We start from the raw sequence: 72,089 nt of genomic DNA on the forward strand, positions 1-72,089 counted from the left end.
TGTAATCCACTTTTATGTGGGTTAACATATCTGGGATTTTGTCATGCTTTGTGTGAATTCCCCAGTAACTGCTCGTCTCTGTTGTGTTTCAGAGAGAACAAGTATGTTGTCATCTTTCATCGGCCCCATGAAGTTTAGAGACACTGGGACAACAACATCAAGAGACCATGGAGACACTTCAAGTCAATTATTTATATATTTCCCTTTCCATGCTATTCACTCACACCACATTTCAATCAGAGTAGCACACCAGCAATGTATCCGTTTATCAATTCGTAAAGCTTTAACAAGAGAAAGGTATTGTGATTCATTTGAAAACAGCATCACATTTTGTAAAAGCAGAATATTTCAGGTCATCCCATCCCCGTAACCTTTTGCTAAGCTCCCCCATATCCTGTAGTTTACTTTTCTTGAAAATCTCATCAACCAAATGTGACAAGTCATAAAGGTTTCCTCAACTATGTTTCTTCTGGACTTGATTTGGGAACAGGTACCAGCAGCGTTGAGGTGAAGGAGAACCGCGACAGCAGAAACCAAGTGGACTATTCCACCATACTACAACCTGGACATCATACATCATCAGCTCTTTGCACTGACATCTCCAAAAGAAAGACGACCGTGGACTGTACCCTGGTACCTGCACATCATACACCAGCTCTTAACACTGACATCTCCAGAGGGCTCTCAAGGACCACTGCTCTACAGAGGAAGCAGCCATTGGTGGAAGGAAAAGACAGGCTTCTCTACGAACTCCAGTTTATTTGTAAGAGGACGGCCCATTGTCTCACGTCAGATAGCGCCACGACTCCGTCTGCACGGTGGGTTGGGGGACGAGCGTCGCATGGGAGTGATGCCACCTGTCAGAAGACAATGATGACTTCCTGGTCTGGCACAAAGAAGAATGCCCTGGTGCATTTGAATGAGCTGAGACCAGGTCTACAGTATGAGATAGTGTCTCAGACAGGGCCAGTTCACGCCCCTGTGTTCGCTGTAGGAGTAGAGGTCAACGGACTCAGGTTCGAGGGCCGAGGCCCCACCAAGAAGAAGGCTAAGATGAGAGCAGCAGAGATGGCTCTTAGGTCCTTCATCCAGTTCCCCAACGCCCATCAGGCTCACATCACCATGGGAAACCTCAACTTCATCAACACCACAGCACCAGCAGACTTCACCTCAGATCAGGCTGATCTCGTCCCCGACACGCTCTTCAAGGAGTTTCAGCCAGAAGCACAGGAAGACCAAATCCTTAATCACAGAACAGGGGGAAAGGAGTTGCAGTTCGAGGAACCACCAGCACAAGGACAACTCTACAGAGCAGTGAAAAAAGGACAGGAGTTGCTCTCTAGTATCTGTAACCATGGGAGACTAGTGCGCCTGACCCTTGACCTGATGTCCTCAGCCAATCAGAAAAGGCAGAGGATCGGTTCCTCTATCGTTCGGGAACTGAGGCCCGTGGCTCTGCTCAATGAGTTGATGCCAGGCTTGAGGTACGTCTGCCTGACAGAGAGAAAGAAAGGCAGGCCGATCAAGAGCTTTGTGATGGCAGTACGGGTGGATGGAAGGGTATTTGAGGGCTGTGGGCGCAGTAAGAGGCTGGCTAAAGCCGAGGCAGCAGCCTCAGCCCTACAGGACCTGTTTAACATCAGTCTGGGTCCTGAGAGGAGCATCAGCAATACTGCCAGCTGGGCCAAGAGCGCACAGCTACCTCAGGTGAGTACCATTACGAACTTAAAGGGATACTTCGGGAGGCCCATTATCTACTTCCCCAGAGTCAGATTAACTAGTAGATACCCATAGACTTCCTGTCATTGCTCTTACTTCCTTCATACTGGATGTAGAGACATACAAATTATATCCACAAGTTCATCTGACTCTGGGGAAGTAGATAAGGGTTCTGAGCTGGAAGGGAAATTCTACTGTTTTATAATGCTATGGGAAGATATAATTGTTAATCTTGCAATCGGTGTCAAGCCTGTGTATTCAATTTGGACTGATATTCAGTATTTTCTAAAACAAAGATAATGTTGAGATACAGTGTTTAAATTTGCTGTAAATTGGATATAACAATCACAGTGCATTACATTTTTTATTATTACTTTCATTCACATCCTCCTTGAACAGGGTTTTTGGACATATCCAGTCCTTTGTCTCTGTTGCTGCAGTATGAGCATCCATCCCATCTTTTAAATGGTCCTACTGAATTTGTCTAAGGTGCTCTGACTGCCACCAAATGTAGTGTATCGTATCAATATGCCTTCCATGTCCAGGAGCCTAAGGACTAACGATGTCCTGTCCTGCATGCCCAACCACAGCAGCTAAACAACCCTGTTATGTCTGTCTGGCCTCAGAAAAGCTGCACCTCTTGTCATCTTTTGCTGCTATGCACACATAAAAAATACAATAGTATACTATGGTATAAATACTATAGTATTCACCATTGTGTTTTTGCATACTTTACTGTAATATTCATTGTAGTGTTTTTGCGGCCTAAAATCTGCAGAAAGACTACAGTGAATACTATAGTATTTACTGTAGTATACTTTTGTATTTACGGTTAACTATAGTATAAATACTATAGTAAAATAACTGTAGTATATACTAAAGTAATTAATGTGGTGTTTTTGCGGATTGCAGTATACATTAGTATTTACTGTAGTGTTTTTGCTGAATGTAATTTAGTGTAGTATTTAATGTGGTGTTTTTACAGACATTACTGTAGTATGTACTATAGTGTTTTTGTTTTATTATCTTTAACATAGAAGTGGAGGCTTTCTCCTTGAGGATACTCAAAAAGCTAATTTTCCTAAACATGTGTTTTTGCAGACATTACTGTAGTATTTACTACAGTGTTTTTTTGCAGATAATACTGTAGTATTCTACTACTACAACATTCTGTAGTAAGTACTACACATGATCGAGGAATACTTCAGTGTGTACTACAGTGTATTACAGAATTCTATACTAAACTGTAGTATTTTTTCATCTGGGTGCATTCTGAATTACATTTGAAGACGATTTGTCCCAGAAGTTTAGTTCCATGAGTCTGACATGTCAATGGAAAGGAAGGCAAGCTTTACCATGATGGAGAGTTTGTCCACAAGACATAGGCTCTTGTTTGGCTACTAGCAGACAAACTGGCTCTATTTCAAATAGTCTTTCCTTGATTCCTTGCATCCTATCTCCTCATCTCCTTCTCAAACGTATTGGAGGAGAAGATCTAAAATCCCTCCCTTCTGAACTTCTTCTCCAATTCGAGAAGGAGGTGAGGCGAGAGGATGCAAGGAATTCAAATCATATCAGACTTTATTTGTCACATGCTCCGAATACAGAGGGTAGTGTCGTACGGTCAGATGCCGAGCAGTTGCCATACCAGGCAGTGATGTAACCGTTCAGGATTGCATCACCTGGGTTTTTGGACACATCCTGGGTTTTTCATCAGACGGATCCCTAGCCCTCCAAAAAGTGCCTCAAAGTCAGGCATCTAGCTAGACACCTTAATGAACATTATCATCACAGCCTATTAGTGATCAAGGAGGAGCCCCAGACTGAAGGAGATTGAAATTAAGAGCGGAGGAGGTGTGAAGAGCATATTAATCTGACAGATAATTATTTAACACGCTCATTATGCATCATTACACATGACCTTGTGCATCCCCATTTAGACAACATATTTCCTTTCCATTCATCTCTCCAAGCTTGATATCAGGGGATGGGTGGGATGATAACTTGAATTATTATGTATTGTATGAATTATGTAAATAAAGTGGATGTGTTAGCCTATTAATTATTATTGTTAATCAACTAGCTACTAAATATTGTCAATATATCAATATATCAATATATTGTCAAAGTATCTCTCTTCTAAGATATACTTACCATATAATGCTCATGTAATACTGTATGTCCAGTATGTCTCCCGAGTGGCACAGCGGTCTAAGGCACTGCATCTCAGTCACTACAGTCCCTGGTTCGAATCCAGGCTGCATCACATCTGGCTGTGATTGAGAGTCCCATAGGGCGGGGCACTATTGGCCCAGCGTCGTCTAGGGTAGGCCATCATTGTAAGTAAGAATTTGTTCTTAACTGACTTGCCTAGTTAAATAAAGGTAAAAAAATATATATATATATATAGGAAATAGGGTACCATTTCAGGTGAACCCTGTGACAGCTTTCAATAAATCTGACAGATTTTTTTGTCAACTCTCCCTGAGACATCTTTTTTTATTCAACATTTAGTTAACTAGGTAAGTCAGTTAATTAAGGATCCACCCCTTCTTTTCAATTTTTGCCTAAAATGACATACCCAAAATGTAACTGCCTGTAACTCAGGCCCTGAAGCAAGGATATGCATATTCTTGATACCATTTGAAAGGAAACACATTGAAGTTTGTGGAAATGTGAAAGGTATGTAGGATAATATAACACATTAGATCTGATAAAAGATAATACACAGGGAAATCAAACCGTTCTTTTGTATTTTTTTTGTACCATCATCTTTGAAATGCAAGAGAAAGGCCAGAATGTATTATTCCAGCCCAGGTGCAATTTCGATTTTGGCCAATAGATGGCAGCAGTGTTTGTGAAAGTTTTAGACTGATCCATTGAAATATTGCATTTCTGTTCAAAATTGTGTATCAAGACTGCCTAAATGCGCCTAATTTGTTTATTAATAACTTTTCAAGTTCAAAATTGTGCACTCTCCTCAAACAATAGTATAGTATTATTTCACTGTAATTGCTACTGTAAATTTGACAGTGCAGTTAGATTAACAAGAATTTAAGCTTTCTGCCAATATCAGATATGGCTATGTCCTGGGAAATGTTCTTGTTACTTAGAACCTCATGCTAATTGCATTAGCCTACGTTAGCTCAACCTTCCCATGGAGGACCTACCAATCCTGAAGAAGATTTATTGAGAACAAATTCTTATTTACAATGACGGACTAGCCCGGATAACGCTGGGCCAATCGTGCGCCGCCCTATGGGACTCCCAATCACAGTCGGATGTGATTCAGCCTGGATTCGAACCAGGAACTGTAGTGGCACTTGGGAGCCCCTATATAATGCACTACATTTGACCAGAGCCCATGTGGGATAATGTCAACTATTATCTGGTTGTTTTGGTAGGTAAATGTTTGTTTGATCCACTATGTGGATGTTTACGTGGATGTGAAAATAGATGTTATCTTGGCCGCTGTCTGTCTGATTTGACAGTGATCCATCCACTTGTGTGATAACAGTGCTTTGCAGAGTATATCTTCCACTTGGTGAGAGAGAAACACAGTGAGCTGGCTGACTGTTGCTGCACTCCCTCCCAGTCGCACAGGCGTCACAAAGTACTGGCAGGCATCGTAATGACCAGAGGTAGGCTATGGACTGCGTTCAAATGGCACCCTATTCCCTATATATACAGTTGCAGTCAAAAGTTTGGACACACCTATTCAGTCCACCTATTTTCATTATTTTTACTATTTTATACATTGTAGAATAATTGTGAAAACATCATAACTTTGAAATAACAGATATGGAATCATGTAGTAACCAAAAAAGTGTTAAATAAATCAAAATATATTTTATATTTGAGATTCTTCAAAGTAGCCACCCTTTGCCTTGATGACAGCTTTGCACAATCTTGGCATTCTCTCAACCAGCTTCATGAGGTTGTCACCTGGAATGCATTTCTATTAACAGGTGTGCCTTGTTTAAAGTTAATTTGTGGAATTTCTTTCCTTCTTAATGCGTTTGAGCCAATCAGTTGTGTTGTGACAAGGTATGGGTGATATATAGAAGATAGCCCTATTTGGTAAAAGACCAAGTCCATATTATGGCAAGAACTAGAGGTTGACCGATTAATCGCAATGGCCGATTAATTAGGGCCGATTTCAAGTTTTCATAACAATCGGAAATTTTTGGACACCGATTTGGCAAAAAAAAAAATGTACACCTTTATTTAATCTTTATTTAACTAGGCAAGTCAGTTAAGAACACATTCTTATTTTCAATGATGGCCTAGGAACAGTGGGTTAACTGCCTGTTCAGGGCAGAACAACAGATTTTTACCTTGTCAGCTCGGGGATTCAATCTTGCAACCTTACGGTTAATTAGTCCAACGCTCTAGCCACCTGCTTTACATTGCACTCCATGAGGAGCCTGCCTGTTATGCAAATGCAGTAAGAAGCCAAGGTAAGTTAATCGGTATCGGCTTTATTTGGCCCTCCAATAATCGGTATCGGCGTTGAAAAGTCATAATCGGTCGACCTCTAGCAATAACAGCTCAAATAAGCAAAGACAAACGACTGTCCATCATTACTTTAAGACATGAAGGTCAGTCAATGCAAAAAATGTAAAGAACTTTGAAAGTTTCTTCAAGTGCAGTCGCAAAAACTATCAACTGCTATGACGAAACTGGCTCTCATGAGGACCGCCGCAGGAAAGGAAGTCCCAGAGTTACTTCTGCTGCAGAGAATAAGTTCATTAGAGTAAATTGCACCTCAGATTGCAGCCCAAAAAAATGCTTCACAGAGTTCAAGTAACAGACACATCAACTGTTTAGAGGAGACTGCGTGAATCAGGCCTTCATGGTCGAATTGCTGCAAAGAAACCACTACTAAAGGACACCAATAAGAAGAAGTGACAGACTTGCTTGGGCCAAGAACCACGAGCAATGGACATTAGACCAGTGGAAATCTGTCCTTTAGTCTGATGCGTCCAAATTTTTGATTTTTGGTTCCAACCGCCGTGTCTTTGTGAGACGCAGAGTAGGTGAACGGATGATCTCTGCATGTGTGGTTCCCACCGTGAAGTATGGAGGAGAAGGTGTGATGGTGTGGGGGTGCTTTGCTGGTGACACTGTCAGTGATTTATTTAGAATACTAGCATGGCTAACACAGCATTCTGCAGCGATATGCCATCCCATCTGGTTTGCATTTTTCAACAGGACAATGACCCAACACACCTCCAGGCTGTGTAAGGGATATTTGACCAAAAAGGAGAGTGATGGAGTGCTGCATCAGATGACCTGGCCCCCACAGTCACCCGACCTCAACCCAATTGAGATGGTTTGGGATTAGTTGAACCGCAGAGTGAAGGAAAAGCAGCCAACAAGTGCTCAGCATATGTGGGAACCCTTTCAAGACTACTGGAAAAGCATTCCAGATGCTGGTTAAAAGAATTTCAAGAGTGTGCAAAGATGTTGTCAAGGCAAAGGGTGGCTACTTTGAAGAATCTCAAATATAAAATATATTTTGATTTGTTTAACACTTTTTTAGTTACTACATGATTCCATATGTGTTATTTCATAGTTTTGATGTCTTCACTATTATTCCACAATGTAGAAAATAGTAAAAATAAAGAAAACCCCTTGAATGCGCAGGTTTATCCAAACTTTTGACTGGTACTGTATAATGCACTACTTTTAACCAGAGCCAATTTGGGATGCAACCATGATGACACATTTCATTGACTTTTAATATGGTAGTAAAATATTCAACAAGTCCAATTTTAAAATGGTGCATCTCTCCCTATACAACTGTAGATACCAGCAGAAGTCGTAAATTAATCAAAAGACTCTGAATATAGGTCTGTATAGAGTACAGTAAGCCAGTCGACTGGGAGTGCACATAAGAGACTTCAGTTGAAGCCAGCATGGGAAACTCTCATTCAAAAACATTAGAGCTCCCTGGATCTAATAGAATACCTAAAAATGAGAGCGTGGGCACAACCATAAATTAGAATGAATTACTTTCTATTCATTCCATTTCTATGGGCACCGTGCTTCCCAGATATTGCTGCCCCAAAGGGCAGTGGTTCCAATAGGAATCCCTGCCAGCTCATTCATATAGAATTCCTCACAGGAAAATAAGCAGTTGCTCAGCTTGCTCTGCAACACAAGATGCAGCTTTATACCACTACCATTGATGAGATAAGACTGTCATTACGTCTTTGTAAATATTTCATGAGGTGCTGTAACAAGACAACAATATAGTAGGAGACTGGTGCATTATGTTCTGTCCTGTTAAGAGTCATTTCTTATTCAGAAGCCATTTATTTTGCCATCTTAGTCTATTACAGTAATATTTTAATTAGATGAAGTTCTTTGTAGAGAGAGCCAAATTACGGTAACAGATATTCAAAAAGACAAGAGTTGGGTTGCATCCCAAATGTCATCCTATTTGATTCCCAATGTAGTGCACTACTTTTGACGAGGCCCATAGGGTCCAAATAAGTCAAACAAAAAAAAAGTGCACTATATAGGGAATTGGGTATCATTTATATACTCACAAATCTATTGTATTGGTCTACTGTGCTGATTTTTGTTTGTTGTTGGCTAGTAAGAGGACCTTTTGTCTCCTATTATGGTCAGGTTTTGATCTGAGGCGAGCCCAGGTGGTGTCTTTGGGGACAGGCACCAAGTGTATCAGTGGAGAGTGTGTCAGTGACCAGGGATGGGCAGTTAATGACTGCCATGCTGAGGTCACCACCAGGAGGGCTTTCCTCCGCTTCCTCTATGCCCAACTGGAGCTTTTCCTCTGGTAATATACTGTATACATACTGTCATACACTGTATCTGTACACAAGGGTTGCATTCCAACTAGCACCCTATTTCCTATGTTGTGCACTACTTTTGATTAGGGCCCTGGGCTCTGGTTAAAAGTAGTGCACTATAAAGGGAATAGGGTGTAATTTGGGATGTAATCAAGGCCATAGCCCTGAGGATGAAGTTGAAGAATCTTTGCTTTTGTACCTTTGAATTGAAGTTACAAGTGAACAATGTAATATCAGCTATTACCTATCTGCACTGATGTTTTGCTGCCATTTTAAAAAGAGCCACTTCATGTAACTGTTTTGTTATGCCCCTGAACCATCACTTCAAAATCACCTCTAGTATAATTTTGTACTAGAGGTTCTTTTTAAATACCTGAATAATTAAACGTGTATTCCCACCAACGTCAAGTGCACAAGGATAATTGAAGTAGAGAAATGTTGAACGTAAAAATCCCTTTTAATCTCAAAATATCTTTATTTGGGTGATTAGGCGACACACAGGGGCATCATTTCAGCTAAACCTAGGGTACGACAAAGTGACAAGGGCGCTGAGGGGGGGTGAGCCAAAGCCATTTACTACAGTCATCTTTACGTGTGAACTGTTTTGAGAAAAAGTTGCGCTGTTCCCGACGAAGTTGCGAGTTCTGTTCTCTGCAGCAGAGTCACATTTTCCAAATGACTAACAGCCTCTCCTCTCGCTCCCGGGCATCTGCATGGTCCTAAAATCAGTCCCTAATTCCGCTAAATTGCATTTGCCTTTCAATCAGGATTGCAATGATTTTAGTAGCCTATTTTAAATTGTTGGTGTTGAGCTAGGCTATTATACCCAATTAAGGCCCCTGGCTACACGTTACCACTTCTTAAAAAGTAAAGTTCATACTCAAAATGATCATAACAACATAATTTCCTTGTTTAGCAACCGGCCAGGCAGTTTGGAGCAGTCGATTTTTGTGCGAGACAAAGAGTCAGTATACAGACTGAGAGACGGTATTCTGTTCCATATGTATGTGAGTTCATCGCCCTGCGGGGACGCACGCCTCAACTGTCCCTACGAGATCACAGCTACACGTAAGAAATATTGACATTTGTTAGTTGATTTTATTGAATTCATACTCACAGTCAACAAGACTGAATTATGCGGAATGCACAGTTACATTAAGACCATACTTTAAAATGCTCCACCTGTCTGTACTGTGCTTTGTAGAGAAACTTATTATATCAATTATATAAATTGTCTCCTCTCCCAGACCAGAACGGGTATAGATTTGTGAGGAAGTTGCGCTGCCATCTGAGGATGAAGATGGAAGGCGGTGAGGGTACACTTCCTGTCAGCGTACTGAGAGCCAATCAGAAATGGGACAGGAGGTTGCCGAGGGAAGCTCCCGTAACCATGTCCTGCACAGATAAAATTGCCAGGTGAGCTCCAGATAGACAGTGAGAACTTTCCCACTGATTCACAAAAGTATAACATACTGTATAAAAGGGGGCTTGTCTGCTTGGTGTCTAGCCTCATTGTTTGTGTCTCCAGGTGGAATATTCTAGGTCTCCAGGGCTCTCTCCTGTCTCACCTGGTGGAGCCAGTGTACCTCCACAGCCTCACAGTGGGCAGCCTGTGCCACACGGGTCACCTGGGAAGGACCATGGCACGACGCATGGGGGACATCGCCCCTCTGCCCTCGTCCTATAGACGCAACAGGCTACTGCTCTGCTGTAAGTCACGCCCCCTGCCCTCGTCCTATAGGGGCGGCAGGTAGCCTAGTGGTTAGAGCATTGGACCAGTAACCGAAAGGTTGCAAGATCGAATACCCGCACTGACAGTGTAAAAAGATGTCATCCTGCCCCTGAACAAGGCAGTTAACCCACTGGCCATCATTGAAAATAAGAATTTGTTCTTAACTGACTTACCAAGTTAAGTAAAAATAAACACAATAGACTGCAAGTCATGCCCCCTGCCCTCGTCCTATAGACACAATAGACTGCTCCTCGGCTGTAAGATACACCCCCCTGCCCTCATCCTATAGACACAATAGACTGCTCCTCGGCTGTAAGATACACCCCCTTGCCCTCATCCTATAGACACAATAGACTGCTCCTCGGCTGTAAGATACACCCCCTTGCCCTCGTCCTATAGACACAATAGACTGCTCCTCGGCTATAAGATACACCCCCCTGCCCTCATCCTATAGACACAATAGACTGCTCCTTGGCTGTAAGATAGACCCCCCTGCCCTCGTCCTATAGACACAACAGGCTTTTCCTCGGCTGTAAGTCACCCAGATATAAGAGGTTGCTTCAGATATTTAGGTTCACGTTACATGTCCATGAGTCAGTTCATTTGGCAGAAGACTAATTAGTGCGAGAGACTTGACAAAGATAAATGTTAGGAGGCCTGGTGGAGATGTTCCCTACCAGGACAAACAGCTTGTTCTTCCAGACACTTTTCATGGTCCGGTCTCTTCCTCTAACGTTATGCCTCTATTCTGGCATCTGAATAGGCATGTTAAGTATGTACCTGCCCCTCCTCTCGGGTCTCACTGAGTCCTGACCCCAGTCTGGTCTCTGTGTGCTCTCCAGGCCTCAGCAGCAGTGAGGGACGGCAGCCAGGGAAGTCCCCAAGCTTCAGTGTGAACTGGAGTGCTGGAGATGGAGAGCTGGAGGTGGTGGATGTCTCCACAGGCAGGAAAGACTCAGGGACACCATCCAGACTCTGCAAGAGATCCTTCTTCACTCGTTGGGAGAGACTACACCACCAGGTTAGTTATGCATAGGGAAGCTGTAGATTGCTTCCCAATTGGCACCCTATTCCCTGCATAGTTGACTATTAGGGTAGTTTGACACATGTACAGTATGTATTGGATAAAGGTATTAACAAATGATTTGCTTACTGCAGATAGTAGAAAAGATCAATCTTCATTCAAATGCAGATGTGATCCATCTTTCTGTGTCCATCTAATGCTAATTATTATGACAATGTTTTTAAAGTACAGTTTCATTTCCATCGTGAAATTAAATATGTATGTGGCAGCGCGTTCCACTGTTCCAAATGGCAGCGGTTAAATTTTGATGACATTACAGAGTCATAATTATTTAGAAAAGCATTTGAGTAGCTTCCCATAGAAAGGCTTCCTGCACTCAGTATCACATGCAAGAATACACACAGTCATCTAAAAATCCATCCTGGCTGTAGTCCATTAAATATGTTTTTGTAGAGAGGGAGAGAGACAGAGCAATAGGGAATATAAAGCAAAGTCCACAGAATGTTAATTTGTTTGGTGAAATTTAAATGGAGGAGATAGCCCAGCTGTTGAAGTTTTCAGTTTATATTGGCTCATTAGTTTTTATTCTGTCTGGGTGGTGTATTTTATTAACCCTTTCTTACTGTCTCCATCTACTCAGCTTAGCAGTCCAGGAGGAGTATTGGATGCAGAGGAGGCCCATTTTCTTATGTCAGATAGCACAACGACTCTGTCTGCACGGTCGGTTGAGGGAAGAGTATCTCCTAGGAGTGACGCCACCTGTCGGAAGAAAATGGAGGAGGCCATGAAGACGTACCGTGGTGCTAAGATGGCAGCAGGGGCCTACCAGAGAGCCAGGCAGAAGTTTGTCGTCTCGCTGCAGGAGGCAGGTCTGGGCATCTGGAACAGGAAACCACCAGAACAGGAGCATTTCCAGAGCAGGGTGTGAGGGGCTCTTCTAGAAGAAGCAGTCCAGGGAATTTTCTTTAGCCAAATTCCCTCACACACACACACACACACACACACACACACACACACACACACACACACACACACACACACACACACACACACACACACACACACACACACACACACACACACACACACACACACACACACACACACACACACACACACACAAGCTGTTCCAATCATGGTAACTAAGAGGTTGTAAAATACAATGTCACCACGATAGGAACAGCACATACAGTGCCTTCGGGAAAGTATTCAGACCCCCGAGACAGGATTGTATCGAGGTACAGATCTGGGGAAGAGCACCAAAACAATTCTGTAGCATTGAAGGTCCCCAAGAACACAGTGACCTCCATCATTCTTAAATGAAAGTAGTTTGGAACCACCAAGACTGGGGGAGAAGGGCCTTGGTCAGGGAGGTGACCAAGAACCCAATGGTCAACCTGACGAGCTCTAGAGTTCCTCTGTGGAGATGGGAGAACCTTCCAGAAGGACAACCATCTCTGCAGCACTTCACCAATCAAGACTTTATGGTAGAGTGGCTTGACGGAAGTCAACCCTCATTAAAAGGCACGTGACAGCCCACTTGGAGTTTGCCAAAAGGCACCTAAAGACTCAAAAACAAGATTCTCTCATCTGATGAAACCAAGATTGAACTCTTTGGCCTGAATACCAAGCGTCATGTCTGGAGGAAACCTGGCACCATCCCTATGGTGAAGATTGGTGGTGGCAGCATCATGCTGTGGGGGTGTTTTTCAGTGGCAGGGTCATGGAGACTAGTCAGGATCGAGGCAAAGATTAATGGAGCAAAGTACAGAGAGATCCTTAATGAAAACCCGCTCTAGAGCCCTCAGGTCCTCAGACTGGGGCAAAGGTTCACCTTCCAACAGGACAACGACCCTAAGCACACAGCCAAGACAACGCAGGAGTGGTTTCGGGACAAGTCTCTGAATGTCCTTGAGTGGCTCAGCCAGAGCCCAGACTTGAACCCAATCGAACACCTCTGGAGAGACCTGAAAATAGCTGTGCAGTGACGTTCCCCATCCAACCTGACAGAGCTTGAGAGGATCTGCAGAGAAGAATGGGAGAAAATCCCCAAACACTGGTGTGCCAAGTGTCATGACTGTCCTGTGAGGATCACAATGGATCAGATCAGCTTGGCAATGGCTGACAATAACCAGACCTTCTCTCACCCGCAGAGGGGAGGAGGGAACTGGTGTGGGAGTTTTGACACCTCCACACCCGGTCGTAAATTTAAGTAGAAGAAGACCTTCTTTCTCCCCCTTTAGTGTCGACCAAAGGAATGTCTTTGTGTCACAGTCTGTTCCCGCTGAAACTCTAACATGGTCAAACGTGGATAATGGAACAATATTTCTAACATAACAATGTGGGGAATGGTCAGTGGGGAAATATGGAAAACCAATGTAATATTGGTTTTCATTTTGTGATGTCATTAAAAAACTGTATGGATGAAATACTATAACTTGGAAAGTATGTCCTCTTTATCTGTCAAGGTTTCATCCAATACATTTTGCATTTGATATGGTCAGCGACTTCAATGAGTTCCGATGTTTTTTCATCCAACTTGGTCATTGTGTTCATTAATTGGATCGTCTTTGGTCTGCAGCATTTGGACGAGAACATTACTGCTTTGGGTGTTGTTCATCAAAACTGCATGCATATTATCAAGTTGCAAGACCCTGTTTGTAGATAACTCGTCCGATTTATCTAGTTTTGCGTGGACTTCATTGTATTTAGTTTTGGCTAAATTGAGTTGTTCCTGTAGAAGACGATTTTGTTGAAGAGTTTGTGCTCGTCCGTCGTCATAAGTTTTTGTCATTACTTTTAATTGTTCAGTTTTCAAACGCAGTTCCACGGCTAGCAGTATTGTTCCCTTTTCTGCTTTTGTCATTCGTTTCCCGGTTCTCTCCAGCTGTCCCTTCATGTCAGCCGTTTCTCGTGCTTCTGCTGTGCACTGCGGTACTGGACAGATGTCAATCTCTGCTGGCGGCCATACATCAGGGCTAAACTGGAGAGAACCTTTACAGGGCCTGTGTCTGATGATCTATTTGGGAGGGCGTCTGTCGCAATTTCTGCTGTTTTCTTGCGTATGTCATAGTTTGGGTTTATATCGCTGCTGAGGTCAGCGATCAATCTATCTATGGGTGAGGGTTCACTGGGGGGGTGGGTGGGTGAGTCGTTGGAAGCTGCAAAAATGATTTTTATCTATCAGCAATGTGGGGGTTGGACGACAATGAATTTGCCAAAGCAAATTTTATTTATTAAGCAATGTTAATGATTAATCATACCTGATTAACCTGAAAGCGTTCCTGTATCTAGGTTAATGTGGAAAAGTTTAAAATGTCTCATTGGTTGGAACAAATTAATTTGGTTCTTATCCAAATGATCAACCTGGTAAAATGTTTGTTTGTCAATTTAACTTCCTTGTTAAATCGAATGAGACAATGATATCCAATCAGTTGAAATTGTTTGGACATTATATAAAGGGTAACCAGTTGTTACAAATGTGAGAAGACATTGGCCCTCGCATTGGAATTCTTAAAAAAAAATGTACTGTCGATTTTTCACCACAATGGGTCACTCACCCCTAAAATCTGAACTCACAAGGGATTCCAGCAGAGGCAGGACTTCTGTCCCCCCAAGGCGCAGGATTTAGCTGTGAACAAAGGGAAATGGATGCTTCCTCTTTGTTAGTTTAATATCTAATACAAAGCCAGCTGTCCTTGTACAAGAATGTTAACTTCCAAGCACACACAGGGTCCCCTTCAATATGGGACCTGGGGTTTACTTACGACGACTCACGTTCAACCCAATCAGCATTTGATGCTAGCGATGTTATTGGAACATGTGATAACATAAATAAATATTAGCTGTGTATACTCACGCTTCTGAAGCGCGATAGACAGATATAATAATCCACTTTGGCCAAACGAATATATCCTTAATTGGCCGGCCCATATATCCTGGCTCTAGGAATTAATATTCCACCTTCTACACTGATCCTTACTCAGTATGCAACACCGGAGGCAATCTTTCTAGTATCTTGGTCAAAAGGAATCACAGTCCCCCCTTAACGATAATCCTGCCTACGGCTCCAATGGTGTATAACGTAATCCGCTACACAATTCATATAGACTGAATTAAACAGCAAGGCCTAATTCTGTTTTAGATTCCTCGCACAGGGTCTCCAATATGTTGTGCCTTTACTTTCATTAATCTGATGATTTATTTAATCCACTAACTATGTTTAATTGTTACCCGATTAAATTAATCATGTAACAATTAACTCATTAGGAATTTGAGGCACCACGGAAGAGGTTGTTTAAAGAATTACCATCTCCCGAATTAAAAACTGTAAGGTATATATCTATTTCATCGATAAACAGGATTATATTAATCATTACCTCTTACCATATCATCATTCTGAACAGTCATAACCTCCTGCATCTCCAAAAACCCAGCCTAGCTCATGATTCATTACTACACAAATTGGTTAATTATTTATTTACTAGCTAACTAAAATGAGAGATCGGGATAACATACACACATAATACATGAGACAAAGGTCCCTAATGGACTTTTACAATATGGTGGCTTTCCTCACCACGACATGGAGAGCGAGATAGAGAGATAGAAAACTACACATTATTCTCACATTATCATATTGTTTGCATATGAACCGACGCTCGTTTGGAATAAGAAATCATGAATGTATTTACGTATGGGTGTCTTTGTCCGTCATGTAAGTCCTGAACAGAACTACAGAGTTCATTCTTCCATTCGCTTCTGAAGCTGCTTATTTGATGATAAGCCAGCTGTGCCGATGGTTCCAGTGGGGTGAGGAGAATAGCGTATGGTGATTTGAGACTCATAGTAGGATGGGATGGTTTGAAGAGTTTGAAATATTTGACTCAGGACAGCTAATCAGCTGTACAAATGATTGTCTGAGAGGGGAGTTTTCTTCTTCCTCCCCGTGTTGATTATTCAGGATTCAGACCACTATGTGCTGCAGCTCTTCGTCTCTCTAGTCTAAAGGAAGGTGAGTTTATTCTTCACCTCGTGTTGAGGTTCAAAGTTCCAACCATTTCAAAAATGTAGCTACCGCTCCACACTTTTGTGGTGTAATGTTAATTTCGTTACCAAGGCTTTTTGGGCACTCTGGCCAAAGGGGATGTCTCCATCAGTCTGACACACTCTCTGACCTCACTTGGGGCGTGGCTACTTACTTATGCATAGTTTATAGGAGAAAGACTATCTTATACCATGTATATCTTAACAAAAAATACTTTCATAATTTGTCATATTATATGCACAACGTATTGGATGGAAACTTGACAGATAAAGGGGATATACTTTCCAAGTTACAGTGTTTCATCCATACAGTTTTTAATGACATCACAAAATGAAAACCAATATTACATTAGTTTTCCATAGTTCCCCACTGACCATTCCCCACATTATGTTAGAAATATTGTTCCATTATCCATGTTTGACCGTGTTAGAGTTTCAGCGGAGACAGTCTGTGAAACAAAGACATTCCTTGGGTTGACACTAAAGAGGGAGAAAGAAAGTCTTCTACTTAAATTTATGACCGGTTGTGGAGGTGTCAAAACTCCCACACCAGTTCCCTCCTCCCCTCTGCGGGTGAGAGAAGGTCTGGTTATTTTCAGCCATTGCCAAGCTGATCTGATCCATTGTGATCCTTACAGGACAAGCTTGTAGTGTCATACGAAAGAAGAATCAATGCTGTAATCACTGCCAAATGTGCTTCAAGAAAGTACTGTTTTTTCTTTATTTTGACTATTTTCTACATTGTAGAATAATAGTAAAGACATCAGAACTATGAAATGTCACATATGGAATCATGTAGTAACCAAACAAGCGTTATACAAATTAAGAAACATTTTATATTTCAGATTCTTCAAAGTAGCCACCCTTTGCCTTGGCATTCTCTCAACAAGTTTCACCTGGAATGCTTTTCAAACAGTCTTGAAGGAGTTCCCACATATGCTGAGCACTTGTTGGCTGCATTTCCTTCAGTATGCAGTCCAACTCATCCCAAATTATCTCAATTGGGTTGAGGTCAGGTGATTGTGGAGGTCATCTGATGCAGCACTCCATCACTCTCCTTCTTGGTCAAATAGCCTTACACAGCCTGGAGGTGTGTTGGGTCATTGTCCTGTTGAAAAACCATTGATAGTGAGACTAAGCACAAACCAGATGGGATGGCGTATCACTGCAGATTACTGTGGTAAGCATGCTAGTTAAGTGTGCCTTGAATTCTAAATAAGTCACTGACAGTGTCACCAGCAAAGCACCCCCACGCCATCACACCTCCTCCTCCATGCTTCACTGTGGGAACCACACATGCAGAGATAATCCGTTCACCTACTCTGCATCTCACAAAGACACGGCAGTTGGAACAAAAAAATCTCAAATTTGAACAAATTTGGACCAAAATGACAGATTTCCACCGGTCTAATGTCCATTGGTCGTGTTTCTTGGCCCAAGTAAGTCTCTTCTTCTTATTGGCGTCCTTTAGTAGTGGTTTCTTTGCAGCAATTAGACTATGAAAGCCTGATTCACGCAGTCTCCTCTGAACAGTTGTTGTTGAGATGTGTCTGTTATTTGAAATTGTGAAGCAATTTCTTAAGCTGGTAACTCTAATGAACTTATCCTCTCCAGCAGAGGTAATTCTGGGTCTTCCTTTCCTGTGGCGGTCTGTTTTTGCTTTGTCATTGTGGGGTATTGCATGTAGATTGATGAGGGAAAAAAGGCTGTAACATAACAAAACATGGAAAAAGTCAAGGAGTCTGAATACTTTCTGAAGGCACTGTAAAGTATACATACAGACACTTTATATTATTTATCTTATCTTGATTGAATACTGCATTGTTGCAAAAAAGCTTTGCGAGTAAGCATTTCACTGTACTGTTTACACCTGTTGTATCCTGTGTACATGACAAATAAACATAGAAACTTGAAACACATGTATGTCGTGAGTGTGAGGGAATTTGGCTAGAGAAAATTGTCTGGATTGCTTCTGTGCACTCTGACTTATCCATAACAAACATGTAGTCCTGAGGGGTATACTATAAAGCAGGATCAATGAGTTAGCTCGCTAACTTCGAGAAACAACCAGAAATAACTATTGATATTCTGATTCAATAAGAAAGCTAAAGTTCTGTGTGTTTTTGATTGAGTCAATTAAGCCATGCCAATTTCAAGCTTTTCTCAACTAAAAATCTAAACAGCCTCCTGAGTGGCGCAGCAGTCTAAGGCACTGCTGAGGTGCCACTAGAGCCTGGGGTTTGATCCCAGGCTGTGTCACAGCCAGACGTGACCAGGTGCCCCATAGGGCTGGGCATAATTTCGGGAATGTTCAATAAAGTATCAGGAGCCTGCTTACATCAGTCACATGTGGGATCTATTTCTTGTCCAAACCTGGATCACTTTTCCTTTGACCAATTTGGGCGATAAACTATTTTAAATTGAATTACAGCATGTCTTAGATTACGAATGTATTCTCTGAAACATACTCTGTTGTTCACCTAAATCCTCTTCCCATTGGTTCTTAAGAGAGTCCAGGGACTTTGCATTGTGCAAATGTAATAACATATAGACAAAACCTATGCCCCCTTTGATATAAGGATTCACTTCAAAACAGTCTAGAAGGGAGGTAGGTAGATGTGATGGGAAGTGACTAGAGTGTGAAGATACAAAACTATGCAGTACCTAACCTAAATAAATGGGATCTGGGAATATTGAATTTATTTACTACCTGTTGAAAAGATGCAAAATCCATATCAATGTACAAATCGTTCAGTGAGGAGATCCGTTTTCTAGGACAGATATGAAACGCCCTGTCTACTAATGGTGGAGAGAATGTGTGGTTGTTTAATAACGGGGCAGAAGTTGAAAATTCACCGAGAGCAAACGATCGGCTTAACCATTTCCAGATTTTTTGAGAATGTTTCACAATAGGGGTTTTAGTGTATTTGGAAGCAGGCTCGGGTAGTTTTGAGTAGAGTAAGGCAGCTAATGAGGTGGGGCCATAGGATGAAATCTATAAGGTCAACCATTTATGGCCTGCAACATCAGGAATTTCTGTCATCAATATATAATGATTATTATATTAGCTGCCCAGTAATAATATTGAAAGTTCGGAAGTGCTAGACCACCCTGGGGGCCGAGATCTCTGCAATAAGCTTTTACGTATCCAATGGTTTTTCTTGTACCAGATAAACAAAAAGCTAGCAGTGTGTTGGCCTCTCCCGAGCCAGTTGGTGAGTTGCAGCGATGAGACAAGAGCGTAACTGGATATTTTTTATTTTATCTTTATTTAACTAGGCAAGTCAGTTAAAAACTAATTCTTATTTTCAATGACAGCCTAAGGACAGTGGGTTAACTACCTTGTTCAGGGGCACAACCACAGATTTTTACCTTGTCAGCTTGGGGATTCGATCAGGCAACCTTTCGGTTACTAGTCCAACGCTCGCACTAGGCTACCCTGCCGCCCCACCACAAAAGTGCGGAGAAAAATATGGTAAAATTACAAGTTATTTCAGAATATTTAAGTAAATTAGCTGGCTAACTCCTTGATCCTGCTTTGTAGTATACATACCCCTCCACTTCTGTTTCCTCCACTGTGCAGTCATATACAGTAACAATACAGTAGCCCTACAGTTTTCCTTTTAGCAATCCTTCACCTACACATGTTGAGTTACTCACTTAAGCTCCTCTTTTGTAGTCTCCTTGCATTGCACCATTTATCCTTTCAAACATTCAGTCAAGTATTTCTTTGTAATTTTTTGAGAAATTATCATTGTAGTACTGGGGAGCAAGTAAACTACAGAATGTGAATCTGGCCCTGAGAAATATGAATGAGCAGGGACATCTAGTGGCTCAAAGAGAACATTGCAGGTTCTGAGATTATAACAATATAAAAATAGTTTTTTTGCGGACAGACAGTTTTGACAGTAATTTACTCTCGTTAGTATTTTCCCTCTGTTACAATTGCACACATACACCTATAAACACAGAAAATTAAACGTTATATTCATGTATTTCCTCTTTCCACAAGCAGTCGTATTGTTTGATATTTATTTCCACACAAAACAGACAACACCATCTCACAGACTAAAATTATTGAATGCTAACAGTAATGCAGAAGTACTTTCTATCTAGATCATTGAAAGTAAAATGTAAAAGAGTAATTTATATTTTTATTAAAGTGAGTCAATTGGCAATTTTAGAATAATCAACTTGGTCTTTGTCTGTTTTCTGACAACTGGGTGATAAAAGACAATTAATTAATTAAACAATTAATTTAACACTATCCTCATATCGCGGCACCAAAGTAATTGTCAGCCTTGCAAGACTCGAAGCAAGGCGGAACTACGACAATGAAGAGCACACAATTTTGAGGGAATGAAACAGCACAACATTTTATTTGATTTCACAAGCTGCTGTTCCTTATGAATAGCCACCATGTGCGCGCACACACACACACAGCTAAACTGTTTAATGTTATGAGATGTGTACTGGTGGAGCTCCTCTTGTTAAAATGAACCTATTTTACCACATAAAATATCATTAGGTAGGTAAACCAGTTTTACTAAAGCTTTTACACTGTTGATTTCTACTGCTAAGTTTGTATGATGTAATGAGAGTATGCGTCTCAAATTGCACCGTATTCCCTTTGTAACGCATTACATACGGAATAGGGTGCCATTTGGGAAACAAGCAAGCACTGTACTCCATTGAAATGAACACCAGGACGACATTTACATGACCAGCTGATAAAACCATGAGACTGAAATGTAAATAAATCCATGAAGAAAGTGTTGATAAACATGGTCAACTAGCTATGCATGGTGGCTCAGGAGGTCAGGTAGTCTGAGTGGCAGTCTGTTTGTGCTACCATCCCAACTCCTTTTCATTCATTGTCATGCCAAACGACCAATGAAGTTGGCAAGCGCACAAACAGATCTGGCACCAGGCTAGACTTCACATTCACAGGCAATACTTCTTTGATATTTCAAAAAAAATTGTTTCACTTAAATCACGGATTACAATCCTGGACAGCTACGGTCCAAGAGACATCTCTTATTATACCAACCCATGTAACAGATTACTATAGTCACTTAATCAATGCCTCTAGTACTACATCATGTGGTATTAGTCATGCATAGAACTGCACAACCACATATGCAGTAGCCTATTTTCAGTGCCAATCTGTTTGTGCCATCATGCCAACTCCTTGTCACTTACAGTAGTGTCATGTTTGGCTTGACAATGACCAATGGAGTTGGTAAGAGCACAAATGGATGTGGGACCAGGCTAGGAGTAACCCCTAAGACATCCCTGATGTAAACGGTACATGAGGAAGACTACATGCAAACCACTATAGATTAAAACAATACTTCAGCCAATGAAACCAAAGAGATCCAACTGATTTTAACTGCACAGGATGAAGAACTAGTGTAAATGAAAAGATCACCTCAAAGTTAAAAGGATAATAAAATATGCAGCAAGAATACACCATTAAGCCAAATAGGCCCCTTTGAATAGAGATGATTACATTTAATTTTCCCCAGATGTGAAATTTATTGTGGAAGAAAAGTTACGCTCACTTAGAACCGTGGGCCTACACCTGGAACCACTTTATTTCGTCAAAATAACGATTCCATAATGGGATAAAAGATGTTCAACGTGACTTCTTGTATAAATATCAATAGTTAATATGTTGTTACAAGTTAGCAAAACACAAAGCATATCTAAGTCTCTAAAGAAGCATTTACGATTGCAATAAAGCTGGCTTGCCTCATGAGATACAGATGCATCATTTTGTATCATTTGTCTGCGTAAGAGCAGGAATGTAACCAAGTCAACTGTGCTGCCTGCCAAGTGACTCTCACAGACAATTACACTCAAAATGTTTTCAAGTCAAACATTGATTCTCTTTCTCTAAAAAACAGACACAGCTACTTTATGACATCACACTTACCTCAAACACATAATAATCTCTTCTTCTTTTAGTTTCCTATGAAGAAATTAACGCCATGATCACTGAGCACACCAAGCATAACTATTGCATTAGAACGCTCTTAGAGATCCCACTTACTTACGCAAGGAAGTACCACGTGGTAACAAGTTACTGACCTATATATCCCTGTAACAGGTTCAATACTGACTAATTCTAAGAAACACTTCACATGTTATTATTGTTTGTAAACTCTACAGCAATTTCATGACGTCTTACTTTCTAAGACTCATTTATGATTATTACACATGAATGAAGTGCCTATTAAAATGGTGAAGACGATCAACCTCAACCTGAATGAAGTGCCTATTAAAACGGTGAAGACGATCAACCTCAACCTCTAAACATGGGGTGTTTACACAATTGAATCCACTGGTACAACATACTGTCTAGGACTCAAGAGTAGGATTCTGTCAAGTCTGTACAAAAGCTGCAATGGTATTTAGGCTAAAACAGTTTAACAACAAATAAAATTGTAACAGAAATTGGTTCTAAAAGGTGCATGACAGAGCCACTTGAACACTGTACTGTAGCAGCTCTGCATATTCCTTATTCAGTGCTCAGTTGATCACCAATAGATGGTCAAAGTATGGCTCTGCCGAAATGGCACAGAGATATGCAGTAGACCTTGACAAAGTATGCCTCTGCCGAAATGGCACAGAGATATGCAGTAGCTTGGCTAGCTGTACTTCTGAGCGGTTAAGGTGGGTTCGAAAGCAGATGTGTGGCATTTCAGTACTAACACAAGTCTCCATGAAATGCTGCTCATTATCAACGAGGCTACACCATCAAAAAGGTGCCTGACCTGAACTGAAAATTAGGGTGACTACAAAATCCCCCCGTACCTTCTTTATGTCAGTGCTATTTATCTTCAGAAGGAAAGTCATGAATAAACTGATCAAAATAAGCCCAACAACAAAGCAGAGAGTAGTCCTTTACATTTTCTGTACATACATGGGCAAGTTTGAAAACCACCACATACCATCACACATGTATGTAGTACGGTATGTATATTCAAACTATGCAGACCAGACTGTGACCACATTTGGAGTGTGAGAAGAACATGAATACTTGACACAGAGAGAGAGTGGTCCTCGATCAATCTTCTCCCCTCCCTGCCTGAGGGTGGTGGCTTCTGACTGAACTGACCAGGGATCAGCTCTTAACATGGGGTTCAGTGAGCAGATGGGCCAGGCGGATGGCTCAGGGCTGACACACAAGAAAACAATACAATGACATTTACATTTTGTAAATCACATACCCCTTTCAGATATGTATAGAAAAGAGAAGTAATGTCAAAAATATATAAATATATGCAGTTGCAAATAACAGAGGCGGTTTCGCGGGCACAGATTAAGCCGAGGCCTGAAGTATAAAGCACCTTCTATGGAAATTCCCCATTGAGTCTAGGACTAGGCGTACCAACAAAAAAACACAAGATAGTGAGTGAGGGGGAAAACAAACCTGTCTGGGCTGGGCTCACTTCTCCTGCAGCAGAGCTGGGATGTTGATGTTCCATCCGATGGCCTGCCTGTCGAAGCCACAGCTGAAGAGGTTACAGGAGGAGTTGTCCTCACACCAGGCTGAGCAGCACACCATGCGCCGGTGGCCCTGTGAAGCAACAGCCACATTAGTACACTAAAGGGTATACTGCAAAGCAGGATCAATGAGTTAGCCAGTTACCTTTGATAAACAACCAGAAATAACTGTTGATTTTCTGGTTCATTAAGCTAAACGTACATTACCAGTCAATAGTTTGGACACCTACTCATTCATGCGTTTTTCTTTATTTTTACTATTTTCTACACTGTAGAATAATAGCAAAGACATCAAAACTATGAAATAACACATATGGAATCATGTAGTAACCAAAAAAAATGTTAAAGAAAACAAAATATGTTTAAGAGTCTTCAAAGTAGCCACACATTGCCTTGACAGCTTTGCACACACTTGATGTTCTGTCAACCAGCATCACCTGGAATGCTTTCCCAACAGTTTTGAAGGAGTTCCCACATATGTTGAGCACCTGTTGGCTGCTTTTCCTTGACTCTGTGGTCCAACTCATCCCAAACCATCTCAATTGGGTTGAGGTCGGATAATTGTGGAGGCCAGGTCATCTGATACAGGACTCCATCACTCTCCTTCTTAGCCAAATAACCCTTACACAGCCTGGAGGTGTGTTGGGTCATTATCCTGTTGAAAAAACAAATGATAGTCCCACTAAGCACAAACCAAATGGGATGGCGTATCGCTGCAGAATGCTGTGGTAGCCACGCTGGTTAAGTGTGCTTTTTTAAATGTATTTTTTATTTCTCCTTTATTTAACCAGGTATGCTCGTTGAAACAAGTTCTCATTTACAACTGCGACCTGGCCAAGATAAAGCAAAGCAGTGCGACACAAACAACAACACAGAGTTACAAATGAAATAAATAAGCGTACGGTCAATAACACAATAGAAAAAAAGAAAGTCTATATACAGTGTGTGCAAATGGCGTGAGGTGGTAAAGCAATAAATAGGCCATAGTAGCAAATAATAACAATTTAGCAAATTAACACTGGAGTGATAGATGTGCAGATGATGATGTGCAAGTAGAAATACTGGTGTGCAAAAGAGCAGAAATGTTAATAAATACAATATGGGGATGAGGAAGGTAGATTAGATGGGCTATTTACAGATGGACTATGTACAGCTGCAGCGATTGGTTAGCTGCTCGGATAGCTGATGTTTAAAGTTAGTAAGGGAAATATAAATCTCCAGCTTCAGCGATTTTTGCAATTCCTTCCAGTTATTGGCAGCGGAAAATTGGAAGAAAAGGCGGCCACATAGGTGTTGGGAATGACCAGTGAGATATACCTGCTGGAGCGTGTGCTATGGGTGGGTGTTATGTGCTATGGGTGGGTGTTATCGTGACCAGTGAGCTGAGATAAGACAGAGCTTTACCTAGCAAAGACTTGTAGATGACCTGGAACCAGTGGGTCTGGCGAAGAATATCAAGCGAGGGCCAGCCGACTAGAGCATACAGGTCGCAGTGGTGGGTGGTATATGGGGTTTTGGTGACAAAACGGATGGCACTGTGATAGACTGCATCCAATTTGCTGAGCAGAGTGTTGGAGGCTATATTGTAAATGACATCACCGAAGTCGAGGATCAGTAGGTTAGTCAGTTTGTTTTACTAGGGTATGTTTGGCGGCATGAGTGAAGGAGGATTTGTTCCGAAATAGAAAGCCGATTCTAGATTTAATTTTGGATTGGAGATGTTAAATATGAGTCTGGAAGGAGAGTTTAGTGTCTAGCCAGACACCTAGGTTTTTCTAGTTGTCCACATATTCTAAGTCAGAACCGTCCAGAGTAGTGATGCTAGATCGGGCGGGCGGGCGGGCGCAGGCAGTGAACGGTTGAAAAGCATACATTTAGTTTTACTAGCAATTAAGGAGGCCACGGAAGGAGTGTTGTATGGCATTGAAGCTCGTTTGGAGGTTTGTTAACACAGTGTCAAAAGAAGGGCCAGATGTATACAGAATGGTGTCGTCTGTGTAGAGGTGGATCAGGGAATCACCCGCAGCAAGAGCGACATCATTTATATGTACAGAGAAAAGAGTCAGCCCGATAATTGAACCCTGTGGTACCCCCATAGAGACTGCCAGAGGTCCGGACAACAGGCCCTCCGATTTGACACACTGAACTGTCTGAGAAGTAGTTGGTGAACAAGGCGAGGCAGTCATTTGAGAATCCAAGGCTGTTGAGTCTGCCGACAAAAATACAGTGATTGACAGAGTCAAAATCATTGGCCAGGTCGATGAAGACGGCTGCATAGTACAATCTTTTATCGATGGCGGTTAGGATATAATTTTGTACCTTGAGCGTGGCTGAGGTGCACCTGTGACCAGCTCGGAAACTGGATTGCACAGCGGAGAAGGTACAGTGGGATTTGAAATGGTCAGTGATCTGTTTATTAACTTGGCTTTCAAATACTTTAGAAAGGCAGGGCAGGATAGATATAGGTCTATGACAGTTTGGGTCTAGAGTGTCCCCCCCTTTGAAGAGGGGGATGACCGCGGTAGCTTTCCAATTTTTAGGGATCTTGGACGATACGAAAGAGAGGTTGAACAGACTGGTAATAGGGGTTGCAACATTGGCTGTGGATAATTTTAGAAAGAGAGGGTCCAGATTGTTTAGCCTAGCTGATTTGTATGGGTCCAGGTTTTGCAGATCTTTCAGAACATCTGCTATCTGGATTTGGGTGAAGGAAAAGCTGGGGAGGCTTGGGCAAGTAGCTGCGGTGCTTTCGGAGCTGTTGGCCGGGGTTGGGGTAGCCAGATGGAAACCATGGCCAGCCGTTGAGAAATGCTTTTCGAAATTGTCGATTATCGTGGATTTATCGGTGGTGAGTGTTACCTAGCCTCAGTGCAGTGGGCAGCTGGGAGGAGGTGCTCTTGTTTTCCATGGACTTTACAGTGTCCCAAAACTTTTTGGAGTTTAAGCTACAGGAGGCAAATTTCTGTTTGAAAAAGCTAGCCTTTGCTTTCCTGACCAACTGCGTGTATTGGTTCCCGACTTCCCTGAACAGTTGCATATTGCGGGGAATATTTGATGCTATTGCAGTCCGCCACAGGATAATTTTGTGCTGGTCGAGGGCAGTCAGGTCTGGAGTGAACCAAGAGCTATATCTGTTCTTAGTTCTACATTTTTTGAAAGGGGCATGCTTATTTAAGATGGTGAGGAAATTACTTTTAAAGATGACCAGGCACCCTTGACTGTCGGGATGAGGTCAATATCCTTCCAGGATACCCGGGTCAGGTCGATTAGAAAGGCCTGCTCGCAGAAGTGTTTTAGGGAGCGTTTGACATTGATGAGAAGTGGACGTTTGACCGCGGACCCATAGCGGATGTAGGCAATAAGGTAGTGATCGCTGAGATCCTGATTGAAAACAGCAGAGGTTTATTTGGAGGGCAAGTTGGTCAGGATAATATCCATGAGGGTGCCCATGTTAACAGATTTAGGGTTGTACCTGGTGGGTTCCTTGATAATTTGTGTGAGATTGAGGGCATCTATCTTAGATTACAGGACTGCCGGGGTGTTAAGCACATCCCAGTTTAGGTCACCTAAAAGATTGAACTCTGAAGATAGATGAGGGGCAATCAATTCACATACGGTGTCCAGGGCACAGCTGGGAGCTGACCGGGGTCTATAACAGGTGGCAACAGTGAGAGACTTATTTCTGGAGAGATACATTTTTTAAATTAGAAGCTTGAACTGTTTGGGCATAGACCTGGAAAGTATGACAGAACTTTGCAAGCTCTCTCTGCAGCAGATTGCAACTGCCTTCCTAAGCCAGGATTCAGACACGGCAAGGACATCAGGGTTGGCGGAGTGTGCTATAGCACAATGAGTAAAACAAACCTAGGGAGGAAGCGTTTGATGTTAACATGCATGAAACCAAGGCTTTTTCGGTTATAGAAGTCAACAAATGAGAGTGCCTGGGGACACGCAGGGCCTGGGTTAACCTCCATATCACCCGAGGAACAGAGGATGAGTAGGATGAGGGTACGGCTAAAGGCTATCAAAACTGGTCGTCTAGTGCGTTGGGGACAGAGAATAAAAGGAGCAGATTTCTGGACGTGGTAGAATAGATTCAGGGCATAATCTACAGACAGGGGTATGGTGGGGTGCGGGTACAGTGGAGGAAAACCCAGGCATTTTGTGACGATAAGAGAGGTTGCATCTCTGGACGTACTAGTTATACATGTGTGGGAGGTGAGACAAAGGAGGTATCTGAGGCATGTTGAGTGGGACTAGGGGCTCCGCAGTAAACCAAAAACAATGATAACTATCCTAAACAACAATATACATATACAAGGCATATTGACATTTGAGAGAGACATAAAGCGAGGCATAAAGCAATCACAGGTGTTGATTGGGAGAGCTAGCTAAGACAAAAGGTAAGACAACAGCAGCTAATCAGCTAAGCTAAAATGACGATGAATGGGCAGAGAGGGTTAACTACACATAGGGCCTGAGTTCGAGGCTGGGGCTGACAGATAAACAAAAATGTATTCTAAATAAATAACAGACAGTGTCACCAACAAAGCACCACCACACCAAAACAACACCTCCATGCGTCACGATGGGAACCACACATGCGGAGATCATCTGTTCACCTCAAATTTGGACAGATTTCCACCAGTTTAATCTCCATTGCTCATGTTTCTTGGTCCAAGCAAGTGTCTTCTTCTTATTGGTGTCCTTTAGTAGTAGTTTCTTTGCAGCAATTCAACCATGAAGGCCTGATTCACATAGTCTCCTCTAAACAGTTGATGTTGAGAAGTGTCTGTTACTTGAACTCTGAAGCATTTATTTGGGCTGCAATTTCTGAGGTAACTCTGGGTCTTCCTTTCCTGTGGCGGTCCTCATGAGAGCCAGTTTCATCATAGCACTTAACGTTTTTTGCGACTGTGCAAAAGTTCTTTACATTTTCCAGATTGACTGACCTTCATGTCTTAAAGTAATGATGGACTGTCATTTATCTTTGCTTATTAGAGCTGTTCTTGCAATAATATGGACTTGGTCTTTTACCAAATAGGTAAATATATATTCTGTATACCAACCATACCTTGTCACAACACAACTGATTGGCTCAAATGCATTAAGGAAGAAAGAAATTCCTCAAATTAACAAGGCACACCTGTTAATAGAAATCCATTCCAGGTGACAACCTCATGAAGCTGGTTGAGAGAACGCCAAGAGTGTGCAAAGCTGTCATCAAGACAAAGGGTGGCTACTTTAAAGAATCTCAAATATAAAATGTTTGATTTGTTTAACACTTTTTTGGTTACTACATGATTCCATGTGTTATTTCAAAGTTTTGATATCTTCACTAAATTCTACAATGTTGAAAATAGTAAAAAATAAAGCAAATCCCTGGAATGAGTAGGTGTCTCAAAACTTTTGACTGGTACTGTATATACACACACAGTGTACAAAACATTAGGAACAACCCCGAAATATTGAGTTGCACACCCCTTTTTTGGGGAGCGCTTCAGCCTCAATTCGTTGGGGCATGGACTCTACAAGGTGTCGAAAGAGTTCTACAGGGATGCTGGCCCATGCGGACTCCAATCCTTCCCACATTTGTGTCACGTTGGCTGGATGTCCTTTGGGTGGTGGACCATTCTTGATTAACATGGGAAACTGTTGAGTGTAAAACCCAGCAGCGTTGCAGTTCTTGACACACTCAAACCAGTGTACCTGGCACTTACTACCATACTCCGCTCAAAAGCAGTTAAATATTTTGTCTTGCCTATTCACCCTCAATAAAGTTAGCTGGCTAACTACTTGATCCTACTTTGTAGTATATGCCTCAGGGTCTTATTCACCAGGAAGTAAACTGGTCGAAACATGGAGGGATCTTTCTGAATTTGTCCAATAAAAGCAACATTTTTGGTTACGGTGCAAAAGATTTTACTACGTTGTAAACTAATGAATATGATCCTGACTTATTATGTGCTATGATATAAATATCCAGCCCAATCTATAGATCAGTACAAAACCACTACAGATGCAGATTACAACTGGAAATGTATGTATTTGTTGCCTCTGTGTGTTGGTGCTGGTTACCTGTCTGTTGCTGTGTGGGAGTCGAGCCAGCCGCACTCCTGACATGTCAAACAGCCGAACTTGTCGATTGTCGTGAGGAAGAGCAATGATTCTTTGACTCACCGACACGCTTATCCTGTAAGAAGTAGTTCAAACTACAGTAAAAGGCTTCAAAACATGCATTTTTATTGAACCTTCTAAAAACAAAATTCCCAGTAACATATTTAGATTAGTTGGCTCACCGACATGCTCATCCTGAAAGGGGTTAAAAAATATAATATCAATTCTTAAATACCAGTCTTACCAGGTTCAAACCAATACTTGCCTACTATCTCAATTTGAAAGTCCTCACTCTCACCTATTGACTGCAGAGTCTGTGCGGATTGTTGCTATGGGTGACCTCATGTTCTTGAGGTCCCAGACCTTGACGGTGCGATCGTCACTCCCAGACACCACATTGTCCCCCACAGTGAACACTGCTGATGTCACCGTGCTGGAGACGCATGACATGGCGGAAGAGAGTCATTCAAAACAGTCATTCACGTGCTTTCCTTGCTCTTTGAGGCTTAGGCCAGAATACTGGAAAGCACTTAGTGAGAACTGTTGACGTTAAAAGTGCTTTATGAAATGAATGAGATTGAAGTTGACTGAATCAACCACACACTGATGTTGTCCTAGTGAAGGAACCCTGACAACTAATATCCTAGGAAATGTTGACACTTAATAGTATTACAGTTAGTTAGGGTTGCAAAGGGAGGGTATATTAGCAGAAACTTAAGTTTACCAATAAACTAACAGAATTTTGGTAACTTTCAAGGACTTTATGTAATTTACAACAAGATATGGTGGCCCTTTTGGGTAATTCAGATTATCATGGGTGTCTAATTACATCTGACCCTTTGTGTGGCCTTATCACATTTAAATAAATGAAATAATTAAGTAAAATTATTTTTTTTTTTAAATAGAATGACAAAGCTGTAAAACATTATCCTAAATATAAACCAACTTATTGAATATCATTGGTGTTTAATATTTTCTATTTAATTAGGCAAGTGTTTTTTATAGGCAAAGGTTTCAGCATGAAATATCTTTCTTTTTTATTTATTTTACTATGTCGGTATGTATTTGTTGTCAATGTTTTGGCGCCAAACTGGTGGCAGTTGTGAAGAAAAGTCAATAGTTGGAAGAGTTGCAGTTAATTGAAAAATAACGTCATTGTTGATTAGATGCTTTTTTCATTAATTAGGCCATTTCCTCTTGAACCATATGGTCACAATCTTCTAGAAACTCATTAACAATATGGATACAGGTTACTAAAGTTAGCATAGTTTGCCATCTATTATCTGTTAATTACCCAAATTACAGAAGAATCTGGTAACTTTGGTACATTTCCAGTAGCTTTGCAAACCCTCGATACAGTAGATTTGCAGTATGAGAGGAATACCTAGATATTTACTACAAAACACAGATGCTGTCTTGGTAGGAATATTTGAGGCCTGAAGGTCACCAGCTACTTCTTCCACTTGACTGACTCATGTATCACAGTATCATTTGTTCTGGATACTAATGGCTGATTAGCTGTGCCCTCATCCGCTACTGTTGGCAGACCAAATCAGCCCCCTGGAATCTAAACAGACACATTGATAATGACTGCAAATTAATGTCTAATTAATGTCATTCATATGGGTGGCGAGATGCTTTTTGCATGAATTTAGTAGGGGTGCTAGTGACAGACTGAAAGAGTGGATGAGGGGTCTCTGAGGTCCCACAGGAAGGTGGTGTGTGTGTGCAACTCACTCGGTGTGTCCCTGGAACACGTTGACAGAGTGGATGGAGGGGTCTCTGAAGTCCCACAGACGGAAGGTGGTGTCTCTGGACGAGGTGACCACCAGACGCTGGGTGGGGTGGGTGCAACAATGGGTCAGCTCCTGGTCGTGGCCTGCGCCCGCACACACACAGAGGTGAGGTAGAGACATACGGCAGAGCAAAAAACTGTTGTAGACTCCTCTTAAGGGAACATTGATTATGATTGAAAAGTGATCAGAGGCTCAATGGCAGACATACAATGCCAGAAAACAACCTAAATCTATTGATTACTCTACAGACACTTACACCACACATTAAGGGGTGGTTTCCCATAGACATGTTAACCCTATTCCTGGACTAAAGAGCATTTTCAATAGATATTCTCCATTGCGCTTGATTTTTAGTCCAGAACTAGGCTTAATCTGTGTCCCAGAAAACGTCCCTAAGAGAACGGCGGGTTCGTACCAGTGAGTGAGTGGACAAGCTCAGAAGTCTCCACATCATACAGGTTGGCAGCCCGGTCCCAGGAGGCGGTAACCACCTGCTTGCCCCCCACCAGCCAGTCTGCAGCGATGACAACCCCCTGGTGGCTCCTGAGGGTAGTGGAAGCCATGCGGATGGAGGGACACTCGTTAGGGCCCTCACCGTCCCCGTCAGCCTCGTCCTTATCTGAGAAGTCTATATCGTCGTCACAGGGCGTCTGCTGTGGAATCGGAGACAGACACACACACACACACACACAGATCAGCATTTAGAACTAGACATCTGTAGATGCAGTGGGTTATAAGAGATATGGTTTTGAGTTGCTTACACTGATGTCGGCTACAGGCTGTGGGGTGGGCAGCTGCACCATGTACCTCCAGATATGGGCTGTCTGATCACCAGACGCTATGGACAGAGCAGAGAGGCCTCAAACACCTCCAAACCAATAGACATCTGAACATACAATGGACTAAAATGTTGTTTTTTTCTGACAATTTTGGACATTGAGCATAATGTAAGAGCCACCTGTAAGAGCCATCTGTTCCGTGGGATGGAACTTGATAGAGTTAACTGGAAAGAGAAAACATAGGAGGTATTTGTTCATATATTTATTAATGAATAAAACTTTGGGCCCATCCCAAATCACACCCTATTCCATATTTGTATTTATTAGGGATCCCCAAGGCAGCAGCTACTCTTCCTGGGGTCCAAACACACCAAAGCAACCACAATACATATACAACAACAGATAAAACAGTCAACTACGTTTGTACTGAATGAGCTAAAGATAAAACAGTACACCATATAGCATTCCTACACCACCACATGCCCACAACACAAAATGTTCAATACCACCATTGAACAATATCACAATATGTGCATATGCATGTGTCTGTACCTTTGTATGTGTCTCTTCACAGTCCCCGTTGTTCCATAAGGTGTATTTTTACCTGTTTTTAAAATCTGATTCTACTGCTTGCATCAGTTACCTGATGTGGAATAGAGTTCCATGTAGCCATGGCTGTATGTGGAACTTTGCACCTCCCATAGTCTGTTCTGGACTTCTGGTGGCATGTCTTGTGGGGTATGCATGAGTGTCTGAGCTGTGTGCTAGTAGTTTAAAACAGACAGCTCAGCACATTCAGCTTGTCAACACCTCTTACAAAAACAAGTAATGATGAAGTCAATCTCTCTTCCACTTTGAGCCATGAGATTGACATGCATGTCATTAATGTTAGCTCTGCTTGAACTTTTAAGGGCCAGCCATGCTGCCCTGTTCTGAGCCAACTGCAAATTTCCCAAGTCTCTCTTTTTGGCACCTGACCACACGACTGAACACTACTCTAGGTGCGACAAAACTAGGGCCTGTAGGACCTGCCTTGTTGATGGTGTTGTTGAGAAGGCAGAGCAGTGTCTTATTATGGCTAGATTTCTCCCCATCTTAGCTACTGTTTTATCAATATGTTTTGACCATGACAGTTTACAATCCAGGGTTACTCCAAGCAGTTTAGTCACCTCAACTTGCTCAATTTCCACATTATTCATTACGAGACACAGTTGAGGTTTAGGGTTTAGTGAATGATTTGTCCCAAATACAATGCTTTTAGTCTTTGAAATATTTAGGACAAGCTTATTCCTTGCTACCCATTCCAAAACTAACTGCAGCCCTTTGTTAAGTGTTGCAGTCACTTGGTTAAGGGCACTGTTGAAGTAGTGCACTTGCAAGTAAGCATTTCACGGTAAGGTCTACACTTGTACACTTGTATTCGGCGCATGTGACAAATAAAGTTTGATTTTATTCGAGTCATCACACACTGTCCTTACTCAAAGCCAGATTGCCAAAGCAAGATTTTAAAAAGCAAGGGGCCTAAACAGCTACCCTGGGGAATTCCTGATTCTACCTGGATTATGTTTGAGAGGCTTCCATTAAAGAACACCCTCTGTGTTCTGTTAGAAAAGTAACTCTTTATCCACATTATAGCAGGGGGTGTAAAGTCATAACACATACGTGTTTCCAGCAGCAGACTATGATCAATAATGTCAAAAGCTGACTAACAAAAGTCTAACAAGACAGCCCCCACAAACATTTTATCATCAATTTCTCTCAGCCAATCATCAGTCATATGTGTAAGTGCTGTGCTTGTTGAGTGTCCTTCCCTTTAAGTGTGCTGAAAGTCTGTTGTCAATTTGTTTACTGTGAAATAGCATTGTATCTGGTCAAACACCATTTTTTACAGAAGTTTACTAAGGGTTGGTAACAGGCTGATTGGTCGGCTATTTGAGCCAGTAAAGGGGGCTTTACTATTCTTGGGTAGCGGAATTACTTTAGCTTCCCTCCAGGCCTGAGGGCACACATTTTCTAGTAGGCTTAAATTGAAGATGTGGCAAATTGGAGTGTCAATATCATCCGCTATTATCCTCAGTAAATGTACATCCAGATTTACAGACCCGGGTGGCTTGTCATTGTTGATAGACAACAAAAAAATTCACCTCTTCCACACTGACTTTCAAAATTCCAAAGTACAATTCTTGTCTTTCATAATTTGTTCAGATATACTTGGACGTGTAGTGTCAGCATTTGCTACTGGCATATAATCCTTAAATGTGCTTTTCTTGCCAATTAAAAAGTAATTAAAGTATCTGGCAATATCATTGGGTTTTGTTATGAACTAACCATCTGACTCAATGAATGATGGAGTCGAGTTGGCTTTTCCCCAAAAAAAATAATTTAAGGTGCTCAAAGCTTTTTTTTACTATCATTCATCTTTGTTTCATAGTATAGTTATTTTTTCTTCTTATTTCGTTTAGTCACATGATTTCTTAATTTGTGGTACACTACTTTTTACCAGGGCCCCATAGTGCTCTGGTCAAAAGTATTGCACTATATAGGGAATAGGGTGCCATTTCAAATCAAATCTTATTTGTCACATACACATGGTTAGCAGATGTTAATGCGAGAATAGCGAAATGCTTGTGCTTCTAGTTCCGACCATGCAGTAATATCTAACAAGTACTCACCTAACAATTTCACAACAACTACCTTATACACAAGGAATTAATCCTGGGGTAACAATGTAAGAAATAACACATAAATAAATAAAATACTGCATAGTTTCCTAGGAACGCGAAGCGAGGCGGCAATCTCTGTCAGCGCCGGAAGTAAACATTTGGGACGGTCTCTATGAATCACATAGCATGGATTAAATAAAAACAGTATTTTACCTGATCCTGCATGACCCACATACTTCAGGAGGCACTTCCCAGTCTCGATGCTCCATAGCATGGCACTGTGATCTGTGGACAGACACGTGGTGTACACACACAGTGTCTTAGAACAGTAGGCCACGCTCGCAACATACTGTAATCCTTTGAGAGTCTCAAATGGCACCCTATTTCCAATATAAAGCACAACTTTTGACCAGTAGCACTATGGGCCCTGGTCAAAAGTATTACACTAAATAGGGAATAGGGAGCCATTTGGGATACAGTTCATGATTAATTCAGCTCGCACTACCATCATACTGTAATCATTGCCAAATTACATTTGCCCCCTCTTAACGTATTAAAAGCACAATAAGCTCTCCGGTCTGAAGGCAATCATTACTAGACCTTATGATCGCTTTATCACAACCTTAACACAGACATGTTGACAGTTAAATGGATTGAATATTAAACCAAAGTCTGCAGTGAATTTTAAAGCCCTGTTAGGTTGTGACTCACTAACATGATTGTTAGTTTTGGGCCAGGAGGACAATAAGGCCAGCTGACAAGACATTGGGAAGCACTGTAGCTAGCTAGGCGTGCAAAATTCTAGCTTGCAAAAACTTGACAGATAGTCCAGAAATACTGGTGGGAGGTTTATGTTTCTCCTACTTATTTCCTCCTGATTCCAGGAACCTTACATCTGGGATTTCTATAAAACCAGGGAATTTACTGGAATTTTGTAACCCTACCACAATGGCATTGAGATGTACTGTAGCGATCTACCTGCCGAAGCTGTACCCAGCACCACGGGCTGTGTCCTGGTGACACTCAGGTCCCATATGCCATCCCTGTGACCTACATATTCCTTGACCAGCTGGCACACGGCTCTGGACGTGGTGGCTTTAAAACTGGAAACGATCTGAAGGGCAGCAGACAGGAGATGGTGTTAACACACAGGTGAATGAAGAGGAGGAAGCATAAATGGAAGCAGGGAGGGACAGCAGCATTGGGTGGGTGGGGGTCACAGGGTCATTAGGGTTACAAACAGTTAGCATGATACCTCTGCGATGGCTAAGAAGCTTAGGTTGTTTTAGGCTATGTCCAAAATGGCACCATATTCCCTATATAGCGCACTTCTTTCGTGCTCTAATCAAAAATAGTGCCCAATATTAGCGAATGGGGTGCCAGTTGGGACACAATGATCATTATTTATTTATTCACATCACCTCAGTATCATGTTGGGGACACAATCAATATGCAGCATTAATCAAAACTCCTTTTAAATGCAAAGCTGTGAAAGAAATAAGAGGGGATAAAGAACATATTAAGCAATATAAGGTTAAATAAAACAAAAAGACTTCAAATAACAATAGCGAAATGATTATCATCAGTCAGTATCCATGTTTACATCTAAAATGGAAATAAAACAAGTTGGACTTCGGAGTGGCAGGTGTTTGAAACAAACCACTAAATAAGTTCCCACTGTGAAAGCAAGAGGGCATAAAGTAGCAGGTCAGTTATCTCACCAAAATAATTCAACAACATACATAAACAGGGCTGCAAAACTCTAGTAACTTTCCAAAAATTCCAAGGTGTCCCAGAAATCCCAGTTGAAAGATTCCCAGAATCAACAGGGAATAACCAAGAAATCCAAAATCCTCAAAACAGATTTCTGGAAAACCAGAATATTGCAACCACATACAAAAAACATAAAATCATCCTTGAGAAAACTATGGAAAATAAAGTGTAAATTCAACCCTATGTGAACTTACAGTAAACATATAGGCCTAGTAACAAGCCAACAGCACAGCAGCCTAACCACACATAGCAGCAGCAGCTCTGTGTCTCAAGGCTGCGCAGATAAAACATCTGCAGATACAGTAGCTGAGGGTCTCTCTCAAATAGCACCCTATTTCTTAAATATTGACCTACATTTGACCAGAGCCATTTGGGACGCCCCCTGAGGCTTTGGTGCGAGATACATGTGATGGTGTAATACAAAAAAATAATATCAAAGGTCTAACATACATATAGACATTCTAAATGTTCCCAGGTGTGATTTAACACACAGTTCCCTATGAAACAGGATAAGTCACATGCATTTTAAAAGGTGTGCATAAACTAAATGAAGAGCTATTAACAGTCAGTTGTGAATGGAGGCCATAGGAAAGATAGCAGTTCAGTTTATACTCAAAGAGCTGTTAAGGATTACAGAACCAATTTAGATGTAACACTGGCGTAACATGCTATATTTAACCATTAGGCAACAGGCAATAGGTAGAGTGTTAGATTCTGTAAAACATTGTTAAATCAGTAGGTAGGAAACTGGCCAAATATCTATGGCTCCCTGACCCAGTTTATGGGCTATAGCCTATTCAGACAGTGAATCATTGGCAATGAGCATATCAAATTGTTGTTGTTTTACATCAGTAAATCATCAGCATTCCATGAAAGGATTAGTGGGTGCTTGAGGCCTTCCAAGAGGCATTTCTGAAAATGACATATAGATCATAAATGTTTTAACATAGAATGCATGGTTTAATAGCATACATTGAACAGAGCAAGCTGTCAGCCTAACTTATTATTTGTAATGTTTGAAAGTAATAACAATAATAATAATAGCCATTTAGCAAACGCTTTTATCCAAAGGGACTTACAGTTAAGCATGTATACATTTTACGTACAGGTGGTCCCAGGAATCGAACCCACTATCCTGGTGTTGAAAGCACCATGCTCTATCAACTGAACCATAGAGGAATAGGCTAGTTCTTTCTGGTAATGAGATTATGTGACTGACTGCAGCTGAAAATCAACGGGCTGATGCTCAACGAGGTAATACCAAGCTGTTCCTAACAGACCATCACACTGTTGCCATGATAGTGGCTACTTCAAAGAAGAGTCTAATTTCAGTAACTGTGGTAGGTTTTTTTCTACTAAATGACTCAAATGTAAATGATAGAAAGAGCACAATATCATCGGTCATTGCACTGACTGGGAAACAAAAAAAGGCCCACAAATGCCGTTTCACCTAAAACCATTAGTCAATAAAGGGATACTGCGAGATTCTGGCAATGCTACAGGAAGTCTACAGGTATGCTAGCATATGCTACTGTATCTGTAGTCATTGCGCTAATGCTAGTTAGCACTGGCTCGCGAATCTACCTCAACTTACTTCATACTGCACGCAAAGACAAAATGCCAGAATCTCAGAGTATCCCTTTAAGACATGTCGTGGCAGAATCATAATTGTTTAGGTAACATTTATAAATACATTTTTTATTTATTTTATTCATGCTTATGTGAGATATGTCATTAGAATGTCTATTTTTGCATAATACTGTTGGCCGGTTGCAGTTATCTGTTCTCTGTCAGGGTTCAGTTACTTGGGCCGCAGAGAGGGGAGAGGTCAAGCTTGTCTTCATATGTAAACATATCTTTTAAACCATTTTAAGGGATGATTGAGGGGGAACCAATTATCTCTTGGCTCCACAATGTCTGTGTGCCAGTCACTGTGTCTCTGTGATCTTGTCCAGGAGGGGTGTATTTGATATATGCCTGTTGAGGTTTTGTTTTATGGTCCTGAGAGCGAGATAAGAACATAGTTTAGGAGACAAAGCTAAACGATCATTTATAGCCAATGCTGTCTGGCTATGTGTGTCTGTCTGGCTATGTGTGTCGTTGCTATAAAGGATCTCAGTTGCAATGTGTAAGGACTCTCAGAGAAATCATTTATAGACACTGAATTGATCTGAGAGTCACAGGGTTGTGAAGGAGCTCATAAAATTAAAGATAGACTTTATGATAACTCTGACTTGTGTGTGGTTTTCTCTCATGATTTGGTAAATACAGGAAATTTCCACTACAGACATTGAAGCTCAAGACATTTCACAGAGATCTTGTCAAACTTTCGGCCTAAGTGCTTGACAGCTTGGAAATCCAATTGAAATGCATTCTAGTGAATGCAGAAACAAACAAAAAACAAAATGCGTAGCCTTAATTGCTTAGAAAGCTTTAGTTAGTGAGATATCAATTGGTGTCTTTAATAAGTCTCACTGAAATTAGTCTGGAAAACAACAAGTCATACATTTCAATCACCAAGTGTCTTGGAGATGGTGCATCACCCCCATGGCTGGGCTGCATAGCGGTGGGGGGACACGGGGGACATGAAGAACCTGTTACCCATGAGCCTCTACCCCACACCTCCACAATGTTTCCCACAGTAAAGGTGAGAAGAGGTCCATCACCTACTTTGCCATGGAAAGAATGTGAGCGCTATGACACAAGTAAAAAAAAAAAAAGAATAAATTGACACTATCACCACTTTCATATCTCCTGTTCAATGAAAACTTCACATACAGTACAAATCTAAAGCGATTGTATTTCAAATATATCCTTATATCTATTTCCTCAAAAATAAATAGAATAATTTTCATCTAAGATTGTGTTTCAATAGAACAGTGGGCTTTGTCCCCTCTAAGTCACCCCTTTGCCAAAATTATTATTGTAATAAGAGAACAACTAAATTGTAAGTAGTGCTGAGCGATTAGTGTAAAAATAATCACGGTTTTTGATTTCGATCATGTTTTTTTTAAACATTAAATGCACTATGTATTATGTGGGTTGAATGCTGTAACAGAATAAAGTCTCATGATGGTAGTGACTGCCAATTACTGATTATCACCTAATAACCATCATGTATTTACATGACTTAGCTTTAATAAAATGTTTAAGTTGTTGTGTATATTACATTTGATGACTTTATTCATTTCTTCCAAGTAATCATCGCTCTAGAGCTGCCTATACTGTCTGACAAAATCACTATTTTAGTAGTTCTTCAAAGTAAATAAGGCTTACTTTTATAACTGCTGAGTACCAACTAAGAATCACTTAAATCGTGTATTAGGACATACCTCACAAAGCAACTGCACTATCCCTTAGGATCACACATTCTGTCCCTTCTCTCTCCATGTCTGCCCCACACTAACCTAACGTAGCAGGCGTAAAAGAAACACAGACAGGACAAGTAGGCGTGCAATGGATTATGGGCATTGCAGTTAATTACCATATTTTCTGAGCTAAACTATGTAGAATATTGGCCTGTTGCAAACTACATTTCTCTACTTAATCGCAGTTTGGGCTTGATGTGAGCTCTACAGAAACTGCACAATGCACGCATTGAGCTCACAGAAAAAAACTGAAAGAAATCGAATTAAAATAATTTCACCAACTTGAGTCAATTAGTTTAAAACCCCCAAAATAACTGAAATTTCAGTTAAATCGCTCAGCACTAGTTGTAGGTACTCAACAATAGTAACCCTTTTCTTTTAAACATCAGGACTAGTAACCGAAAGGTTGCAAGTTCATATCCCCAAGCTGACAAGGTACAAATCTGTCGTTCTGCCCCTGAACAGGCAGTTAACCCACTGTTCCTAGGCCGTCATTGAAAATAAGAATTTGTTCTTAACTGACTTGCCTAGTTAAATAAAGGTAAAATAAAATAAAAATGCAAGTCAGAGAGAAAGATAAGGCATTTTACCTTGCTTGTAGATGCCTTATAAGTAGTCTTCAGTTTTTGTGAAAGTTGACTTGTGCTATGACTTGCTGTGAGTAAAGAGAGAGCACATTATGAGAACAGAATAAGAAGTCAGAAGTCTCTAATCAAAATATTGTGGCTCCCTATCTAATTTTCTTTATTTGGCATTAAGGCCCATCACAGCAGTATTAACATGTGTTGAACAGAAATAATGCTAAACTTTCTAACGTCAAAGGAAATTCTACTGTCTATAAACCTTTTGTTTTAAGTGCCCCCTTTGTCAAATCTCCCCCATCAATGGTTTGTCCTTCAGCTGTCAAACGATCGTTCAGTGTTTCAATCTCTCTACGCACTGCAAATGAATAGAAATGGGATTATCAAACAATCAATCAATCAATCAACACATTTTCACATATGGTTAGTGGTGTACACAGAGTGACATCCATTCCCATGATGACCACACATAAAAAGCTATAGCAATGTTATGCACCAATTAGTGTGCTATACTTACACTCAATGTTTTCAATGTAGAGGTTTTCAAACTCCCTCTCAATCTGGCCAAACAGGTCCAGAAGATTGCTTCTCAAAGACAATGGCAATTTGGAATCCTGCAGATGCATAAATGGGGGAGAAATTGATAATATTAATATTTTTGGTAAAATAAGAAAGAAATAACAGAATAATTCACCCTTTGGTTTATAATGAGAGCAAGACTTCAAATTCAAAATGTGTGGGCCCCAGTGCTATAACAGCAAAATATTTAGCATAATATTCCTGCAAGACGACACTGAAAAGGTTATCATTTAATAGTGCTAAGGGGACTGTAACCCCTATTGGGTTACAGTCCCCAATAGGGGTTACAGTCCCCTTAGCACTATTAAATGATAACCTTTTCAGTATATATATAAAATTTTATATATATATATATGCACACATATAGACAAGCTTTTAAATGGATAGTAATTGGCTCAATGATTGGAAGTCTACGGGAACAGCTAGCATGTCATTGCGCTAATAGCAATGGAGAGATTTGCAATACTGAAAACAGATTTTCTGGATAGGAGCACAGAACATGTTGAATCAAGCTTGCTGTAGATTTAAAGGGATACTTCTGGATTTTTCCGCAGAGTCAGATGAACTTGCGAACACCATTTTTATGTCTCCGTGTCCAGTATGAAAAAAGTTAGAGGTAGTTTTGCGAACCATTGCTAACTAGCATTAGCGTAGATACCCGTAGACTGTCATTACACTAGCGCAAACTGCACGCAGACATAAAAATGATATATTGGAGTTCATCGGACTCCGATGAAGTAGTTAAAGAGCCTTATTGCCAAAATCCCTTTAATAGAACTGAACGTTTTGGCAAGGGGAAAGGAACTGCATAGTATGTGAATTAACCTAGGGAGAGAGAACACTACTAAACTATTTAGTATGCTATTGAGAAGGTAATCTACATTCTTTTTTTTACCCCTTTTTCTCCCCAATTTCGTGGTATCCAATTGGTAGTTACGGTCTTGTCTCATCGCTGCAACTCCTGTACGGACTCAGGAGAGGTGAAGGTCGAGAGCCGTGCGTCCTCCGAAACACAACCCTGCCAAGCCCCACTGCTTCTTGACACAATGCCCACTTAACCCGGAAGCCAGCCGCACCAATGTGTCGGAAGAAACACTGTACACCTGGCGATCATGTTAGAGTGCACCGCGCACGGCCCGCCACAGGAGTTGCTAGTGCGCGATGGGACAAGGACATCCCTGCCGGCCAAACACTCCCCTAAACCGGACGACGCTGGGCCAATTGTGCGCCACCCCATGGGTCTCCCGGTCACGGCCGGCTGCGACAGAGCCTGGACTTGAACCCAGAATCTCTAGTGGCACAGCCTTAGACCACTGCGCCACTCGAGAGGCTGGTACTCTACATTCTGGCACAGCTGCAGTGTTTCTGAACACCTAACTTACCTCAGGTTTCAAATGGTGACGCAGATTATCAGCAGAGTTAGACTAATCAAAGTAGCCAGAGTAAAAACAAAAGTTGGATTAAGTGGTTTGCCCCATGTCCCGAATAATTTAAGAGAAAGGTGAATTATTCCTCTGAAGTAACGCTACATGCTACCACAATAATATGCAGAAAAAAGCTGAAAACATACACTACTATGAAAAAGGCATACTGAAAAAGGCAAGTGGCATTTTACAGTTGATCCCCATAGTTATCTGGGCATCAATTATCGTCTGGGCATGCCTTTAATGATCAGACATAGAATTTATCTTAATCTGTTTGTTCAGTGTTGGAGTGTAGAAAGTCTGAAGAAAATTAAGCAATAAAGCCCAAGGGAGTGTGGTATATGGCTGTTCTTAAGCGCAAAGCGGAGTGCCTGGATACAGCCCGTAGCTGTGGTATATTGGCCATATACCACAAACCCACGAGGTGCCTTTTTGCTACTATAAACTGGTTACCAACGAAATTAGAGCAGCAAAAATGTATGTTTTGTCATACCCATGGTATATACCACAGCTGTCAGCCAATCAGCATTCAGAGCTCGAACCAGCCAGTTTATAATAGCTAACATAGAACTAAGATAATTGAATAAACAATTCCACAAAAATACCTACATTAACTTACTACTTGGATTACAACTGTTAACTAAATCAATGTTAGGCTATTTTATATTTTATGATAAGGGAAAGTATATTTTGGCTGTTATATCTCATGTAGTCTGATGTATCATTCAACTGAATATGTTCTGTTCTTATAACTGCATCCATACACTATATCATACAATTGACTTAACTAAGTGATGTTGAAATAGATTAGCTTGAGTCCACTTGCATCACTTGGGACAGAAGAGCACACATTGATTCTGATGGTTAAACAGCACAACAGCATTTCATGCTCTCTAAACTGATGGATCACAGTGTAAAGGGATTAGGCCTATTTTAGACTAGTGAACCTATTGGTTCAAACGACAGAGCCATTAGTGCACCCAAGATAAGGACACAACTACCACAGACATGTGGATTGCCTCATTCTATTCTATACAATTTTGAAATCTGACAAGGATATCCTGGTTTGTGTTCAGATAGGAAAATCTCTCGTCATGTTGACAACATTCAGACGGATAAAAGCAAATGAAAACTCTACTAATCTGTGTATTGTTCTCATGCTCCCCCCCAGGCCAGTCCTCACCTGTCCCTCCAACATCTCCCTCTGTAAACCTGTGCGCTCCTGCTCTGTGCTGTTGGTCCGGCGGATGGACAGGCTGTGGGACTTGCGCTTCTGCTTGGCCTGGCGAGAAGCTGCACTGCTTCCACTTTCGACAGGCATCCCTACTCATAGACTCCCAACCTTCCTATGTGAAACTGTAAAGGAGGAAACAGAGTACATGGTTAAAATGATTAGCTATATTCGTTCGGAGCTATTCCAGAGGTCTTTACACAAGGCCCTATCCATACTAAGAGCGTCTTCCTTAGTCAGTATGGCCAAAGATTGTGGTATATACTGTTGCCTTTGGAGGTGTTCAGGTACATATGCCCCACATGCAAACAGTATTTCTCATATTCTCATTCATATCTTTACAGCTCCCAGGGGCATCTCATTGATTTAAAGAGGACATCTTGAGGAGCATGTCTGACAGGTACTGGAGTCATCATAAAATAAATGGAATAGATAAAACGTTAGATTAACTTAATATCATGACTGATAATAACTATGTGATGTCCACATGTCAATATTGGAATCATGTTGCCCTTGAAGGGGTGTGTGAAGGACTGATGTTAGGCAAGAAAACGTTCAACGAATGTGACACAATACATACTAACAAACGTTACTGCAAGTTAACAATTACTGTTGGAGATTAACCTAAAACCAATCCCTGTCAAGCCACCCTGCCTGATTCCCTAGTAAGAACGTAGTTAGTTAACCAGACTAGCTAGTTGTCAAACTACCTAGCTAGCTAGTTATGACGGGAAATAACTCATGCTACCCATCTGACAAATGTTCATTGATATTACTGAGGTGACAGAACGAAGACTGTCTACTATCTAGCTATTTTGAACAAAATGTACACCGAAAATGACAACAAAAAATAGCTAAGGTGCGACCTACTACGACGCTAACTAGTTAACTGAATTGACGTACCGAGCTAGTTAGTGAGCTAGCGAACTCGCTAGCAGAGAATCGTGCACATACAATAAATAAAAAAAAGAATACATATATACTTACAATACTAGAAATCCAGATATTTGTTCCAAGTCGCTCTGAAATTTATTCAGCCATAAACCCATTTGCCATTATCTACGAGAAAAAAACATTTACTGAGGTTCTTGTTGACGTCTAGCTTCCCTTCCTTTGACAGTCTATGCAGCTACCCACTGTCAAACAGATAGCTAACTGACTGGCCGTTTCATCCGGGCCACCGAAGGAAGTTACGCCTAGTTCCGGGGTCATTACCCAATTTTTGTTTTCAACACCCCCTTTGGACAAACCCCATGAGTCAAGAAGGACCACAATATTTTTCTCATATACACAAGCTATGATTTTCCTAAAATTGTAGTTATATCTATTTTTTCATCACACTGGAATTAACAGACAGCATAAGATAGTCAATTATTCACATTTATTTTTAATAAAGCACCAGTGAGACAGATTTTGGTTTATACATTTAATCACTTCCCCCACTGCAGTGTACACAGTAGAAGAAACTCACATTTGTTGAGAGGACTTAACTGTTACGGTGTGTGCAGCTTCATCTTCTTTGTTTCTAGCTACACCAAAGCAATACAATTGATACATTCTAGGAGTTAAGGCAATACGTTCCATTTACAGTTTACAATTCAAGTACACTTCACTTGAATGCGCTTTGAGATTATTTATCACAAATGGTAGCCACAGCAATTGGAAGCTTTGACAGTGGGTGTTCATGTAAGTAACACAGAAGTCAAACTACCACTAAAATTGCTGGCTGATACCTTGTGGTGAATTGAGGTTTGTGCTCCACTATGCAGCATTCCAAAACCAGGAATGTCACTTGTGTCACTCATTACCTCAATATGATGAAAGATCATTCAGAAAAGGGCAAACATTTATTTTCAGATTTACTCCAGTGAAAAGTATACAATTCTGACAGAAGCTGGATTACACTGAAAACCGCGTCAACCACATCGATCAATGCCTTTATCTGTGATCATTTGTTCCGGACATTCTATTGCCAGAGAAAAATAGGTTTTGGCTTGAGGTCAAATACATGTCTGTCTGCCTCTCCCTTCTTCCCCTGGCAGTTCATGTCCTTCTGTTGGCTCTTCATCAACTTCTTGGCCTTCTTCGCTATCTATACAGGAAAAAATACTTTCAGTAAACCCTTAGTGAAACACAGGTTGTGTCCCAAATGTCACTCATATCCCTATATAGAGCAGTACTTTTGACCTGGGCCCATAATAGGGTGCCACTTCAGACACACACAATCATAACATCTCCAAAGACTAAGTTTCTTTAAGCCAGGGGACTAACACTTTCCCAATATGCATTGTGCATATTTTTAACACAAGCCAATTCACCTGATGACAGGAAAAGATGAAGTAGCCCAGAGCTGCACATTTTGAGTTATGCCAACTTTTAGAATATTCTTCTAATTCTATACATTCAGTTACATAGCATTATTTAAATATGCCCCCATGTAATTTTAATGGGGAGCTAATATGGCTGCCATATAATGTTGTAGTGTGACGTAAATGCATTATAATGCTCATTCTAGATATTCAGTTTTATCGTATGTTTTTGTACATTCCCCATGTAATCGTGATGGGGAGCAAACATGGCTGCCATATAATGTTGAAGTGTCAGGTAAATGCATCATAATACATAAACCGGATAAACTCTCTAAATAGCCATCACAAAACTTAGGATCACGAACACCAGATTGCCTCTCGTCCCCCACTCTAACAATCTGGCTGTGGGTTCGAGAGGTGGGAGCTATGGATGCCTCACGCTTGCGTTTCTTGGCAACACCAACACTCCGGGATCTACGGGCATTCACCGCATAGTGGCTCTGAATGGGCATGAGCAGAAATGTGTGAATACACTACAGCCCTCAAACTAAACTCTGTACCTCGAAGCCAGTTCCAATGCTTTTTTCATTATTCCGCTCTATTCGGGTACTTATTTAGACCCCTGCACTACAGCATAACAGCTGTAGCATGTGAAAATATATTGTCTTTTACATACACAGGGAAAAAATGAAAACAAACTTACATCATCTTTGCCAGTCATGTCCAGACCAATGTCTCCCATTTCTTTCTCCAGAGTTTCTTTCAACCTGTAAAGGTATAATACTTTTTTTTAAAGACAGGCTATAAAACAAGATTAACTGTAAAAGTTATATTCATATAAACAAGATCTCCATCCACATCACCATCTTGACAGTTCTGGTTAGTCTGGGGCAATGCACATCCTTGTCTTTGGAGCACACAATCTTTAGCTTCCTCTTCTCTCTGATCTGTTTGGCCAGCTGGCGGATCTCCTGCATCTCCTCATCCTCACCAGTCTCGTACTCCCCTGCCTTCTCCTTCAGCTCCTCCTCCTTCTCCAGATCCTCCAGTATGGGCATGAGAGAAATGTTCAGGGAGGTGGCAATAATCTGAAAAGTTGTGACCCTCCCATTTTTCAGGAATCACATCATATTTCTCCTCTTTATTCATCAGACAATGATGAATGTCAATGTCCAAATACATACTCTGTAGGTCAGGATATAATCATCTCCATCTCCCTCTCCTGTAAATCAATGATGGAAAATTGGCAATTAATTAAATAATACCTTATTAAGACAGCTAGATCTTGACAATCAACATTTATTACAACATAACCCACTTGAGTGAGCGGATTACATCCAAGGCTTTTCCAACATAATCCTTCTATAAGTGTGAATAATATATGGACATACTGTTTTGCGTTTGGGTGCATCCACCTCCACTGTTTTCCTGCCAATCCTAGTTCCCTCTGGAATGAATGGTGGTCTCACCTAGTGTTGAGAAAACAGTCTAATGAGCATACTTAAAAGGACATGCCCAATTTCCCCTGTTCACATTCAAATTTATATACCATTAAAAAAAGAAAATAGTACAACATTAGTAAAATCATGCATACATGTTTAACTTTGGTGTGAAAAGACATGCACCTCTAGAGAAAGTATAGTATTTTGCCTACCTTTTCATCCCTCTTAGCAGGTACTGCTAAATGCAATCTGTTGAGAACATCATGCACCTTCTTGCCCTTCATTTTGCCATGGACACAATCGGCCAGAAGTTTGCCTGAAATTCAAGAAAATATTAGTGAATGAAAAAAAACATATTCCCTCGTGATGTCAAGACGAAAACTTATTGATTTCATGATTACTACACAAAAGTTGTTTTGTCGAGATCACACGATAAACTCTAAATAGGAGTGGACGTATTGATGAACAACAGAACGGCTGAGGTGGCACAGCCCAGAGGATTAACGCATACGGTTTTATTGATTGCTGCACATTTACATACATTTACATTTAAGTCATTTAGCAGACGCTCTTATCCAGAGCGACTTACAAATTGGTGCATACACCTTATGACAACCAGTGGAACAGCCACTTGCATCTAAATCTTGTTGGGGGAGAAGGGGGTGAGAAGGATTACTTACCCTTACTTACCCTATCCTAGGTATTCCTTGAAGAGGTGGGGTTTCAGGTGTCTCCGGAAGGTGGTGATTGACTCCGCTGTCCTGGCGTCGTGAGGGAGTTTGTTCCACCATTGGGGGGCCAGAGCAGCGAACAGTTTTGACTGGGCTGAGCGGGAACTGTACTTCCTCAGTGGTAGGGAGGCGAGCAGGCCAGAGGTGGATGAACGCAGTGCCCTTGTTTGGGTGTAGGGCCTGATCAGAGCCTGGAGGTACTGGGGTGCCGTTCCCCAGAGGACATTGCAATCATTGCATTGCAATCAACGCAGTCACAGAGCTCCTTGATGAAGTGGTTATCGTGTATCTGAACAAATTAATGGGTGATTTGTGGTACTTTTGATTGTCTCGTGATCTCTGTAGTGATTTGTTCTGTAGTGATGAGATAAATAAGCTGATGGACTTTTTAAAAATGTATTATTCATATGTCCTCTCCGGACTTCCGTACAAATAGAGAAAAACACCAAACATAACACTTGTTACTAACAAATTGTTAGTAATCAGAAGACTGAACTACACTGCTCACCTCTGTTTTTACAATTATCACGCCCTATTCAGTCAAAGTGCTGGTTTCAACGACAGGGATGCCCTCTACAGTAAGGTCAGCAATGATTTTCTGATGGAACAAAGCAGGAAACCTTGATAAGCAAGTCCCATCTTGAAAGAGGATGACAAAGTAAACTGGGGAAAGAAATAAAGCCAAAGTAAAGAGAATATGTTACTAATAAGCATGAACAAAACTACAAACCTGGTCTTCCTCAGTAAGATCACATCTTCTTGACATAACACTTGTTAGCCACAATGAGCAAAGGCTAGAGAAAGAAAATGACAATATTTAATTTTTAAAAACCTTGCAGAGTTTGGTTTTTAACATGCCTTGGCATTTTCAGAGAAATAATGTAGCACGGCGCCTTGAGACAAAGGACACAGAACATTAAGAAAGCAGTCTGTGTCACGCCCTGGCCTTAGTTATCTTTGTTTTCTTTATTATTTTGGTTAGGTCAGGGTGTGACATGGAGGATTTATGTGTTTTATCCTGGTCTAGGGGTTTTGTATGTTTATGGGGTGTGTCCTTTCTAGGTGTTTATGTACGTCTATGGTTGCCTAGATTGGTTCTCAATTAGAGGCAGGTGCTTATCGTTGTCTCTGATTGGGAACCATATTTAGGCATCCATGTACTTTGGGTATTTTGTGGGTGATTGTTTCTGTTTCACTGCACGGTACTGTTTCGGGTTATTTCATGTTTCGTTTATTGTTTTGTATTGTAGAAGCGTCTTGGTGGTTCCAAACTTATTCCATTTAAGAATGATTAGAGGCCACTGGGTTCTTTGGGACCTTCAATGCTGCAGAAATGTTTTGGTAACCTTCCGCTGTGCCTCGACACAATCCTGTCGTCTCGGGAGCTCTACGGACAACTCCTTAACCTCACGGCTTGGTTTTTGCTCCGACATGCACTGTCAACTGTGGGAGCTTATATAGACAGCTGTGGCGCCTTTCCACATGTCCATTCAATTGAATTTACAACAGGCGGACTCCAATCAAGGTGTAGAAACATCTCAAGGATGATCAATGGAAACAGGATGCACCTGAGCATTATGGGGTATTGGGTGTAGATTGCTTAGGATATTTATTTAATCCACTTTAGATTTAGTCTAATGTAACAATGTGGACAAAGTCAATGGGTCTGAACTTTCCGACGGCACTGTGTGTAGTGCTCTAGTATTTAGCCAATAACACATCTGGTGGCAATGTGTATGAATATCAAATACACACACACACAAATTAATAACACACACACTGCACCAGTCAAGTTTGGACACATACTCATTCAAGTGTTTCTTTATTTTCTACATTTGTAGAATAATAGTGAAGACATCAAAACTTTGAAATAACACATGGAATAATGTAGTAACCAAGTGTTAAATCCAAATCCATTTGTATTTGATATTCTTCAAAGTAGCTACCCTTTGCCTTGACAGCATTGCAGTCTTGGCATTCTCTCAACCAGCTTCACCTGGAATGCTTTTTCAAGAGTCTTGAACAAGTTCCCACATGCTGAGCAGTTGTTGGCTGCTTTTCATTCACTCAACATCAGCTCTGGTGACCTTGGAAAGACAGTTCAGGTCTGTCAACATCTTTTCTTGCACTACTACAATGTATTGTATATGTAGGGTTGCAAAGGGTCAGAAACTTTCCAGAAATGTTCCATGGGAAGTTAAGCAAAATTCACAGAATTCACAGGCTTAAAATTCATCAAAAAGTTAGCTTATAACAGTGAAAATAAAATTGTGGGATACACAAGGCAATTCTAGGTCTTGAGGCATATTTTGGTTAAACTATCCCCAATTCAATGGAATTGCAACCCTCAATGCACAGCGCATTCTACCATCACATGTGCAGTGCACTCTTCTATCGCATGTACAGCTGATTCTCAAGATCTTGCACACTAATGAGATGCTATTGAGCCCACACTACAACACTGTCTGAGCCAAGGACTACATGCTTTCTGGTAAGTTTTGATTACAATACTGGGTGGGGTGAATATGACTATCATGATTTTTTCTTTACTCGTAAATAGTAGTCTACAGCAAAGTGTGTTTAAATAATTGTTAACTTGTTATCAATTTCAGCTAGTTTGTTTTTTCTACCATGTGTGTTTTAGCTTGCTTGAGCCTGCTAACTGAAGAGTGATAATTAACCTGTTTCAATACATGTTTCATTGTAAAACATTTATCTTACAAAGGAGTTGTTTAATCTAACTACTTAACTATTTATCTGTACATGGAATTGTATTAGTTTATTTTTTAAACTAATTTATTTGTAATCTTTATAGGAAAATGCCACGGGCACTATCTGATGTGTGGAGACATTTCAAAGTGGTGTACATTTGCAAGTACTGTACCAAATCATATGTCAAGAATGCAACAAAGATACAGAATCATCTGGCCAAGTGCATAAAGTTCCCTCAGCGCTCACAACAAGCAACCTCTGACAAAAGTCCCTCTACTTTTATTCAGGGTGAAAATTATTCATCAGACACCTTATCGATAGCAACAGCTCTTAGTCCTCCTGGAAGCAGAATTTTTTTTTGACTCAATGGAGGAATGTAGTCAGAGAAATGCAGAATAATCTCTTGCTTGGGCTGTGTATGCAATGTGTATGCAACTGGTTCACCTCTGATGCTCACAGGTAATGTGCATTGGAAGAGATTTTTGAATGTTCTTTGCCCAGCATACACCCCAGCATACACCCAACCAAACCGAGTTCACGTGAAGGATAAGCAAATCATAGAGAAAGCAGACTGTGTTGCAATCATCTCTGATGGGTGGTCGAATGTTCGTGGGCAAGGAATAATTAACTACATCATCTCCACCAGTATTCTACAAGAGCACAGACAAGGGACAACAGGCACACTGATCTCTACATTGCAGATGAGCTGAAGGCAGTCATCAATGACCTTAGACCACAGAAGGTATGTCCACTGGTGACAGGCAATGCTGCGAACATGAAGGCTGCTTGGTCTAAAGTGGAGGAGTCCTACCCTCACATCACACCCATTGGCTGTGCTGCTCGTGCATTGAATCTGCTCCTCAAGGACATCATGGCACTGAAAACAATGGATATACTCTACAAGAGAGCCAAGGAAATGGTTAGGTAAGTGAATGGTCATCAAGTTATAGCAGCAATCTACATCACCAAGCAAAGTGAGAAGAATAAAAGCACCACATTGAAGCTGTCCAGCAACACACGTTGGGGTGGTGTTGTCATCATGTTTGACAGTCTCCTGGGAGAGAAGGAGTCTCTCCATGAAATGGCCATATCACAGACTGCTAATATGGACAGCCCCATCAAGAGGATCCTTCTGGATGATGTATTTTGGGAGAGTGGTAAGCAGCCTGAAACCTAAAGCAGTAGCCATTGTACGCTATTGAGGGAGACAATGCCATCCTGTATGATGTTCAGACTCTGCTTGCAGATGTAAGAGAAGAAATCAGTAGTGCCCTGCCAACTTCACTGTTGCTCCAAGCAGAGGAAACTGCAGTTCTGAAATACATCAAACGTGAAGACTTCTGCCTGATGCCCATATATGCCGCAGCGTACATGTTGGACCCCAATTATGCTGGCAAGAGCATGCTGGTGCAGAAGCCTATGGTGTCATCAACAAGGCCTATGGTGTCATCACTACCGTGTCTCGCCACCTTGTCCTGGATGAGGGCAAGGTTGTTGCCAGTCTGGCGAAGTACACTTCCAAGCAAGAGCTTTGGTATGGAGAGGCGATATGGCAGTCGTGGCAATATGGCAGTCGTGCCAATATATCTCATCAGCCACCTGGTGGAAGGCACTGTGGATCTGAGGCAATTTCCCTTGTTGACTCCATCCTCCAAATCCCACCAACATCAGCCGCCTCGGAGCGCAACTGGTCCTTGTTTGGGAACACACACCCACCAAAGCACGCAACAGGCTTACCAATACAAGGGTTGCAAAATTGGTGGCCAACTGGGCAAATTTGAGGCTTTTTGAGCCTGACAACGAGCTATCCTCAACAAGGTTTGAAAGTGACAGTGAAGATGAGGCCTCAGAGTCTGATGTTCAAAAGGTGGACATTGAGGAGGTCCAGGGAGAAGACATGGAAACCTGAGAGGAAGACAACTAAAGCTTTAGTTTCTAGACTAGATATATTGGCACGACTGCCATATTGCCACGACACGATAGATGTATGTTGAAAACGTTTTTGGGAGATGCGATGGATCATTCAATATTCCCTTTTGTTGTTCAGTGAAATCATCCCATGTGAAGAGTCACCTCATTTAATTAAAGTTAAATTCGTAACTACTTTTTTTCTATGGGAAGGATTTAATCATTTGCAATTATGTCTACTTATGATAAGGTAAAAGGTTTATGTTTCTGTCTCCGTATGATGTTACAATACCATCTACAATTAAATGGTATTAATATTAATTTGCATAGATTTCCATTAATTCCCATATATTCTCTGAATATTCCCCAAAATGTGCAACCCTAATTGTATGACACATTTTTACCCATGTTCTGCAAATGTAACAAAATGTTCAAATAAACCTAAACCTATTTCCATTTAACAAGGTAAGCCATTGACAACACATTTTATAATTACGATCTGACCAAGATAAGCGTGATCCATCGTGCAGCAAAGCAGACAACAACTTATCGCAATGCCTCTAACAATGGTTGCCCAAATTGTGCCATGAAACCATTGAACACTGTATTATAATCACAAATTACACAGCAAGGTTGTATCAACCATTGAAATGACAAAGAATAACAGCAATAGGGATGTGTACCTTGTTGATTAAACTAGACTTGCCCACATTGGGATATCCACAAAGCAGTGGAGTCCGAGTATTGGGATCAATCGTTTGTAAACAGGAAAGATGCTGGTGCACTAGTAAAACAACCATTACATGTAAACAAGACACGAGTGAGAACACCAAGTTGAACAGTGTACATTATCAGTGGAAGCAAATAAATAGTGGAAGAAGTCAGCTTCTTACTTGTCAATCAAATTCTTTGCGATGTTGATCTGTCCCAAAACCAGCTTGTAATGGTTTTTGTCATACAAGACATTCATCAAATCAGCATAGAACAGATAAATCATAGTGGGCAGAACAAGCAAGTAGGCGTGCAGAGCCAAGCACGAGCTAGCGAGATCCTATTGGCCCATTCCATCAAATATCTGCATATTTCTGTTAGGGAACGCCTACTCTGTGAAATGCGCGTGTGCAGTAACTCAAATGTACTTTGCGCTCCTTCTGAACAACGCGATTTTTAAAACTTTGGCAAAGGCTAAAGTCGACAAAACCTAGTCCACTCTGTTCATAACACATTCTAGTGTTGGAAACAGAAAACTGTATTGAGATCAAATGTTTAATTGATGAGAAAATATGCATAAATCTAGGTCAAAATCCACCTCGTTCCATCTTCTCCCACTGGCCGCCAGTGGGCTTGGAAACGCTTCATATTTATTCATCCAGTGAAATCACTGGACACTTTAATAAATGGATCACTAGTCACTTTAAACAATGCCACTTTAATAATGTTTACATATCGTACATTACTCATATCACATGTATATACTGTATGTTATACCATCTACTGCACCTTGCCTATGCTGCTCCGCCATCGCTCATCCATATACTTAATATGTACATATTCTCATTCACCCCTTTAGATTTGTGCGTATTAGGTAGTTGTTGGGGAATTGTTAGATTACTTGTTAGATTTGTGTGTATTAGGAAATTGTTGGGGAATTGTTAGATTACTTGTAAGATATTACTGCACTGTAGGAACTAGAACCACAAGCATGTCGCTACACTCGCATTAACACCTGCTTACCATGTGTACGTGACCAATAACATTTGATTTGATTTGAAATAAAGGATAAATACATTTAAAAATACAAGTATTGAATAAAGCACTGGCAGTTTTTTTGTTTTTTTAAAACATGTATTTAACTAGGCAAGTCAGTTAAAGAACAAATTCTTATTTGTTTGCATGTAGACATTATAGCTTAATTATTCATTGCAGACAACAAAGAAAGACTGACCGTCATTCCCTCTGGCTCCCCATTTGAGAATACTGCAGTGTCTTATTGACTTTATGTCATCCACCCACAACTTCAGGGGGTTGAGTCAAGATGGAACCGCTGTTGTTTATGTGTGCTGCATGTCCTACTCTATCTTCGTGCTAAATAATGCATGCCTATAGACCTATTGCCTCCTTCGTCGTTATCTAATTCCTATTCAGAAATGTTCATGAAGCCTGTTGCCTAAGAATCGGCCTACATTGTGCATGAGCACATGTATTGTTATGAGGTTGGGAATGTGTAAAAACATATTACACAAAACATTGGCTGGTCCAGTTTAATGTGATTTATTGAAAGACTCACCCAAACCTATACAAAAACAATTACATCAGTAACAACAACAACAACCTCATTCAATTGGTCCTGGTATTAATTATGCTATTAATTAATTACCTATTTATTTATTAATTATTTATTTATCAGAAATTTTGCTAGAATAAGTCTCTTGAGATGCACTGTCTTTTTTGCAAGTGTCCAAATAAAAAAAAAATGTACATTTAACAACTAATAAAAACTACTGCCCCAACTTGTTACATCCGTTGTTAGATGAATTAGACCAAGGTGCAGTGTGGTAGGCGAACATCTTCCTTGATTTAAAATGAACACCGAAAAATAACAAAATACAAAATGAACGTAAAGTTCTGCAGGCTACACAGCACCTATACAAAATCAAGATCCCACATCCTAAAGGGGGGGAAAAGGGTGCGTAAGTATGATCCCCAATCACAGACAACGATAGACAGCTGCCTCTGATTGGGAACCATACCAGGCCAAACAAAGAAATAGGAAAACTAGAATGCCCACCCAAATCACACCCCGACCTAACCAAATAGAGAAATAAAAAGGCTCTCTAAGGTCAGGGTGTGACACAACTACTAATACAACTACTAAAAACTACTGCTACAACTACTAATACAACTACTAAAAACTACTGCTACAACTACAAATACAACAAATAAAGTACCTATAATATACAGTATGCATACATACATATTTGCAAATATCTTCACATGGTTATGTTTCTATTAGTTGAAAACACAGTTTGTTCTTAACATTTTAAAAATGGCTTTCTTAAATTGAATGTGATTTTAATACCCTGATTTCAATAGGTAAATTATTCCAGTCAGTTGGGTCTTTGTATCTGAAAGATCTTACTCCATATCACGCCCTGACCATAGGGAGCCCTCTGGGTTCTCCATGGTGTTTTAGGTCAGGGCGTGACTAGGGGGGTTTCTAGGTATTATATTTCTATGTTGGTGTGTGTGTATGGTTCCCAATTGGAGGCAGCTGATAATCCTTACCTCTAATTGGGGATCATACTTAATGTGTCCTTTTTCCCCACCTGCGATGTGGGATATTGTTTTGTGTGAGTGCACGATCGTTATGTCATCGTTGTTGTTTTGGAAGTCTCACTATCATTAAAATGTGAAACTCTACTCACGCTGCGACATGGTCCAATTATTCATACGACGGTCGTGACAGAATATCCCACCAAAGCAGGACCAAGCACCATGCCCAGGAGGTGAAGGAGAGTTGGACATGGGAAGAGATACTAGGTGGATGAGAGACCCTTCCTTGGTGGGAGTTGCCCGAGGAGTAAGGGAGGACAGAGACAACACCGGGGTCCGTGACCACAAGGGCAACCCCATGTGTTTTTGGGGGGGCACAAGGGGCTGTCTGCTGAGCTGAGGTGTCGGCTGAGCCCGGTGAAACCTGTGCCGGCTCCACGCACCAGGCCTCCAGTGCGCCTCCCCAGCCCGGTACGTCCTGTGCCGGCTCCCCGCACTCACCCTGAAGAGCGTGTCAACAGTCCGGTGCAACTTGTGCCGGCTTCCAGCACTTGTCCACCAGTGCGGGTGAATAGCCCGGAGCATCCAGCGACGGTCCACGGCCCGGAGCCTTCCACTGCGCTGATGTCCAGGCACGGTGTCCAGTCCCGCTCCATGGCCGGAGCCTTCCTCTGCGCCGTTGCCACGGCCCGGAGCCTTCCACTGCGGCGATGTCCAGGCATGACGTTCAGCCCGGCTTCATGGCCGCCACCGACGCAAGTTGCCCACCCTAACCCTCCCCATCTAGTTTCAGGTTTTGTGGTCGGAGTCCGCACCTTTGACCATAGAGAGCCCTCGGGGTTCTCTATGGTGTTTTAGGTCAGGGCGTGACTAGGGGGGTTTCTAGGTATTATATTTCTATGTTGGTGTGTGTGTATGGTTCCCAATTGGAGGCAGCTGATGATCGTTACCTCTAATTGGGGATCATACTTAGTGTGTCCTTTTTCCCACCTGCGATGTGGGATATTGTTTTGTGAGTGCCTATGTGCACTACGTATTTCACGATCGTTATGTCTTTGTTGTTTTTGGAAGTCTCACTATCATTAAAATGTGGAACTCTACTCACGTTGCGCCTTAGTTCAATTATTCATACGACGGTCGTGACACTCCAACCTCATGATATACCCTTGGAATATGTAATTGGTACTTATGTCGAAAGGAGTTGTGTGAATCTTGTAAAGTTTAAGTCGATACATAAAAAATAAAAAAAAAAATTGGTACCAATGCAGTTGTCTTCTGTTTGAGAGTAACAGCCATTTAGTGATTTCTACATTGTGCAAAGATTGTTATAAAATACATCTAATTCGCAAAGTAAGGTCTTGGTTGTGTTTTGATAGATGGTGTTGCCATAGTCTAGGAGAGGAAGCAGCAGTTGAGTTACTAAGGTCTTTCTAACGGATACAGCAACACAATTATTAGATCTGTATAGTAACCCAAGCTTATTGGTAATTGTTTTTTCTAGTATAATAAACTGTATTTGTCACATGCGCCGAATACAACTTTTGAAGTAAGAAATAATAGTAAAAAATAATGAAAGAGCAGCAGTAAATAACAATAGCGGGGATACATACAGGGGGTACTGGTACAGAGTCCATGTGCAGGGTCACCGGTGTCGAGGTAATTGAGGTAATATGTACATGTAGGTAGAGTTATTAGAGTGACTATGCATAGATAATAACAGAATAGCAGCAGCGTAGAAGGGGGAGAGGGCAATTGAAATAGTCTGGGTAGCCACTTCATTAGCTGTTCAGGAGTCTTATGGCTTGCGGGTAGAAGCTGTTTAGAAGCCTTTTGGACCTAGACCTGGCGTTCCCGTACTTGGCACTCCCGTACCGCTTGCCGTGAGGTAGCAGTGAGAACAGTCTATGACTAGGGTGCCTGGTGTCTTTGACAATTTTTAGGGCCTTCTTCTGATACTGCCTGGTATAGAGGTCCTGGATGGCAGGAATCTTGGCCCTGGTGATGTACTAGGCTGTTCGCACCACCCTCTGTAGTGCCTTGCAGTCGGAGGCTGAGCAGTTGCCATACCAGGCAGTGATGAAACCTGTCAGCATGCTCTTGACGGTGCAGCTGTAAAACCTTTTGAGGATCTGAGGACCCATGTGTTGGAGGAAATTATAGTTGAAATGATTAATTATGTATACATTTACATTACATTACATTTAAGTCATTTAGCAGACGCTCTTATCCAGAGCGACTTACAAATTGGTGCATTCAACTTATGACATCCAGTGGAACAGCCACTTTACAATAGTGCATCTAAATCTTTTAATGGGGGGTGAGAAGGATTACTTTATCCTATCCTAGGTATTCCTTAAAGAGGTGGGGTTTCAGGTGTCTCCGGAAGGTGGTGATTGACTCCGCTGTCCTGGCGTCGTGAGGGAGTGTGTTCCACCATTGGGGAGCCAGAGCAGCGAACAGTTTTGACTGGGCTGAGCGGGAACTGTACTTCCTCAGTGGTAGGGAGGCGAGCAGGCCAGAGGTGGATGAACGCAGTGCCCTTGTTTGGGTGTAGGGCCTGATCAGAGCCTGGAGGTACTGAGGTGCCGTTCCCCTCACAGCTCCGTAGGCAAGCACCATGGTCTTGTAGCGGATGCGAGCTTCAACTGGAAGCCAGTGGAGAGAGCGGAGGAGCGGGGTGACGTGAGAGAACTTGGGAAGGTTGAACACCAGACGGGCTGCGGCGTTCTGGATGAGTTGTAGGGGTTTAATGGCACAGGCAGGGAGCCCAGCCAACAGCGAGTTGCAGTAATCCAGATTTAGATTAGAACCATTTATTTTAATACTATTATGTTATGGTATGAAATGTATGGGTTCTTGGTTAAACTAGGACTGAAAATGTAGGTAAAACAAATTAATTGTCTGTACCTTGCGGGTTTAAGGGAGAGGGATGGCATATCTTTTCAGACAGATAAGAATGTTCTTTGATGTTCCATTAGTGGAGGAGAAAATGTATTTTTAGACCGATTGGAATGTTTGTTTTATGAGGGGAGTAGAAGACAATTTCCAGACCTGAAGACACTGCACTATTGTGTGGATCGGAGAGAGTGTGAGAAACTGATGACGTCATTTTATGTTCTCTCTTTAAAATGTAATGTTCTTTGTATTTGGAGTCAGTACTCTCTTGAATTAAACGCTGTTACCTGACTTTTAAGACCGGGGTTCTGTCCATTATAAAAATATGGGTTTTTACAATCCCATAGAATGTATTGACAGAGTAATTAATTCTGATTGGGAAATGATACAGAGGAATTTAGAATTCCACTAACACCATGCCAAATATTTTTTGCCTCCTAAGGGGGAATAGGTTTTGTCGTGCCCTCTTCACGACTCTCTTGGTGTGCTTGGACCATGTTAGTTTCTTGGTGATGTGGACGCCAAGGAACTTGAAGCTCTCAATCTGATCCACTACAGCCCCGTCAATGAGAATGGGGGCATGCCTTGTCCTCCTTTTCCTGTAGTCCACAATCATCTCATTTGTCTTGATCACGTTGAGGGAGAGGTTGTGATCCTTGCACCACACGGTCAGGTCTCTGTCTCATCGTTGTCGGTGATCAGGCCTACCACTGTTGTGTCATCAGCAAACTTAATGATGGTTTTGGATTCGTGCCTGGCCGTGCAGTCATGACTGAACAGGGAGTACAGGAGGACACTGAGCACACACCCCTGAGGGGCCCCCGTGTTGAGGATCAACGTGGCAGATGTGTTGTTATCTACCCTTACCAACTGGGGGCTGCCCGTCAGGAATTCCAGGATCCAGTTGCAGAGGGAGGTGTTGAGTCCCAGGGTCCTTAGCTTAGTGATGAGCTTTGAAGGCACTCTGGTGTTGAACGCTGAGCTGTAGTCAATGAATATCATTCTCACATAGGTGTTCCTTTTGTCCAGGTGTGAAAGGGCAGTGTGGAGTGCAATAGAGATTGCATCATCTGTGGATCTGTTTGGTGAGGTATGCAAATTGGAGTGGGTCTAGGGTTTCTGTGATAATGGTGTTGAGCCATAACCAGCCTTTCAAAGCATTTCATGGCTACAGACATGAGTGCTATGGGTTGGTAGTCATTTTGGCAGGTTACCTTAGTGTTCTTCGGCACAGGGACCATGGTGGTCTGCTTGAAACATGTTGGTATTATAGACTCAGACAGGGAGAGATTGAAAGTGTCAGTGAAGACACTTGCCAGTTGTCAAAATGCTTTCCAAATTATTTGCTAGAAACCATTTTTGTAAAGTTTTAAAATCATCTTGAGAGTTGCTTGTACTGTATTTGCAAAATATTTGAACCTGATGTATAGAGCACTGTATCATCAGCGTATAAATGATAATGTTCTGACAAATTAGATAAATTAATATATAGAAAAGACGAGGGGCCAATACTGAGCTTTGAGGTACACCTCTACTGAGAGCAATAAGTTTGGATTTGTGTCCCATGAAAACACATTGCTATCTTTTTTTTGTATTTTACCCCCTTTTTTGTCATATCCAATTACGAGGTGAAGGTTGAGTCATGTATCTATCCTCTGTCGTGTCTTTATAATCATTAACTGAAGACTGATAGTTTTTTATCAAAGATTCTCTGTAATTAGTTATTACGCAATTAGACTGATTAATCATGTAACTGTAATTACTAGGAAGTCGGGGCACCCGACAAAGTTATCATTTCCTAAAATAACTTTTCAGATATTTTATCTGATCAATTAGTCTTCGAAATTAATGAATTATTTACTTTACCTCACGTTAGTCTCGTAAATTGTTGGTTATCTGCACGAACCCAGTCTTCCTATGAGTCATCCATACATCAATTGTCTTAAATCGTTTATTTATTACCAACTAAGTAATTCACAGAAATGCATAAACAAACAAATAAACAAGGTAAATGTGGTTACATGAAATGATAGGAGAATGTGTCCTAGTGGGCTAAACCGGCATGGCGGCTTGTTAAACAAAAGGGGAAGTGGGGGTCGACTAAGAAGTCACTACAGAGTGATAATTATAACAATTGAAATGCTAGTCCTTTGCACATGAATGCTCACTCATTCGGGAACACTTGCAATCAATATATATATTTACACTCAGTGTGTCGTCTTGATCACTGGTGAAAAGTTCATTTCTTTTGTAGAATTGTTCGTCGTTCTCCCTCTCTCTCTCTGTCGTGGTAATAGTGGATAGTTCAGAGTGACATTCATTCGTTTCGTTATAGAATGGACGTTTCGGCCGTTGTCGTTCTTCGCGTTCAATGATACCGAATTCCTAGCTGCAGACTAGTAATTCATATCAAAGACATGTTCTTATTCTGTCGGTATCGATAGTCTTAGAGTTTAACCATGTGGTATGGTTAAAAGATTCAGCAATGGTCTACAACCTTTGGCCTCCTAATGGAGAAAAACATGGTCTGCAACCTTTAGCCATCTCGTAATAGAGGTAAGCTCGGTCTGCTGATCGAAAACCCAAGTGGGGGTTTTATTCGGAAGGGCCAAAAAGGGCTGTCCCAGGATGTCTGACCCTAACTGGGCTCAGGGGTAAGATGTAAAGATGTAAACCTCATATCTGAGGCTATTATTTAAACAGCGTTATGGTAATGTGGCCACACCGTCTCCCATGAGCTTCCCCAAGTTGTGACAAACTGTAACGATCTGAGTGTAGTGGTTGAGGAGTCAGGCGCAGGAAGCAGAGAGTTTAGGTGAGTGCTATTTTAATGTACAGAGAAACGGCGAACATAAGCCAACCCTCACGAAAACACAGGGCGTAAAGAACAAACAAATGCCCCAAACAGGGGAACTGTCCAGGGAAAACCCACAAAATGGGAAAAGACAAAACCCATAGACGTGTACACCAAACAGACGGTCACAATAATTAATCCTGCACAAGGAACCAGGCGGGCCGGCTGACTAATAAAGCCTACTACTAACTACCTAACTCAAAACAGGTGCATTCAATAAACACATAAGGAGGGGGAGGAAATAATCAGTGGCAGCTAGTAGGCCGGCGACGACGAGAGCCGAGCGCCACCCGAACGGGAAGGGGAGTGTCCTTCGGTCGGAGTCGTGACACAAACGGACCAGTTCGTAGCTGGAATCTTCACCGATCTTTTATACTTTCTCCGGAACATGAAATCAAGTTCTGTGAGGTGGAAGGATTTCCTTTGTCCTCTATGAAAATGTACTCTCTCTATACCGTGTGTCCATGAGGAGATCCTCAGGAATTTACGACGTCTCTCTGACCACAGCAACCTAGTTGAAGGAGGAAAGGGGGAGGCGGGGAGAGGGGGATGGGGATTGCTATACCCAAAGAGTCCAATGTCATAACACCTCCGAAACATGACCCGCCAAACCGCACTTCTTAACACCCGCCTGCTTAACCCAGAAGCCAGCTGCAACAATGTGTCTGGAGAAAACACTGTTCAACTGACGACGAAGTCAGCCTGCAGGCGCCTGTCCCGCCACAAAGGGGTCGCTAGAGCGCGATGACTCATGTAAAGCCACCCGGACGATGCTGGGCAAATTGTGCACTGTCCCATGGGCAGCGGTGTGAAGTACTTAAGTAAAAATACTTTCAAGTACTACTTAAGTCATTTTTTGGGGTATCTGTAATTTACTTCACTATTCATATTTTTGACTACTTTTACTTTTACTTCACAACATTACTAAAGAAATCAATGCACCTTTTACTCAATACATTTTTTGCTGACAACCCAAAAGTACTCGTTACATTTAGAATGCTTATTAGCAGGACAGGAAAATGGTCCAATTCACACATTTATCAAGAAAATATCCCTGGTCATCCTTACTGCCTCTGATCTGGCGGACTCACTTAACACAAATGCTTAGTTTATAAATTATGTCTGAGGGTTGGAGTGTGGCCCTGGCTATTCATAAATTAAAAAACAAGAAAATCATGCCATCTGGTTTGCTTAATATAAGGAATGTGAAATGATTTATACTTGTACTTTTACTTTTGATACTTAGGTATATTTTAGCATTTACATTTACTTTTTATACATAAGTATATTTAAAACCAAATACTTCTAGACTTTTACCCAAGTAGTATTTTACTGGGTGACTTTCACTTTTACCTGAGTGATTTTCTATAAAGAAAATCACTCAAATCACTTTTACTCAAGTATGACAATTGGGTAGTTTTTCCACCACTGCCTATGGGACTCCTGGTCACGGCCGGTTGTGACACAGCCTGGGATCGAACCCGGTCTGTAGTGATGCCTCAAGCACTGTGATGCAGTGCCTTAGATGTTGACCACTCTGATTGCAAAATAAATTTACACATGCATGTTATTCATTCATTGCACCCACACTGCCCGTGCTCGTCAACGAGCGTCTGCGTAGCCAGGCACTAAAATAGAACTCGGGTTCTATCTGTGACACTGGATGCACTGCAAGCCCGACTCTCCCATCTCCTCATTGGTTTTTAGGAGCATAGATTGAAAGATAAACTGAGGTCCACACTCCAGTCCAGTAGGTACTGATAATGCACCTTGAAGTTGGTTGCCAACTGCCATACAAAGTCCGAAGAAGAGGAAGAAGCCTGAAGGAGGAGAGATTACTAGAAACGAACTCGGTTTAGCCGTTTGTCTGTGGATTAATTGTTGCTGTTGCTAGCTGACTTGTCCTGGGATATAAACATTGGGTTGTTATTTGACCTAAAATGCAACAAGGTCCTCTACTCCGGTAATTAATCCACAGATAAAAGGGTAAACTGAGTTTGTTAATAGTAATCTATTCTCCTTCAGGATTCTTCTTCTGATTTGGACTTTTTATGTTGGTTGGCAACCAATTTTAAGGTGCATTACCACTACCAATTGGACTGGATTGTGGACCTCCTGAAAACCAATAAGGAGATGGGAGAGGTGGGACTTGCAGCACGTCTAGCTTCACAAATAGAACAAAGTTCAGACCCTTGCAGAAGCTTGTTGACCGTGCAAGCAGTGTGGTTGCAATGATTGAATGCATGTGTACATTTATTTTGCAATGAGAAGTGTGGTCAACATGTTAGACCGCTGAGCCACTTGGGATGCCAACCCATTGTTTTCTATTGCTAAGATATGAATGGAACCAGTTTAGTGATCTGTTCCGTGAAACCAAAGCATTGAAGTTTTCCTAGTAAGATAGAATCATCAACTAAATCAAATGCTTTTGATAAATAATAATAATAATAATAGATTGGGACTTAGTGCATTTCAAGGATCCAACGTCACTTTACAATTGTAGAAATCAAGATGACACAAGTAGTTCGCCTTGGTCCAATTAAGAATGTTTATCATCAGTACGTTTCACTAATGCTGGAGTGGCGGAATGGTTGGGTCTAAAGCATGATTGAAAGGGTGAAATTCAACAAAATGTATCTAGGTACTGATACATTTGGGAATGTATTAATTTCTCAAATATGTTTTACTTTTGAACAGATTGCTGTTATTAGTCTGTAGTTATTTCGATCTAAGGAATTTCAGTCAGTCAGGCACATTTCCAAACAAAAGGTATTTCACCAGTCGTTAAAGACATGTTGAATCGATCTGCTAGAGAATACATTATAACATTATCAGACCACTTTATAAATGTGGGTTCCATTCTATCAAGGCCAGCTACTTTGGTGATATTTATTTAATTGAGGAGGCAGTATATCAGTTGGATTAATATTTCTAAAGTTGAATGTCTTTCAACTTTGATTTGGGGTGTTGATCTCCTAGTGTCATGTATACCTAGCATTGTTGGAATTGCCGGTGATAAATTAGGCTAGATTTTTTAAACGACACTTCTGATTTCTTTATAATACGGTACAACCCTTTAAATTCAACCAATCCACGCCCATGTGGCCTGTGATCCACACCGTTGATCACGAGTGGATCCGTGAGCCACTGAATTTCGACCAACCGAGGAGCATGTTCATTGTGGTAGGAGGCGGGAGTTCCTTGCTTTTGTGACAGCTTTGGCTTTGCGTTCGGTGGTGTCTGAACTACTCCCAAAGGGAAGGGAAACTGCATTTTCTCCATTCCCCACTGGTATATCGTTGATGCAGCTAGCAAGCGAACGCTTCAAGTTAAATCCAGTATTTTAAGAGTTCAGGGTTGATGTTCCTTATCCACTTTCCCACTCGAAGAACCGCTGTTCGATACATTTCGAAAAATAATATTATTTTAGTCCGACTGAACAAGACAAATTGAAGTGCAAAGTTAATAGTTAAATTTCTATTGATTTGCTAGCTTGCATTGCTAGTTGGGAAAGCTAAGGTTAGCTACGATATTTAGTTTTCTAAGATTTAAAAGGGCGGGTATTATTTTTAGCCATCAACAGTTTGTTATTGCTCATTCGAAGACACCGGCTAATTAGTTAATCATAGCTAACTCGTAACTAGCTCGCTTTAATACTGTGAGTATTCAGCCTGGAAGCCAATTCAAGGCCTTGCTTACCACCAGTCTGCATCGCCGTGCAGTGAGAGCTGAAAGGTGAGTATCGCCCATTGCTAACTAACGAGTTTGCTATCTCTGCTAGCCAGCTCGCTCGCCGACTCGATGTTGGTAACGTAAACTAGCTACACCTATAATATTTGGCAAAGACGATGGCCTCGTAGCTAACGTTAACTAGCCAAATTCCAGTGAACTGAGGTGTCTGGCTAGCTACTGTACCAGCCATCTACAGTAACGAGTTGCTTGATGTGCGTTGTTTTTAGCATTGCATAGCTAACAGTAACTATCTAACTTAGCCAACGTAGCAAGCTACGTCTTCCCACGTCGTATCTTGTTGCTACCTAAACTAATATGAAGTGGTTGAGTTAGCCAAATATTTATTATAATGATTGTTACAAATTAAAATAATGTATTGCTAAACTGGCGAGCTTAGAAAAGTGTCATGCATGGCTGTGCACATGAAGAGTTGAAGACTATCCGTTTTGCGGTTGGACAAGTCTCCATCAACGATGCGAGGGGGTTGGAGGACCTGAATCACGCCGGAGGTCGCCATCTTTCACTGATTGTTGGTGATGGCATCTGTTTCTTCTAGCAATTTGTCAACTTTGTAGATTAACTGGTTTGACTCTGCTTTGCTTTATTGTTATTTGCTATGTGGTAGTCACATGCCACCACGATTCTAACCTGGTCCCAGATCTGTTCTTTAAACAAATATGTTTGTTATTTTCACAATTCCATGGGGAGTTGGCAAGAGAGCAGACTGCCACCCAAGTTAACACGGCCATGTTCAGTAATCGGACGTTGCAGATATGAATGCCACGAAAAGAGCTGAATTGTTTCCTCATTCTACATGTCAGATGCATGTTTCTTCTACATAGCGTTGGTTGCTGCGTTTGAACGCGCCCCATGATCCACTGTCTAATTGGCAAGTTTTTAAACATTGCCCCAACTAGTCAGGTAGCTAGGTTAACCATCGTCCTGTACACACACACACACACAATATAAATCCTCCTTGCTAGACTGTAGTCTCCCTAGGAGTTTTCTTGAAAATGTACTGAGAATATCAAAACTAAGTGCAAACAAGTTTGGTAGTACCAATCAAAGATGGAATTGTCAAATTGTCTGTTTACACTATGGGGAATGTTCAAAAGGAACTTGTGAACTGTTGACAACCACTGGTAGGCTCTACCAAACACATCATGCCATCTATCACTTTGGGGGCGGCAGGTATCCTAGCCCATAGAGGCGAGCCAGCACCTGGAGAGTTTCCAGTTAGAAAACTGCATCCTATTATGAAAGATCTGTTGGGAAGTGAGCTGGCAACCAGAAGGTTGCTGGTATCAAATCCTAGATGCCACTGCCTGTTGTGCTCTTGATTAAGGTACTTAACCTCCCCCTCCACAAGTGTCTTTCGGAGTGGTTGGGTTAAAAGCCAAAGTAACATTTCGGTTGACCTTGTGTGCAATTGACCAATAAAGTGATCTTAAGCTTAATGTATTGCAGTCACCACCACAATTATGTAGTCAAATATTTGTGCTAAAATGGCAATTTTTGTAGAGACCAGAACTATGCTTGCTTGCGTACTGTACAACAGCACAATCCTAAAACACAGATACACATTAGTCAGCAGAAAAGCAACAGGTTTATATGAATTTAATCTGTTGGCTTGTCTAATCCACAGGGGAGTTGGTAGAGCAAAGTTGGCACTTTCTATAAACACTTTTAGCAATTTGGCCACCTTTCAGATAGTATCTAACTTCTGTTTTACAGAATGAGCAGGAATCGACTAAAATATATACATGGTCAACATTAAAACGATAACCAGTTAGGCCCATATATGCCAAATATGTCCATGATGACGCAGTATTAAGTATGAGAGTTGTTAAATAATAGTGTGGGAATCTTGCAACCGTTTGTCAAGGATCTCTCAATTCCACTCATAACTGTAGTTTTCTTTGTGGTTTGCTTGATGGAAAAGCATCTGTTTTGTCACGATACCAGATTTTGGACATCGACACTGATACCAGGTTTAGTATCATAATACTTGATACAGAACCGATACTCGATACCAAAACGATAGTCTGATAGTGAATCAATACCATGGCAATAAAAACAAAGCGTATTAGCTAGTCACAGAATAACCACTGGGCTTTGTCTTTTAAACGTTGAACAATATTTAAAAATATATATTTTACCTTTATTTAACCAGTCAATTACACTGGCCTGTTTAGCAGAGTTTGCACTGTCTGTGGGATTGAGCATGTAGATCAAAGGTGGTATGGTATGCTTTACATATATGCCATTCTTTTTCTGTCTTGTTTGCAAACACAATGAGAGCTCATGTTAGACAGGCATTTGATTGTTGGGCAATTATAATTTCTTTACAAATGGGATCTATTGGATAGAAAGACATTTCCAATGGTGTTTATGCTATTTCTTTTGTTTATTTTTTATTTGACCTTTATTTAACTAGGCAAGTCAGTTATTAAGAACTTTATTTTTATTTTTTTTATTTTTTATTTCACATATTATTTAAGAAGGTAGGCTAGTTGAGAACAAGTTCTCATTTGCAACTGCGACCTGGCCAAGATGATGGCCTAGGAACAGTTGGTTAACTGCCTGTTCAGGGGCAGAACGACAGATTTGTTCCTTGTCAGCTCGGGGATTTGAACTTGCATTGTTTAAGTTTTGTTGGCACTCATCGTGATGTCCAGCATGGTTCCTCTATATTGCGGCTTTCTTTTATTTGGCCCCCTAAGTTTTCTGAGTAAAATAAGTTGTTTAATTTATTGTTGGAGTGTGCAAAGCTGTCAAGGCACATTTTTTAAAATTGAACCTTTATTTAGCTATTTAAAGGGTGGCTACTTTGTTAAGCAAGTAAAACATTTTTGTGACTTTTTTTGGGGTACAACATGATTCCATGTGTTATTTCATAGTTTTTAAAATTATTATTCTACAATGTAGAAAATAGTAAAAATAAAGCAAAACCCATGAATGAGTAGGTGTTCAAACTTTTCACTGGTACTGTAGACTAAAAACGCACCAGGAAATCAGCTTCAAGGGATTTTAATTTTGGTAATGTATTCCCACTCATCATTGAGAGAGAGAGGCATGTGATCATATACAAATGTAAACAAGATTTGAAATGTTATCTTTTAAAAAATATGATCTGTTTGGGCTTCTTATGGTCAATTTGCAGTCTACTAATTCATCATTTGTAATTATGTTTCCGGTCCCCTGACCATCCGCTCAAGAGAAAAGCCTCCCTTTGTGGAATCTAGTTGATGATCTCTGTTAGTAATTAATACATTTTAAACTTAAGGGAATATTTATTTGGACTTCCATGGAGAGCTACAGCATTGTTTGTTGTAGGGTATTTTCTGTGCGTAATTCACAATAAATAAAATGGGACGAAACAGGGAGGCAGCTACCTGAATTTGTCCAATGAACACTTGGTTTAGTTTTTGCAATGGTGTGCACTAATGAATAGAGCCTTGGTAAGCGTATTTGTTTCTCTATCCACAGATTACTTGGTGACAAAAAGACTTCTCCCTGAGGAGCCAAGAAGTAGACGGCTCATGACTTCTGACCAGGATACAAAAGTTGTAGCTGAACCACAGGTGCAGCAAGTACAAGAACCAAAAGAGAGCTCTCATCTGGTAGGTACCCAATACTTGTGCCTGTAAGAAAAACTACCTCTATCACCTGAACTAGAAATGCACATTTTCGTAAATTTTGCTACCGACTAACCAACCCTCATTAATGACCGTTTGTCGATTACATTTTTTCCAAACAGTAAAATGATGTAACCAACAGAAAATCCTATGCAAGCATACAAGAAACTGACATTTTTTATTAAAGGAAAACTCCACCCAAAACAATATTTTGGTATTTGTTTCATTAGTCCATTGTTGATATCGTCCCAAAATGTTTTGCGTGTCAACAATCAAGTTTTTGTTGACATATAATTTTCAAACATTTGCCAAGATGTAGTTCGCAGGAAACACACTCCTAAATAGCACACATAATGTGAGCGGTTCCATGTGTTAGAAACTTAGGAGGGGAATCTAATAGCAATAACTAAGATGCGTTTTTAATATGACTAGGATTGTGCCTTTGGCTTCTGGACAAAGACGTTTGATCTGAAAACCAATAGAACAAAAGAGACATTTTGGTTAATGCCATGTGGAAGTCTTTGTAAAATAATTACCATCATATTTCTATGGCTGGAATTCGGCTAGGACATTTTGAAGCAAGGTAAGACATGCCTCATTATTTGAAGTAAAGTAAAACATTCAGGTTTCAAACAATTATACTGCCTCAAGCTCACATTGCAAAGTGATGGTGACGTGCTGATAGCTTCCCTACTGTTGACTAGCCTATGCACTCGAATGGCGAATGGGAGGAGCGCTTTAATTACGAGTTGAGATTGAGGAATAAAAATAGTAGGTATTTTTTTTAATCGTGGCCATCAAAACAGTTTAACACACAATTACATTTAGAATTGTTATTTGTTGCACAATGACAGATTACAAAAGCGCGTTTCATTCCAGTACCAGATTTGAGGAGCTGCTCTTGCGCTGTCTGGCAGGTGATAGCCTAGTTTGAGGAGTGAAATAGCCATGTGCAGTTGAAATCGGAAGTTTACATACACTAAGGTTGGAGTCATTAAAACTCGTTTTTTCAACCACTCCACTAATTTCTTGTTAACAAATTATAGTTTTGGCAAGTCTTTTAGGACATCTACTTTGTCCAAGACACAAGTAACTTTTCAACAATTGTTTACAGACTGATTTATTTAACTTATTTCACTTCACTATCACAATTCCAGTGGGTCAGAAGTTTACATACACTAAGTTGACTGTGCCTTTAAACAGCTTGGAAAATTCCAGAAAATTATGTCATGGCTTTAGAGGCTTCTGTTAGGCTAATTGGCATCATTTGAGTCAATTGGAGGTGTACCTGTGGATGTATTTCAAGGCCTACCTTCAAACTCAGTGCCTCTTTACTTGACATCATGGGAAAATCAAAAGAAATCAGCCAAGACTTCAGATTTGTTTTTGTAAACCCTCCACATGTCTGGTTCATCCTTGGAAGTAGTTTCCAAATGCCTGAAGGTACCACATGCATCTGTATAAATAATAGTATGCAAGTATAAACAACTATGGGACCACGCAGCTGTCATACCGCTCAGGAAGGAGTGCGTTCTGTCTCCTAGAGATGAATGTACTTTGGTGTGAAAAGTGCAAACCAATCTCAGAACAACAGCAAAGGACCTTGTGAAGATGCTGGAGAAAACGGGTACAAAATTATCTATATCCACGGGAAAACATGTCCTATATCGACATAACCTGAAAGGCCGCTCAGCAAGGAGGAAGCCACTGCTCCAAAACCACCATAAAGCCAGCCTACGGTTTGCTACTGCATCTGGGGACAAAGATTGTACTTTTTGGAGAAATGTCCTCTGTTCTGATGAAACAAAAATAGAACTGTTTGGGCATAAGGACCATTGTTATGTTTGGAGGGAAATTGGGGGAGTCTTGCACGCCGACGAACACCATCCCAACCGTGAACCACGGGGGTGGCAACATGTTGTCCCTCCTGCAGCAAAGCGCCCCCACAATCAGGAAGTTAAAGCTTGGTCGCAAATGGGCAATGAGCCCAAGCATAATTCCAAAGTTGTGGCTTAGAATTGCTTAAGGACAAGAAAGTCAATGTATTGGAGTGGCCATCACAAAGCCCTGACCTCAATCCTATAGGATATTTGTGGGCAGATCTGAAAAAGCGTGTGTGAGCAAGGAGGCCTAGAAACCTGACTCGGTTACACCAGCTCTGTCATGAGGAATTGGCCAAAATTCACCCAACTTATTGTGGGAAGCTTGTGGAAGGCTACCCAAAATGTTTGACCCATGTTAAACAATTTAAAGGCAATGCTACCAAATACTAATAGAGTGTATGTAAACTTCTGGCCCACTGGGAATGTGATGAAAGAAATAAAAGCTGAAATAAATCCTTATCTATACTATTATTGTGAAATGTCAGATTCTTAAAATAAAGTGGTGATCCCAACTGACCTAAGGGAATTTTTACTAGGATTAAATGTC

General features: G+C 41.2%; 3 protein-coding genes and 1 pseudogene across 5 annotated transcripts in view; 2 read left to right on the plus strand and 2 right to left on the minus strand.

Annotated features, from left to right (window-relative positions):
• The first annotated feature begins 527 nt into the window (after window positions 1-527).
• On the plus strand, window positions 528-12,224 carry LOC118395201 (double-stranded RNA-specific editase B2-like). The gene is made up of 9 exons (XM_035788954.2): window positions 528-1,246; window positions 1,304-1,707; window positions 5,237-5,360; window positions 8,359-8,527; window positions 9,457-9,608; window positions 9,788-9,956; window positions 10,069-10,250; window positions 11,115-11,293; window positions 11,937-12,224. The coding sequence occupies exons 1-9, from the start codon at window positions 871-873 to the stop codon at window positions 12,222-12,224; spliced, it is 2,043 nt and encodes a 680-aa protein (XP_035644847.1). The 5' UTR covers window positions 528-870.
• An 8,136-nt stretch (window positions 12,225-20,360) lies between these two features.
• Window positions 20,361-45,340, minus strand: LOC118394603 (WD repeat-containing protein 37). Of its 2 annotated transcripts, none has more exons than XM_035787962.2 (15): window positions 45,153-45,340; window positions 44,118-44,290; window positions 41,449-41,545; window positions 41,194-41,289; window positions 40,941-41,005; window positions 36,188-36,323; window positions 35,423-35,494; window positions 32,726-32,770; window positions 32,529-32,605; window positions 32,183-32,417; window positions 31,709-31,850; window positions 30,270-30,404; window positions 29,933-30,047; window positions 23,781-23,927; window positions 20,361-23,525 (listed from the first exon to the last, which is right to left on the minus strand). In XM_035787962.2, exons 2-14 carry the CDS (start codon window positions 44,253-44,255, stop codon window positions 23,796-23,798), a joined length of 1,485 nt encoding a protein of 494 aa, XP_035643855.1. In that variant the 5' UTR covers window positions 44,256-44,290; window positions 45,153-45,340; the 3' UTR covers window positions 20,361-23,525; window positions 23,781-23,795. The 2 variants fall into 2 exon arrangements, with proteins under 2 accessions (XP_035643855.1, XP_035643854.1); XM_035787961.2 differs by having other exon boundaries at window positions 32,183-32,420; window positions 45,153-45,339.
• Window positions 45,341-45,588: 248 nt separating this feature from the next.
• On the minus strand, window positions 45,589-57,125 carry LOC118395202 (GTP-binding protein 4-like; annotated as a pseudogene).
• An 8,372-nt stretch (window positions 57,126-65,497) lies between these two features.
• LOC118394604 (la-related protein 4B-like) overlaps window positions 65,498-72,089 on the plus strand; it is a 39,702-nt gene continuing 33,110 nt past the window's right edge. Inside the window, exons 1-2 of one of the 2 annotated variants that reach the window (XM_035787963.2) lie at window positions 65,498-66,024; window positions 69,511-69,644. In XM_035787963.2, coding sequence (XP_035643856.1) covers window positions 69,564-69,644 — 81 coding nt within the window. In that variant the 5' untranslated portion in view covers window positions 65,498-66,024; window positions 69,511-69,563. The remainder of the gene's footprint in view (window positions 66,025-69,510; window positions 69,645-72,089) is intronic. The other variant, XM_035787964.2, reaches the window with a different exon arrangement.

Source organism: Oncorhynchus keta, chromosome 15, assembly GCF_023373465.1.
Source record: "Oncorhynchus keta strain PuntledgeMale-10-30-2019 chromosome 15, Oket_V2, whole genome shotgun sequence".
Classification (NCBI taxonomy): Eukaryota; Metazoa; Chordata; class Actinopteri; order Salmoniformes; family Salmonidae; genus Oncorhynchus; species Oncorhynchus keta.

Coding starts and splice junctions, on each gene's coding strand:
- LOC118395201 (XM_035788954.2), top strand. CDS start 871: ATGATGACTTCCTGGTCTGGCACAAAGAAGAATGCCCTGGTGCATTTG. Junction 5,361..8,358: donor AGGCATCGTAATGACCAGAG/GTAGGCTATGGA, acceptor TATTATGGTCAG/GTTTTGATCTGAGGCGAGCC. Junction 11,294..11,936: donor GGGAGAGACTACACCACCAG/GTTAGTTATGCA, acceptor CCATCTACTCAG/CTTAGCAGTCCAGGAGGAGT.
- LOC118394603 (XM_035787961.2), bottom strand. CDS start 44,255: ATGCCTGTCGAAAGTGGAAGCAGTGCAGCTTCTCGCCAGGCCAAGCAG. Junction 41,546..44,117: donor GGGAGATGTTGGAGGGACAG/GTGAGGACTGGC, acceptor ATGCATCTGCAG/GATTCCAAATTGCCATTGTC. Junction 31,851..32,182: donor GCTTGTCCACTCACTCACTG/GTACGAACCCGC, acceptor GTGCGGGCGCAG/GCCACGACCAGGAGCTGACC.